Genomic DNA, 72,089 nt, shown 5'->3' with positions numbered 1-72,089 from the left:
CGTTGTGACTAATTTGACAAATTGATGATGTGCACTGATTTAACATTGTTGTGATAGTGTATGTGAATGAATACTAACGTTGAGAAACCAAAATAAGCATTGAGGGATGTTTGGGGTTGTTTGGATAAGTGAACAAAAGTGATTTTTGTGTTTAAAACAGCATAAAAACTTCTTCTGGGAAGTGGAAATAGACGATGACCCCTTTTTAGAAAATCGATTTCCAATTTAAAAACTGCAAAAATTGGTCTCTAGAACTGAGGAAATCGATTTCTAATATTGGGAAACTGATTTCCTGAAGCTGACAACATTTTTTCAAAACTTGTAACATTTATAACTTTTGACTTTGTTGTGTCTGTTCGACGCACCGTTTGAACATGGGAAAAGCTCATACAATTTTCAGGAAATAAATGTAATTGGTGTGTAGTGATATTTTGTGGTGTCAACGTGTGATGTCAGTGTTTACAATTTTTGAAGAAACTTGATTAATTCATAACTTTTGACTCGGGTGTTCGTTTGACGCACTGTTAGAACCGAAGAAAAACTAAAATTATTATCTATCTCATAAAAATAAGTTGGAACACAATAGGTGATTATTTGTTGGAGGCTTATGTCGTTTGTGTGTTTCTCGTGTGATATGCAATAGTGAATGTCGTTTTTAAGTTTGAAGATGTTGTATGAACTTGTATGACTATTTTGCATAATATGTTGCATAAGGATGATGATGATGGTCTATATTAGCGTATGGTGTTGGTGGATAGGAATATTAATGCATAATGCATTATTGCATGTTGGTGTTACATGCATTCATGGATGATATGTGTTGTGTGTATTTTTTATTGTATATTTGACACGCCATGTGATTGTCGTAAATGATGTGAAGGTGTGAGATGAAGATGTATGACTATGTGTAATAAATTGCTATGTGATCTTTATTATGCTCTCTTTTATATTGTTATGATATCTCCTATTTGAATGTTACCTCCACGTGAATAATGTTAGACGCTGGCCTAAGGATCTAGAGGGGGGGTGAATAGATCTCACAGAGTTTTTCGGAGTTAATTGCACTTTAAGCGAAAGCGGTTCTGAATCGACTCGCGTCTATTCCGAACCGCTATTGAAACGATTGTATATGTGTTAAAACCACTAAACAGCTTGAGATAAACGATAAGAGAATATCCTATAGAATCAATATGTCGCTCTAATGAAAATCGATTAACTTCTTATATGATGAACGATGTTTGCAATGCAGTAATAGTGAAAGAAGCAAAAACACAAACACTTGGTGATAATGATCAAATTGATAGTAATTCAATGTGTGATGAATTGTGATGTTTATACAAGTTCTTAATTCACAATTTTAACACTCGAATCGTTAATCAATTTGCAATTATAACCAATTATGAACAGAACTTAAATGAAAAGATAAAAGCGACAAGAACACGATATTTGTTCAGGAAGTTCGTCGATCGTCCTCGCTACGACTACGTCTGCCCCCAATTCCAAATTGAAATTGGGAAATCTTCCATTAATGTTGAAAGCAGTTTATACAAAGAAGATAACAAAGCGATAAACAATAAACCAAATTTGTCGATCCTTTGAATCTTCTTCCCCCTTAATCTTGAGTCAGATTAAGGTCTTCCAAGAGCTTCACTTTGATCCCTTTCTGCAGTGTCTTGAATTGCTCGAACACTTGTTCTTCAATCTTCACACTCAGCTGGATCCTTGATGAAGCTTCTTGATAAAAACCCCCAAAATTCACCTATCTTGGAGGACAAAACCCTCAGATTTTATTCACCAAAAACCCCACAAATCTTCACCCACTAGGAATCTTCAATTCCGTTCCATGGACGTTATCGAAATCGATCACTAACCCTCAACACAAGAATGATTATGTGTAGTTGTGTTGGAGATGACGAAGAACGAAGATGAGAAGCCTTTGTGTATCTTTCAGTTGTTGGTGTTGAGAAGCAATAATGAACCTTTGACAATATATATGAGAGCTTATCTGTTGGAGCAAAGAAAACCAGAAATTTTGGCATTTTTGATCAATTAGGTCGACCTCTTGTAGTGCTTAGGTCGACCTAACAGAGCTGCATATCCTGTGAATGATATTTGTTCCCAGTTAGGTCGACCTGTTAAAGAAGTAGGTCGACCAGAATCCACTTCAGATGCGTTTTGGGGACCTTTCCTCAGTTTAGGTCGACCTAGTTGTTGTGTAGGTCGACCTAGCAGAATGACATGTAAATTTCTTCATTTTAGGTCGACCTGGGTTGGGAGTAGGTCGACCTGACTGCTGTTTTTCTGAGATCCTCTTATTTTTCTTGTGTTGAGTCGACCTATATGCATAGTAGGTCGACCTGACTGCTGTTTTTCTGAGATCCTCTTATTTTTCTTGTGTTGAGTCGACCTATATGCATAGTAGGTCGACCTGCTCTGCCATGAGTGATCAATGCTTGCTTTTCTTTGAGTTCTTTTGCTTGTGCCTTGTTGCTTGTATGCTTGTTGAGTTTGCCATGAATCAAAAACATCTTTGTGAGTGTGGTCTTGTATTCACATACTCCCCCTTTTTGATGATGGCAAACCGGTAGTAGAAGCTTTGGCACTAAGTGGTAAAAGCTCCCCCGTACACTCAGCTGAGCTCCCCCGTACACTCAGCATCTATCTCCCCCTTTGACAACATCAAAAAAGATACAAGAAAACAGAAGAGGAGAGTAACGAGAGAAACATAGATAAAACGCTAGCATTCATAGTACAATATATAAAAGGTAGGTAGTTATAACATAGGAACCAAACATGTTTAAAAGAACACTTTAACATAATAATCCACGAGATTAACAAAAAAAAGCAAAGTACGACAACATATAGAAATTGAACATAATGATAATGAGATGAAATGCAATGATATGATGATTTGATGGAGAATGCATCCTAACGCCTGCCCCTTCTTCCCCTTCCTCTTTGAAATGTATGAGGACGATCTTCTTCAACTTGTTCCAACAGATCAAGCACAGAAAGATTGAGGGTATTGAAGCTTTGGCTTAGATTGGCATGACGGTACAGTGCCGTTTCCTCATATTGATTCTGTCTTAAAGTGGAGTTTGAGGCAAATGTCTCAAAGTCAGCTTTGTGGTCCTGAACCAAGCCATATAATGATTGATATTGGCGTTGTTGTTCGTCATAGCGGTCTTGTTGAAGCTGTTGCATTTGTTGGAATTGGAGCTGCTGTGTGTCGAAGTGCTGTTGTTGTAGGAGCTGCATATTCTCTAACATGGATATGATGTTGGTTTGATCCGGTGGAGGCGGAGCTGTATATCCCCAAGGGATATCCTCTTGTTGTGGAGGAACATATCTCCAATTTTCATCCGTATCTTGTGCAACATCTTCCATATGGTGATCATCATCATTTGCATTGTCTTGATCAAATCCTTCTTCTTCATTTCCTGCAATGTGCCCAAATTCTGTGGGATCGTCATAGTTGTATATGACTTTTCCGGTTCCTTTCTGAATGAGATAGTAAGTTTTCTTATCTGGATCCCAATGATAGCCCATGAGGGTTAAGGTTGTTTGGAAGAAGTCCTGATGCTGCTTCATGTGAATGTAGTTCAATCCATCAAGTTTCATGCCGAAATGATTCACAATCGTTTGAATGATTGAGCAATAGCATAGAGAAGTAGTTTTCTTTTGAATTTCATGGAACTTAGCTGCGAGGAAATTTGGCCAGTGTATACGCGTCCTGTTTTGAAGCAGATACATTAACACAATTTCATTTCGCTCAATTCTTGAGAAACCTCCTGCTCGTGGTCTAATGACTCTTGATATGACCCAATTTAGGAGCCTAGGATCTCTCTTCAAGTGCCCTGCTGTGATTGTTTCATTTGGCCTGTCCAGGATGGATGGATCTTTGAGGATTGATTTCATGTATCCCACATGATCATAGACCCCCGGGATTCCACCGTCTTCTATACGAAGTTCATCTCCCACAATTGTTAGACCAAAGATGCTTATCCAGGTCCTTTTGTCAACAACATGTGATCTCGACCCCATCTTGAATCGAAAATTGCAGCCGTCCTCCTTTTGAAACCCTGCATAGAATGCCCTAACAGTGTTCTCACAGTACGGAGTGTCACATGACACCAATGGATGAATGTTTTGATATTCAATCAGATTAACAACATCAGGTATGTGCATACGTTTGGCAACATGTGGGTTATAGATGTATTGCTTAACTATTTTTCTCTTCATTTGCCACTTTTCAAAATTTTCTCGACAATCAGGATGAACAAGAGCGATAGCATTTACCGGTCGAGAAGATGAACCAAATGCAATCTCCTTTCCCTTTCGTGATTTTGGAGGCATTTTAGGTGATGATTTGTGTGAGAGGGATGGTCTTTGACACTCTTTGAACTTGAGGAATTAGGGTTTGCCGTACACAATGATATGAGAATGAGTGGGAATGAAAAGAGGAATGATTATGTATGTATGGGGATGGGTCGGGTCGACCAACAGACCCAAATTTGGGAATTTTTGAAGCAGTAGGTCGACCTAATTTAGGGCTGGGTCGACCTAACAGAGAAGCCTTAAAAAAATTGCAGATTAGGTCGACCTAAAAGGAGGGTAGGTCGACGTAACTGGGCATTTTGGCTTATATGTTGAAAAATGACTTGTGTAGGTCGACTCAAAGGCAGACTAGGTCGACCTAAATTCCCAAAATTTGTGAAAATGCTCTATATGAGATGTATTTATGTCTAGATACTTGCTTGTATGTTTAGAATATGATATGCTATGATTAAAGATGAAACACATACATGAGCAAGAGAGATATATGTATGAAGTCACTATAAGCATGTTAAGTGATAGCATATTATAGCATCAATGATATTTTTGGAAGTGAACAACAATCACGTTACCGCCTTCTCAATATGTAGGTGTCAACTTTAGTGGAAGCCTTTAGTCAATGTGGAATGATGTCTGGCTTGATAATGAACTACCTTTACACTAAGAGAAATGTTAGCTTGAGAATAACCAATATATAGATATAAAGTAAAGGAATAACTTTAAGAGAAAACAAACGTAATTAGCCCAAATTAGAGATATCGAGTATCCCTAATTCCCTACGAATGTTGAAGTATTGTTCCGTTGCTAGAGGTTTGGTGAAGATGTCAGCTAGTTGCTTCTTGCTTTCTACATGTTCAAATATAACGTCTCCTTTCTCTACATGATCTCTTAGGAAGTGATGCCTTATTTCAATATGCTTGATTCGTGAGTGTAAGACAGGATTTTTACTCAAGTTTATGGCACTTGTGTTGTCGCACATGATAGGTATACGATCAAGCTTAATACCAAAGTCAAGAAGTTGTTGCTTGAGCCATAATATCTGCGCACAGCAGCTTCCGGCAGCTACATATTCTGCCTCAGCTGTAGATAATGCAACCGATACTTGTTTCTTGCTATGCCAACTTATCAATGAATTTGAGAATAAATGACATGTTCCACTGGTGCTTTTTCTATCGGATTTGCAGCCAGCAAAATCTGAGTCGGAGAATCCTACCAAATAGCACTCATTTCCCTTTGGATACCATAGGCCATATGTAGTAGTTCCTCGTAAATATCGCAGAATTCTTTTGACAGCTTTTAAGTGAGATTCTTTTGGACAAGATTGATATCTTGCACACATACACACACTAAACATAATGTCTGGTCTTGAGGCAGTAAGATACAATAGTGAACCTATCATACCTCGGTACAATTTCACATCAACCTCTTTACCTTTCTCATTTTTGTCTAGGTTAGTATTTGTTGCCATAGGTGTGTCAATCTCCTTCGCTTCACTCATTCCAAATCTTTTGAGCTGCTCTGTACAGTATTTAGTTTGACTTACAAACGTTCCATGACTGAGTTGCTTGATTTGTAGGCCAAGGAAGAAATTTAGCTCACCCATGAGACTCATCTCAAATTCACTCTGCATAAGCTTAGAAAAATCTTTGACAAGTTTTGCATTAGTCGACCCAAATATAATATCATCTACATAAACTTGGACTAAGAGTACATCTTTATCTTTTCTTTTAATAAAGAGAGTAGTGTCAACTTTACCCCTAGAGTACCCTTGACTAAGAAGAAATTTGCTCAAACGTTCGTACCAAGCCCGAGGGGCTTGTTTAAGACCATATAGAGCATGTTTCAGCTTATAAACATGAGTTGGATACATGTAATTTTCAAAGCCGGGTGGCTGAGCAACATAGACTTCTTCATTTATATAGCCATTTAGGAAGGCACTTTTAACATCCATTTGGAATAGTTTGAAGTCTTTAGAACACGCATAGGCAAGTAAGAGGCGAATAGCTTCGAGACGTGCTACAGGAGCGTATGTCTCTTCATAATCAATACCTTCCTCTTGATTGTAACCTTGGGCAACTAATCTAGCTTTGTTTCTAGTAATAACGCCGTTTTCATCAAGTTTGTTACGAAAAACCCATCTAGTGCCTATTACTTGATGATCTCCCGGATGAGGGACTAAGTCCCAAACATCATTCCGTTTAAATTGGTTTAATTCTTCTTGCATGGCCATTAGCCAATGCTCGTCAAGTAATGCGTCCTTAGTGTTTTTCGGCTCAACTTGTGAAACAAAAGCAAAATGATGACAGAAGTTACTTATCTTTGAGCGTGTTGTAACGCCCTTTGAGATGTCTCCTATTATGTTGTCAATTGGATGGTCTTTCACATTTGTCCAGGCCTTAGGAAGTTCTTCATTGTTTGAGATGCTTTCCTTTTCACTTTCATCATGAGACTCATCTTTCTCTTTCTCAGCATCTTTCTTTACAATATTTTCATTCTCGTCTTCCTTATCTTGGACAATGTCTTCAGTGGATGGACCTGCACCATTAAGCAAAAGACCCTTCTCGACATTTTTTGTATAAGATTCATCAAAAGACATGTGTACTGACTCTTCTACTATAAGTAATCTTTTATTATATACCCGATATGCTTTGCTAGATTGTGAGTAACCAAGGAAGATGCCCTCATCAGCTTTAGCATATAGATGTTGTTTACTCTTGAGCCTTTAAACATAATATCTCTTTTCTTAGTATGTTCTATTGTGCAGCCAGAATTAGTAAACATTACTTTTAAATCTTTGTCGCACAATTGACTTATACTTAAAAGATTATGCTTAAGGCCTTCTACTAGCAGTACATCAGTTATAGTTGTGGTAGAGGGGTTACCTACACTTCCTTTACCAAGTATGGCTCCCCGATTGTTATCTCCATAGGTGACATACCCCTTTTTCTTTGCGTGAAACTCAACGAAAAGAGATATGTCTCCCGTCATGTGTCTTGAACATCCGCTATCAAGGAACCACAACCTTTCAGCAATGTCAAGACACTTTTCCTGCAAAATTAATTTAGAGAGGGAGGTTCCCAATTTTCATTGGGTCCTTGGTAGTGAGTACATAATTTGTTGCACTTGGGCAACCATTGAAATACTCCTTTAGGAACTAAAATCCTCCTAAATTTGCATTTTTTTCAATGGTATGACCCTTTTTGCAACAATAATGACAGGTAATATGATGAGAATATGCTGTTTTGCTAGTTGATACTTTTGGTACAAAAGTGTATTTACTATATAAAGGAGTATACGATCTTTTGAACTTATTTGGATCAACCGCAAAAGTCACTTTTGGTTGTAGAGCCTTGTCTAATTTGGCTTTTAGATCTCTCACTTCTTTTTGCCAAATGTGACATGTCTCACAACCAAACCATGATGTAGGATCTATTTCAACTCTATCCTTTTGAATGTCTAGCATAGATTGTTTTAAAGCTTCCATATCCTTTTTGGTTTTCTCAACTTTTGATTCAAGATATGAAAAGATTTTCTTATTTGAGGCCAAAAGTTTGAAAGCTTCAATTGCATCTCTATGTAATTCTTCAAAAGCAAGTTTTAGTTGAGAATGAGATACCTTATCTATGAGTTCAGGTTTAAGATGACTTACAGCTTTCTTTTTCTTGTGTTGATGAGCCATAAGGCATAAGTTTGTTGATTCTTCTTCATCGCTTGATGAGCTTTCACTAGATGAATCACTTTCCCATGCTATGTAGGCTCTTTTGGATTTGTTATGACCTTTGCTTTGGTTCTTCTCTTTTTCCTTCTTAAGATATGGACAATTCGGTTTGTAGTGACCGACTTTCCCACAATTAAAGCAAGGGCCTTTGATTTTTCCTTTGTTGTTGTCATCTTGTTTGAACTTGTTTGATTGCCTTCTATAGTTGATCAAGCCTTTGTCAGAATGCTTTGCTCCATTTTTCTTTAGATATTTGTTGTATCTTCACACAAACAGTCCCATTTCCTCATCATCGGAGTCTTCGTCATCACTTGTATCGCTATCCTCTAGCTCTTGTCTTGAGGTCTTGGAACTTGAAGCCTTTAGAGCTATTGACTTCTTCTCTACCTCTTTCTCCATGTTCTTCTCTTTCTTTGCCCTTTTCTCATGCATGTCAAGGCATTTAAGGTGTTGTTCATGTTCCTCTAGTTTGCCAAGGAGAGTGGTAATGTCTAAGGTGTTTAGATCATTTGCTTCCTTTATTGCTGTAACCTTGGGTTGCCATTCCCTGTTCAAACATCTTAAGATTTTGTTAGTAGCAACTACATTGGAAACAGGTTTATCAAGAGAATTTAAACGATTTTTCAAGTGAACGAATCTCTTCTGCATGTTTTCGATGGATTCACCATCTTCCATGTGGAAGAGTTCGAATTCTTGAGTTAACGTATTGATTCTAGCTAGTTTGACATCATCCGTTCCCTCGTGGGCAACTTGCAATGTGTCCCACATAGCTTTAGCGGATCTACAATGGGAAACGCGATAGTATTCATCAACTCCTAGAGCTGAGATTAGAATGTTTCTCGCTTTCCAATCGTATCCATATCTCTTTTCATCTTCAGCATCCCAAGTATTTTCTGGTTTTGGAACAACCGCACCAGCTGCATTTGTCATGGTGATCTGAAAGGGACCATTGACAATAGTTGTACAGATGTTCCTATCAATTGCATTGATGTGGACACACATACAATCCTTCCAATAGCCATAGTTTTCACCGTTGAAAACTGGAGCTCTATTGTGAGCCCCTTTAGGTCCAGAAGCCATCTTTCCAATAAGTGTTTCACGTAGCACGGAATAAACCAGAGCTCTTGATGCCACTTGTTAGACGCTGGCCTAAGGATCTAGAGGGGGGTGAATAGATCTCACAGAGTTTTTCGGAGTTAATTGCACTTTAAGCGAAAGCGGTTCTGAATCGACTCGCGTCTATTCCGAACCGCTATTGAAACGATTGTATATGTGTTAAAACCACTAAACAGCTTGAGATAAACGATAAGAGAATATCCTATAGAATCAATATGTCGCTCTAATGAAAATCGATTAACTTCTTATATGATGAACGATGTTTGCAATGCAGTAATAGTGAAAGAAGCAAAAACACAAACACTTGGTGATAATGATCAAATTGATAGTAATTCAATGTGTGATGAATTGTGATGTTTATACAAGTTCTTAATTCACAATTTTAACACTCGAATCATTAATCAATTTGCAATTATAACCAATTATGAACAGAACTTAAATGAAAAGATAAAAGCGACAAGAACACGATATTTGTTCAGGCAGTTTGTCGATCGTCCTCGCTACGACTACGTCTGCCCCCAATTCCAAATTGAAATTGGGAAATCTTCCATTAATGTTGAAAGCAGTTTATACAAAGAAGATAACAAAGCGATAAACAATAAACCAAATTTGTCGATCCTTTGAATCTTCTTCCCCCTTAATCTTGAGTCAGATTAAGGTCTTCCAAGAGCTTCACTTTGATCCCTTTCTGCAGTGTCTTGAATTGCTCGAACACTTGTTCTTCAATCTTCACACTCAGCTGGATCCTTGATGAAGCTTCTTGATAAAAACCCCCAAAATTCACCTATCTTGGAGGACAAAACCCTCAGATTTTATTCACCAAAAACCCCACAAATCTTCACCCCTGTCCTAAATGGAAGCATGAATCAGAAGCTGTGAATGTTCTGAAGATCAAAGAAATTCAAGTTCTGAAGCTGTCCTAAATGGAAGCATGAATTAGAAGCTGTGAGTGTTCTAGGGATCTAAAGAAATTCAAGTTCTGAAGCTGTCCAATGGAAGCAGAAGTCAGAAGCTATGAATTATCTGAAGATCAAGCACTGTGAACGTCTCTACCGAAATAATCAGGGAAGTCTTTTATTATTAAAGTTCTTCGAGTATTTATTTCAGGGGGAGATTATTCATCTCAGGGGGAGATTGTTAATCTCAGGGGGAGACATATTCACATGCTTATGCTATAGCTGTGTAATTTGTCTTTAGCCGTGTGCTCTTTCTGATCACAAATTCATATCATTTATATATGTTTTTGTCATCATCAAAAAGGGGGAGATTGTTAGAACAAGATTTTTTCTGATCAATATTCTTAGTTTTGATGATAACAAGGATATGAATTTTGTGTGAGATAATGTGGTACTCTAATACATTGCAATTTCCATTTCAGGAAATATATAAAGAGTATGCACAAATCAGCGCTCAGAAGCTTTGTCTCAGAAGGTTCAGCATGCAACATCAGAACATGGTCTGGCAAGACATCAGAAGATGGTCAAGGCAAAATCAGAACATGGGTCTATGGAAGCATCAGAAGAACTTGAGATCAGAAGCAGAAGCACTGAAGTTCTCATGGTATCACGCTCAGAAGCACTTCAAGGTCAGAAGACAAGAAGATGCTATGCACCAAGCTGTTTGACTCTGATGATATTCAAATATTATATTCACAAACATCAGATCAGAAGAAAGTACAGGTGGCAGGCTACGCTGACTGACAAAAGGAACGTTGGAAGCTATTAAAGGCAACGTCAGTAGACACAGCGTGAACAAGGCTCGAGGTAGTTGACAAAAGCGTGAAACATTAAATGCAATGCTGTACGGAATACGCAAAGCATTAAATGCGCCCAAAGGTCATCTTCTCAAACGCCTATAAATATGAAGTTCTGATGAGAAGCAAGGTTACCAATTCTGAACGAAATTATTCTGAAAGACTTGCTGAAACGCTGTTCAAATTCAAAGCTCAGAAACTTCATCTTCATCAAAGCTCACTACATTGCTGTTGTAATATATTAGTGAGATTAAGCTTAAACGTTAAGAGAAATATCACTGTTGTGATTATAGCTTTTCAGAAGCATTTGTAATACTCTTAGAATTGATTACATTAATTTGTAAGTAACTAGAGTGATCAAGTGTTGATCAGGATACTCTAGGAAGTCTTAGCTTGTGTCTAAGCAGTTGTAATTAGAGTGATCACGTGGTGGTCAGGATACTCTAAGAAAGTCTTAGCTTGTGTCTAAGCATTTGTTCCTGGAGTGATCAGGTTGTGATCAGGATACTCTAGAAGACTTAGTCGCGGACTAAGTGGAAAACCATTGTAATCTGTTGCGATTAGTGGATTAAATCCTCAGGTGAGGTAAATCACTCCGCGGGGGTGGACTGGAGTAGTTTAGTTAACAACGAACCAGGATAAAAATAACTGTGCAATTTATTTTTATCGTTCAAGTTTTTAAGACTACACTTATTCAAACCCCCCCTTTCTAAGTGTTTTTCTATCCTTCACTGTTAAAGAAGTAGGTCGGCCAGAATCCACTTCAGATGCGTTTTGGGGACCTTTCCTCAGTTTAGGTCGACCTAGTTGTTGTGTAGGTCGACCTAGCAGAATGACATGTAAATTTCTTCATTTTAGGTCGACCTAGGTTGGGAGTAGGTCGACCTGACTGCTGTTTTTCTGAGATCCTCTTATTTTTCTTATGTTGAGTCGACCTATATGCATAGTAGGTCGACCTGCTCTGTCATGAGTGACCAATGCTTGCTTTTCTTTGAGTTCTTTTGCTTGTGCCTTGTTGCTTGTATGCTTGTTGAGTTTGCCATGAATCAAAAACATCTTTGTGAGTGTGGTCTTGTATTCACAGATAATGTGCAGATGACCTGAAGTAGCTCGATATTGAGGTTAGCTAAGGAGATGATGATGATGGGTTAAGGTAGCCCCAATACATTTCAATTCCCCTCCCTTCAACTCCGTCAAATAGTCTATCTTTATTCCTTGATAAGGATGCTAGTTGTGTGAGCGATCTGTGGCCTCTAGGTTGCTAAGCGATTATAGTGGAATGCAGTCTCCATACGGCTAGATTGGTTTCTTTAACTTGATTTTTCTATGTCAGCATATGAAGCATCTTTGACCAAGGAAGAGAAATTAAATAACAATGTCTCGTAAGCCAAATCACATGTTTGGGAGTACTTGGATATAAAATTGCATGTGTGGGTTATGCTAGCTGATAATCGAAAGGGGAGGAAATAGTGCAAAGAGGATTTCAAGTTAATTTGGAAGGACTGTGAGTCTTTGGAAAATAATGAACAGGGCCGTATTTTCTTTCTTGATGAATAAATATCAAAGTTAAAGCCATAGACATGATACATTTTGAACAGTTGAAATTAGTTCAGGGTTAATTAGTATCCTCTAAGCATAACGTTGCTCGTCATTGTGTTATCAAATACATAGTCATCATCATCTTCATCATCAAAAGTCACCATTTTGAGGAAATTTTCTACTAACAAAATGTCATATGATTGGAAATTCTTAAATATTTTGTGATTTTTTTATTTAATTTTCTTCGAGTTTCTACAGCGATCTTTCCTTGGTATGCATAAATTCTTGAGAAGAACTTCAACCTTATCAGTAGGCTTCCATAGAGCACTACCAAGATTTTATGCACCTCATTTTTTCTTTTCTTTGGAGAATTCCTCAATTTTATGGTTTTTACTCCTTTAAAAACGCTTGTAATGAGATCTATCAAGATTAGGACACTCTTCAGCCTTCTTTGGAATTTCAATATTTCTTTGCAGAATTTCATATTGAAGCTCGCTTTATAGGATGTACTCTCTAGATGTTTTAAAAGGGGTGTAATCTATGTATTTAGAAAGCAGTGGTCCTCCCCCGTCTCTCTCGACTAGGCTAATGGTGCTTCTTATCATCCCTATTATTTATTCTTTTCATGTCTATCTTAGGTTTGTTGTTTTTCTTCTTACTTATTTTCACATTCTCTATACCTCCCCATAGATGGCTTTACTTGCAGCCAATTTTTCTTCATATTGTATGTATTAGTATACTCTCGTGAGCAACTTATTGAAAGTTTCCAATGCCTAATGTTAATGCTCTTTGCAAACTTGGATCTGTTTGGAGTCTAAGGCTCATCAAGTACTACTTCATCTATTTTTATGCACCTTTCACGTCTTATCGATTTCAGAAACTCCAATAATTTTTGCTGCTTCTTTAATGCGGTAATATGAGCGGAAAAACACATGTGTAGTTTATTCTAGGAATTGAAAAGACTCGACCCTCAAACTACATAACTACATTGTGGTTCTTGCCTTCATTTTAAGGAAGAATAGTTTGTACTTCTTAGGGCATGTACACTCCAGAAATACATAAGGGCATCAACGAGTTCCATGTGTTTTTTTGGGTCTATTGTCCCATTGTATATTCTCATCCCAAGGGTTTCTGGAACACTCTTCTGATAGAATATCCAATCCATTTGGTGAAAGAGTTCCTATTATGAACATCTCCATACACATGATCTAGAATTGAAGGTTGGTGTTTTTGTATCAATGAGGAACGGGTACAATCTAATACCATATATAATTTAATAAACTCATACACTTATATAATTCAATATCATATATTAGGTCAAAATGTAAGTCATATATAATTCACAAAATACAAATCAAAATATAAATGATTAAAATACAAAGTAAAAGTCAATTGTTGGGCATATATTCCTCAGTTTCCTCTTGTACTACAAGTCATGTAGTGCCTCGGCTATCATGACATATACAGAGAGCCCTCCCAGGAGTGCCTTCCAGAAACTCTCATCTCTTTGTATCTGCTCTCCCAATAGTCACAATACACTGACAAATCGGCAACACAACAACGACATGGTTTGTACTAGCATGCTCCTCCTCTAATATCTCCTAATGAGCTGCTCTAGGTGGTTCTCCCTATGCATTTGATGTCACATAAGAATGTGTCATTCTGAAAAACTGTTGAATAAAGTCAAATATAACACTTCATACCTGAAATGGACTCATGTCTTTGGGAGGACAATGGCGGAGACACGTGAACTCCGAAAGACAATGCTTCTGCATCAAATTAAGTGCACCAACTATTGGATGAGAGGATATAACTCTTTTTCTCTGAACAAAAGCATGTTGGAGAATTTTATCATGTCAAAATCTTTCTATGTTGTGAGATATCTACTTGTAATTACACTAGAAAAATTATATCATAATCAAAGAAGTCAAACTCAGAGTACAAAATACACAAAAGCAAACAACCTATGCATATTAGTAAAATTTGAAAGTTAACTTATGTATCTTCCTAAAACCATATATATATATATATATATATATATATATATATATATGGAGACGACTCAAGTGAGAACACTTGGTTATTATGAGAAATGAGAACAATGAATCACGACAATTAAATTTTGATTTTGTTGATTTTAATGGACTGGATTGGTTTCTCTTTCTATGATCCTTAATATTTATTTTAAATCAATATAGAAAGAGAAACCAATCCAGTCCATTAAAATCAATAAAATCAAAATTTAATGGTCGTGATTCATTATTCTCATTTCTCATAATAACCAAGTGTTCTCACTTGAGTCGTCCCCTATATATATATATATATATATATATATATATATATATATATGTGTGTGTGTGTGTATGTATGTATGAAGAGCATATACCCAAATGCTCTAACTTCAAAGTTTAAAAAATATACATGCAAAACTCACTAAACCTATTATGCGTCCTTATGTACCTTAAATAACATATTATTAAATAAGATATTATGTGTTTAACTTCAAATTAATGCATCACAAAACATACCAATAAAATTAAAAATTTATCGAATGTGAGAATTCGATAATTTTCAATTGAATGGTATGGAGTAGAGGTTGATTGATGCCCTAGGCTTGAATTTAATGCAATAGAAGTAGCGAGAAAGCTTGAAAAATTATGAAAATGAAGTTTGCTTACGTTTGTTATAAATTTTGAAAAAAACTCTCTGAAAATGAAGAAGAAATAGAGAAAATTTGACTCGTTATATAAATCAAACGCCTACGGAACTTAGCCTCTGTAAATAATATGGACGTTAACCTCTGTGAAAAATAAGTAGCTTAACCTCATAATATTTCCATCTATGTTTTGCCTTGGATATGAGACTTGACTTTGATAGAATATTTCCATCTATGTTTTGCAAGACTTAACTTTGATTGCATTTTTTATGCACTCGGATGTTAAGTTCAAAATTTTAAGAGTAATATTATTTTTAAGTATGATGCATGCAAAGAGTAATCTCCTTTTTGCTAGCTAGCAAGGCTAAGGCCCGAATGGTTCCCAATATACAAATTGTTGATACAATGTATAAATTTCAATTTGATACAATGTATAAATATTACATTCATAATAGTTATTGCATCTTGACATGACTAATTTGTTATAATAGGCTATCTAAAATTTGTCATCTAAACAGTAACTTTAGATATATATTGCCCAGAAGGACACTTATGATAAGATGTTATTTTAAGAAAACAAGCACATTAATAATCCGCCAATCATAGACTAAAATTCTTGGAGACTCAATTTTCTCTTTTTATTACTAGCATAACTTTTGTTCATTATAGTGGATATTTTTGTACAAATTACTATGGATAAGTTTAAAAATTTTAACTATTCTCTAAAAACATTAGGGATGGGAGTTTAAATTGCCTTTTCAACAAACAACTCAGCAAAAAAATGTGCTCAAAACTGCCTCAGTATATTACAAATATTGGTAACAATCTCCTCTATAGTTCTTAGAATAAGGATGGCATGCTGTCTACAACAGACAATGTGTAAATCTACATGAGTACACTCCAGGTAAGATTCACATCACATTGATCATGACAATAATGAAAATACATTAAACTACAAAATCATGTCTATAATTAGACTACATTGTCAGGTTGAAATGTAAATAATGCACACATATGTGTACACCTGCAAAAAGTTATTGGGGGTATAAACTTGCTCTATCCGTTTTCACAAACAAATTATTAATGGAAAGCTGCAACCTCGTCACTGAAGTGTTTGAGAAGGTTCTCAATGGTCATAACGCTATGGTCTGCCTTATCCCTGACTCGTACACTCACCTGGAACAATGAAACAACTCTTAGCTTCCTATAGAAAGAAAAATTTGAAACCATTCTATTAATCAGATAGTGGAAATAGGAAGAACCTGTCCAGTATTCGCCTCCTCTTCCCCAACAACCAAGATGTAGTTGTACTGTGCTAACTGAGCTTCTCGTACCTAAAGAATGACAACTAGTTATTATAGTTCTTTCTTTAAACCATAGAAAATAAAAGCTTACTAAAATAAAATAGAACTACTTGAATGGGGCCATTTACAAATTCAAAACAGAAAAAAGGGAATGCTGAATCGCATGAATAAGATGAACATAACACTAAATATAAGCGACAGAATACCAATGGGGAAAAAACACTACTCAATATGAAATTCACTTTGGTAAACAGCCCAGTTTCAACACTTGCAGAATATTTGAACATTAACTGACAGATTTTCCCGTGGATGAATGGCACTGTCTTAGTACTATTTTCCCGTGAATGGATAGCATGAAGTACTAAATAAAAATTTATTGATTCTAAAGGTATGTGATACCTTCTTCTGAATCTTTCTATCAGTTGTATCAGCATCTACATGATATCCTGCTTGGTGGATTTGATCTCGTACCTAGAAAATTATAGCCCAAAAATGTTTTAATCAGCAACTGGTTTTTCAGGTCAAAATATTAGTATCCAACAAAAATAGAACTAGAACAATAACAGAGTTAGGTAATATAATTATCCAACGAAGATTGCTCAAACTTCGTGAAGAAGCTACCACATAAAAAGTATATCTAAAAAGGCTTGTTGCAGATTCAAAAAACACAAATTGGTTCAAGGATTTGATGCAGTTGTATCGTAACAAATTTCAAAAGCATGAAGCCACAAATTTTACTGGACTACACATCATCACCCCGTCTAAATGTTCTCATATGACTTCGACAAATATACAACAGACTAAAGTCAGGAAACAGAGCTGTGTACCTTCAGAGAATAAGCTTGTGATTTCTCAGAAACAGGGCACAAAATTGCTTGACGAGGACTGAGCCAGAAGGGCCATTTACCCTTGTAGTGCTCTAATAGTATCGCAAACATGCGTTCAACTGATCCTAGAATGGCTCTATGTATCATAACAGGCCTCTCAATTTTGGCTTCATCCTCAGCTGAGAATTCCAACTTAAAACGATCAGGAAGCTGGAAGTCAAGCTGCAAGGAGCCAGTTTATCCAATTATCAGTAAAAATAATTAACAACTGAACCATGTGAATGCAAGCAAGTAAAGCCAAACAGGGTAAACCTGTAGAGTTGCACACTGGAATTTTCTACTCAACGCATCGGATACACTGATATCTATCTTTGGTCCATAGAATGCTCCATCCCCTTCATTCAACTGCAGAGTTTTACTCAGATTATAAGCACATAATTGAAGGTTACAAATGATGCATTACATTGAAAATAATAAAACAGATATACAAAAACAAAATAAAAGGATGTATGAGAAAATAAAAATAGTATCAAGCAAACCTATAATTGAATTCAAAACATGAAAAGCATACATCATATCTTATACAAGATACTAAAGACGTCAAGCATACATCATATCTTATACAAGATACTAAAGACGTCTAAAATACCTGCCATGGCTTGCCAAACTCATCCAAAGCCTCCTTGAGAGCACTTTCAGCCCTATCCCACGTTGCATCATCTCCAAGCTTATTCTCAGGCCTCTACTCAAGTATTTAACATAGGCAAGGCAAAGTAAATAACTGAGTCATTAAATAAACTAATCCAATCACTAACAGCAGAGGCTACCGAGCTTATCATGTATTACTATATCATGTATAGAAGAAAAGAAAATAACAAGAGCAGAAGCTACCATGCTTAGATAACGATCAATATAGCAATCACTATCGGCAAATATGCAGGTTTGTTTTATTGATCTAAAGAGAAGAAAATAACTAGAGCAAAAGCTCCCAAGCATGAATGATCAATGATCACCAGCCCCGAAACCATTTGCTTACTAATTTTCCTATATAACAAGCATATCTTATTTCTCTATTACTATCCTTATCTCATGTTCATTTACCATCCAAGGTTAAATTAGGATTCATGAAAGAGCGATGCAAGCTTTTTTTTTAAAGGCAGGCAATACAAGCACATATTGCCAAAAATAATTTACCCTTAGCAGTAAGCCAAGATAAAGAAGGAAAAAGTAATTTCCTCCTTCATATGAGCATCAATGCTAAGTGATGAACTTTGAGAATAATAAAGAGCAAATGAATACCGTTGAAAGTTTCAGTTCATATGTGAAACCGAATATTTGATAGACATAATCAATAAAGTCCAAGGCTTTTCTGACTTCATCTTTAACCTGTAAAATGAATTGATACAATAATTTCAGCTTCAGCTTAAACGATATTATAAAAAATTATATTACATAAATTTACGTTCAACGCACCTGGGACTCCCTGCAGAAAATATGTGCATCATCCTGTCCAACACACAAAGTAAATGACGTAAACAATACAGAACTTCTAATAGTATAGAAAACAGAAGTTAAAGACAAGGTGACAATCAGTCTTTACATTAGAAACCAACTATAAATGTAATCAAGATAAAACAAAGAAAACTGATCACTTTCACAGTTCCTACAAAGATTTACCTGCTGAAATCTCCTAACACGTGTTAGTCCACTTAGGGCACCACTGGCCTCATTTCGATGCAAAACCCCAAAATCAGCAAAACGAAGAGGAAGTTCTGCAAAACCATAAATAACAGTGTTGTGAGATGATATTTTATACAATATATCAGCTCTACCTAAAAATATCCAAACTACACTTTCATTCACTTACAAAAATAGAAACTAAATTATCTCTACCTCCCATCACACCAAAATTATAATTTTTAGTCTATTTCCAGTTCAATTTTTGGACATGATTGAAAAAATCTTGCTCTTTATGCTAAAATGATTTTATATGGAAAAATACAGCTTATTAATAAATAAACCACTTCTTTGAGCTATATGTGAATATGTAAGCAAGAGGAAAGATGAGACGATATAAAATAACACTGGACAGGTATTACTCAATTTAGGCATATTCAGATAAATGTTAATCCATTAACCAAGTAGCTCAAACAAGTACATTATCCAGATTTCAACAGTAAATTCTGGACTAGCTCAGCCACCACAAGCATAGAAATAAAAGATGTCATTTGAAAACCTGTTTATGCAAGTGAAAATTACCTCTATATGAACGAACTCTGTGTTTAAACATTAAGCAGTGTCCTGGGCAATTCATTGGTTTCAATCCAAACTCTTGTTTATCAACCTAAAACACACAATTTTCATAATTTGGTTAGATAAATTGATAGTGTTCAAATAAACAACATATTATGAAGGTTTTGTAGAAAAATTCTTCAAAAAACTTATCATACTAATACTTCTCCATTTCGCTCTTAAAATATCTACAAATAGATGCCTAAGATTAACAAGGCAAGAACAGTGAAGAGATAAGAAAAAAAGAAAGACGGTAAAACTAAATAACCAGCCATCTGAAATATTTTTAGCACAAATGGCACTTAATAAGCTCAGAGGAATTTACAGTTAGGCACACGAGCTGGTAGATTCAAAAGTGATAACGTAACAGTTACAGAAAAATACATGCAAACAAAAATAATATATACCTCCAAAACAAACATATCATCTTTATACTTTTCTGCATGACCAGATGCCTTCCACAGCTCCATGTTATACATATTCGGTGATATAACCTGATGATTCCATCCAAATAGTAGTAAGCAATAGTAAAAAGATTGCTTTCAGTTATATCAAGAAACTTCTATACTAAACTTTACCTCTTGATAACCCCTGTCTCTGTACTGATTTCGAATGAAGTTCATGAGTTTGTTGTAGATGCGAGTACCGTGTGGAAGAAAAAACCAGCTTCCCGGGCTAACATAAACAGGACAGACCAAGAGTCAGCAGTAAGAAAAAATAACTAAAGTCTGAAATAAGAAAGAATGAACCCACTATACCTCCACTCGTGATGAAGAATAAGCTCTTGTTTCACCCCCACAATCCTGTGATCGTACTTTTTAGCCTCTTCAAGGCGATGCAAATATTCCTGAAATAAGGAGAAAAAGAAACATAATCAAATCATAAAATCATAAACAACCATAGTACATATAGCAGCACAACCCAAACATCATTAAAAAATACCACAGTTACACAGGGCAGAGAATCTAAGGCACTGATTAACGCTATAGCACACTGTTATCAACAATTGGGTATTTTCTTATTCTTAAAAGGTTACTTACTCCACTAAACACTCAGTCTGTCACAACTCGGTCTGTGATATGGCATAGCTAGATGGTTTACTAGAGAAATAACATATGAATTGAAATCACCTTTAAACTCTTCTGATCAGGATAAGATATGCCATAAACTCTTTGTAAACTTTCTCTATCTTTGTCTCCCCTCCAATATGCTGACGAAGCCTGGAATTGTAAAACCAAAAACCGAAGTGTTTGCATTGATATGAGTTTTTGGATAAACTAAACTCAATTATAATAAGGTTCAATAAGACATATTTAATACATACCTTCAAACATGCAATTGCTTTGACAAAGGATGTATTAGGAATATGTGGTCCTCGACATAAATCAATTAGGGGTCCACATCTGTACACTGTTATGGTCTTGTCAGCGGGCAAATCATTGATAATTTCGACCTGATAACAATTGCCACACAGCCAAGGCAGCAAATTGTCATATCATCAATTATAGGTGAACAAAAATAGGGAATATAGTTCATATTAATATGACTACCTGGTAGAAAAGATAAGAAAACTAATGTCAGAAACAAAAGTGAAAGTATACTTGCCTTAAACTTATTATCAGAAAATATCTCAAGCGCCTGGTCACGTGTAACTTCAATGCGCTGAAAGGGTTGTTTTTCCTGCAAATACAACCTTTATCATCCATCACATTTATTTACTAACATAAAAATGTTTTATTCATCCTAAGAATAGACATGAACTCTGAGTTCATAGTTTTGATTTTGAACACCTAAGTTAGGAGATGAAAAAACTGGAAAAGACAACTGTATCAAAATTTCTAGATTAAAGGGAGGTATTTAAAGATCTTGCATTGTGTTTGGAAACTTCAAACAAAGGAAATGATTTGATTTGCTTTTGAAAACAACTTATACATTTGGAGCCCATTATAAAAATGAGATCTGGATTGATTTAGATTTAAGAAATAAAGCTTACATATAGAATTGATCTGATTTTGTTTCAATAAATTAAAATATTTAGAAATGTTGGAATAGTCTATCTATATCTATAAATAACTAAATTTTAAATAAAATCAGTCACAACTAATTCCTACCAAATTTCAGACTGAGCTGTCAAACAAAAGCAATGACATACATGGGTATTTAAGATAATCATACATGATTTAGATCCTCTAAAGTGAGTTTAAAATAATCCTAAGAGATTTAGGTTACTAAGTGAGTTTACCTGTAAAATTAAGTTCATAACTACCTTTTACTTAATTTGCAGTGCATTGAGATCCCTACCCATTAAAATTCAAGGGTGAATACCTAACTACTTACTCATTTAGAGACAATCTCACTTTATAGAATATTTGTCAACCTAAATGTAAAACAATCCCAATAGCAAAGTAGCAGCTAAAGGAGCTAGCAGAACTAAACCAATGTTTTAAAAACTAGACAATTGACATCATAAAATCGGTGAATACCGATAACATTTAGTCGCGGCCCTTTTCGCGGTAACGGACTGTTTTTAAAAACCTAGGTCTCAACAATTCTAAGTCAGGTTCGTTTTTACAACCTTAGACAAAAAATTAAATATAAATGAAATAAAATAAAACATGCAATGCAGGATAAGGATAAGAAACACTACCGCAACAGCCTTCAATGCTCCAGCTTCAATTTGTTTAAAGTGATCATCATTCAAACCCAAATCACCATAAAATGCATCATAATAGAAACCCTAAACAACAAAAACATCATCAATTTCTCATTCAAAAATCCTCTCATACGAAACATAAACAAAAACAGTTCAAATTGCATGAACAAAAATACAACAAACAAAATACACACCTCTCCTCTGGTAGTGCAAGGTCCAATGCAAAGCTTGCATCCATACTCTGTCTCAAGAGACTACACACACAAAAAATACCATCATTATCAACATCAACATCAATATCTATATAATTTATCCAAATTGAATTGAAATTGAAGCAATAAAAAACTATTAAAACACTGACCTGGCCAAGAATGTGAGCACTAGAATGCCAAAAAGTATCACGTCCTTCATCATCATCAAACTTAAATATCTGAAGCAACGAATCCTCTTCAAGAGGACGATTCATATCCCACAAAACACCATTAACCTTAGAAATGAGAGCATTATTGGCCAAATTCTTAGAGATTTCACGAGCCACATCAAACGGAGTCGTTTGCCATTTCTTCCCTTCCTTCACTTTTCCGTCGGGGAGTGTCACCTTAATCGGATCCGGTGACAGGGATAGCCGGCGAGTCTGTTGCTCCGCCTGAATCGCCTCGAATAAACTGATGCGCTTTGGGATGGTGGCGCTTAGGTAGGATTCGTCCTTAGCGTGAACAACCATGGCGGCGGTTGCGGCGGCGGTTGGGGAATAGAAACGGTTACTGAGATGATGAAGGAATGAGGTTGAAGATGAGTTACGGCGCAAACGGATTAGAGAGCATAGCATAGGATAGTGTGTATTAGTTTGGTTTAAGGGTTTGAAGGGTTTTGGTTACTCAAGATTTATTTTTTGTTTCGTTGTGGCATGGGAAAAAAATTCGCATGTTAAATTAAATATTTATAGTTCATAGCTTTAAATTATCAACTCTCACGGCAAACACTCGTGCTACGCACGGGTTGTTACGTTAAAAGTGATTAAAATATGAAATTAATTTTAGGTTTGATTAATTAAAAAAAGAAATATACTACACTTTAATTAATACATCAAAAATTATAGGGTTAAATACGTTTTTAGTCCCTATAAATATGCGACCTTGCATTTTTAGTCCCTTAAAAATTTTCCTTTAATAAATGGTCCTTATAAATTTATTATGCACCTAATTTCAGTCCCTACTGTCAAACTAAAGTGTATTTTTGAATGATTATTTTACAGACATGTGCATAATATTTTAAAAAGTTCATGGAAAAAAAAGAAATTCAAAATTTAATTTCTAAGTTGAGATTTTCATTACTTTTTATCATTATTTTTTGAAATTTAAAAAATTCATATTTAATTCTTCTCGTTTTAAAAAATTTTAAAACTTGGTAAATAAATAGTTTACAGTATTCTAAACATATATAAAAAGAATTATTGAAAATTTTAAAAATTAAAGGATAATTAAACAGTTTTTAAAATTTTAGAAAATAGCAGGGATTGAAATTGCATTCATAAAGATTTTAGAAAGACCATTCATTGAAGAAAAATTTTATAGGGACTAAAAATGCAGGGTCGCATATTTATAGGGACTAAAAACGTATTTAACCCAAAATTATATAATATAAATAAGGCTTAATAGCAACTTTGGTCCCCTTATTTTACCTTTTTTTGAATTTTGATCCTCCCATTTTAAAAATCTGGATTTTGGTCCCTTTTTCATGTTTTGTTTTGAATTTTAGTCCTCCATCAAATTTGGAACAATTTTTTAATGAGGTGGCATTGCCTTTGATGACGTGTCAGTTTGAAGTCACATGTAAATTTTACCATGTCATTAGTCTTGTTATATTTTTAACGTTTAATTTATATTAAATGTTTTTTATTATATATAATAAAAAGAATAAGTTAAAAATAATAACATATAGAAGTATTATATAGGCACGTTCATCTCCAAATATAACCTAAAAGCTGCATAGAAGTGTTCTTCCCCAATTATAACCTAGAGAAGTGTTCTTCCCCAAATGTTCCTCCTCTTCTTCTAATTCCGATACAAAATTTCAATCCAATTCCATTCTTCTACTCATATTCATCTCGTTTCTCCAATTATGTCAGAATCAAAGTTCTCTTATGCTTCAACAAATTCGTCCAGTTCAAGAAGAAAAGTGAATAGGTGTTGGTGTGACCTTGAGTCACCATTGATGACTTCTTGGAGTTATGCTAATCCAGGAAGGAGGTTTTATGGATGTGGTAATTTTAGAGTGATGAGGAAAAAAGGATGTAATCATTTTGAATGGTTTGATGAAGAAATGAGCAATCGTGCTAAGGATGTGATTAGATCTTTAAAAGATAAGAATGATGAACTTGTGAATTTAATGAGTGACACAAGGAAAAATGAAGAGCTTTTGAAGATGAAGACAAGAGATGAAGAGTTGTTGAAGAAAAAGATAAAAGTCATGGGCTATTTTCTGGGTTTGGTTCTTGTGTTTGTATTGTTAGTTGTGTTTGCACTAGTTGTATTAAAGTGATGAGTGTAATTGTGTTTGTATTGTTAGTTATGTTAATGAGAAGTGTAGTTGTGTAATTGTGTTTGTATTGTTAGCTATGCTAGTTAGAAGTGTAGTTGTGTTCTTTAAAAAAATTTCAGATTAATGAAATTTAACCAAGTTATTCTAACCTTTAGTTTGTTTGATATCTAATTGCAATTCTATTTGTTTGAACTAAGGCTTTTATCATAGCTGTACTCATTGAATTTTCGAGTTCTGGTTTTCTGTTCTCATCCTATGATAGTGAGGAGTCTGTTACCGTCATATGATTGCTTGAGGTTCTAATCTACTGGGATTAGATTTATGCTTGTACTAATTAGTGATACCGATAAGTGCATTAATTAACTTATTGTAGTTGAAATAACATCTTATTATTACTCTTGTCGTAATGCAGTGTTAGCATTTTTTTTTCCTATTCATTGTCTAAATGCTAAAGTTTCAACAGTCCCTAAAAAACTTCATACATTGAAACAATAAAACTTAGAAAATGTATAAACCAATTTAAAAAGTACTTGATAGGTAATATATGTAATATTTCAAAACAATTTACACACATTCAAAAATATAGAAGTCCTGTATGATTGAAGTATAGCATTCACCTGGGGATCAAGTTGTTTGGCGAGGGATACAGTCTTTTTCAGGACCTCTTCTTGTAAACGCGCATCATTATCATCATAGGTTCTAATCTATTGAGTCTAATCTGTTGGGCATCTGGAATTATCAGAAGGCAATTTCAAGTTGTTTTAAGAACAAAAATTTCTTAACCATTGATTTGGGGCAGACTATAAAGTTATAAACCACAAGCTTTTAATTAGCAAGATAATGCAGTGTCATAAAACAAGATAATGCAGTGTCATAAAACAAGATAATGCAGTGTCAAATTTGCAGCTATTACAAGCGAAACACAAAATGCAGACCAAAGTTGCTGCTATTACAAACGAGACACAAGATATATCAATGTCACAAAACAAGACCTAAACTAAATGTCATAACTTAAATTCTATTCTTGGGTTGGCTTTGGCGCTTGCGATCCTCCGTCTATAACTGTTTGTTCAGCCCCGTTGTTTTCGGTTTTTTTTGCCTTTTTGTTTCCACCCTTAGGAATTGCTCTCTCTGCAGCTCTCTTGCCTTTACATGTTCGCTTGTTATGCCCAAAACTCCCACATTTCTTGCACTTGACAGTTTGAAGACTTCTAGGTAATGTTTTTCTATTCCTCGGCTCATCATTTGCCTTGTTACGATTCTTCTTTGGGCGACCAATAGATCTTCTCATGACTGGAGGGTTGATTGGTTGAGTAACATTTGTCGGCCATAGTTGTGGACCATTGGTTGGCATAATGATATGGCTATAAGTAGCCATCACGGTAGACTTCCTATACACAAATAAAATGATGAATTCGTAAGTTAACATAATACGTCGGTATCATTATTATAGTTGTATTTTGGTTAAAATGAGAAGGAAATACCTGTAGAATGATGAAACATAATCTTCGGGCTCCTTTTTGTTAAACCATATGCATGCGATAGCATGACAACATGGTATTCCGGTTAACTCCCACTTCCTACAAGCACATGTCTTCTGCAGCAAGTTTACAATATATGTCTCAACACTATTTGAAACACCAAAAATAGCAAAGTCATCATCCGAATGCCAAGTGGCAGTCCACCGTTCTGCTTCCCTCTTTGTTTTTTCCAATATTTGTTGGATATTAGGACTTATAGCACCTTTGTACCTGGATAGTTTCTCCTTTTGAGTAGAAATTATAACCGTTATGTAGTGTTTGATTCCTTCAAGCAATGTAATTATTGGCTTGTCTCTATACTCCAATATTGCTCGGTTAAAAGCCTCACACATATTATTGACTTGTAAATCGCACTGTGAGTCTGTCTTGAAATGAGATCTACTCCAACATGAAGCAGGTACATCCATCATGTCTTTCCAAGCCTTGGCATTAAACTCTTTCATCTGATTCATTGCTCTTTCCCATGCCGGTAATGTTGTGGCCCTAGCCGCCCTCCATAACACTTCTTTCATATGAATTCCAGGGTACTTCTTCCTCCAATTACCATATAAGTGTTTAACACACAATCTATGCTCAACATGTTGGCTTGTTTCAAGAATTGCTGGAACCAAACCCTGAATTTACATAACAGACACATATAATATAGCAGTATCTGGAAGTTGGCTAAGTTAGAATAATATAGCAGTATACTTAAATATAACATGGTATAATATACTTAAATAGAACATGAAACATACTAAGTTAGAATAATATAGCAGTATATGGAAGTTAGAATAATTAAGTGTATGAACATGGTCTGATATCATAACAGAATTGCATACCTTTTGTTGGTCTGATATAAATCTATAAGCATTTTGTTGAATAGACCGTAAGTCTTCGAGTAATAACTTAAGAAACCATTGCCATGAATCCTTTGTTTCAGCTTCCACAACTACATAAGCTATTGGTATCATCTTGTTATTTCCATCCTTACCAACGGCCCCTACCAACTGACCTCCGAAGTCCCCTTTCAGAAAACATGCATCCAAACCAATTAGAGGCCTGCAAGTGGTTGCAAAAGCTGACTTGCATGCTTCTAAGCATACATATATTCTTTCAAACACAAGACCACAAGCTGAATCATCGCACTGAATTTTAACTGTAGAGTTTGGATTTGACTTCAATAATTCCTCAGCATAACTTCTAAGGTGGATGAATTGTTCACGACCAGCTCCTTGAATTAACTCTATCGCTTTTTTCTTGGCTCTATATGCTTGATCTACTGACAACTTCACCCCCCACTTTTCCACTGCTTCTGCAATCAACCCTTTAGTCTTCATTTCAGGAGTGTGTCTTAATGTATTCACAAATTTTTTAGCTAACCAAACGGTCGTCGCTTGTCTATTCCTTGGTGTCTTATGACAATTATGTAGATTAGTGAAGCTAACAAGTTGCCAAAATTGGTTGGTTGTTCTAAGGCTAAACCTTATATAAAAGGGACAACCTACCATACACTTTACAACCACTCTCTTCTTGTCATTTTTCTTGATCACAACATTCTTATTAGACTCCATTGCATAATCTTTTACGGCATCTTTGATTTGCATCTTATCCTTGAACATCATCCCAATTTCAAACTTCGTAGTTTGTTTAAAAGATGGAAACCTTTCCATGCCATCTTCAACATCACTTCCAAGTGGTGTATGTAGCTCATCTGAATCACAACATTCATTATCAGAATTAACAACCAATCTTGAGGGTTGCTCAGTTGAAGTGTTAGGGAGAACCGTGGTCCAATTAACACCGACATCATGACCTAAGTTCAACTCCTCATCCTCACTTTCCTCACTTTCCTCACCATCCTCATCATCCTCACACTCCTCATAATCAGGATCTGTTTCACTGTCCTCCCTATTGACACCTTCAACATTGACATCCTTGACATTTTCATCTTCACCATTTGCTTCTTCAACATTTTCATCTTCAACAATCGCTTCTTCAACATTTACTTCTTCAAACCTAACATCCTCAATATTAACTTCTTCGACTTTGTGTTCAACATAAACGTCGATCAATTTATATCCTCTAATATCTTCCATGAACTTTAACACATCTTTGTCATCATTCAAAGGCCGAAGTCCACGAGAAAAGGCATACTTAGGATTCCAATACCATAAACACCGAATATTACAATACCCTTCATTTTTAATCATCTTTTCAATCTCCATATAGGACATTAAGTCCACATCCCAGTCCCAATTCATTTCACTTGCAACCCCTCCAACATACAACTTCACTGGATGTTGCACCAAACGTCCCCTATGATGTATTCTAAGTCTTACAGTTTGTGTTTCACTTGGCCTACACAAAATAAAAACACACCTCTGTAAACAACAAGAACTAAATATGCAAACCACAATGTCACCAAGAACTGAATACGCAAACCACAAAATAAAAGTTGGCATACCTCAAAACAAAAGTTGGATTTGCCATGGCGATGACGATGAACAAAGATTACGATGGAGACAGTGATGACGACGATGAACAAAGATTACGATGGAGACGGTGATGACGACGATGAACTTACGGTTCGTATTCCTCAGTTTGCATCTTCATGGGTCTCAATCAAAAGGGTTAAAGTGTGTCTCTTTAGGTTTTGTTAATTGTTATAAGATTTTGATAATGAAAATGAATTAATAATAGATATAATGAAATAATAATAATAATAATAATTTTAATGACACATCTAAATTTTAATTAATTTAAAAATGAATTTTCTGAGGTGGAAATAAATATTTATGACTTCAAACTGACACGTCATCAAAGGCAGCGCCACCTCATTAAAAAATTGTTCCAAATTTGATGGAGGACTAAAATTCAAAACAAAACATGAAAAAGGGACCAAAATCCATATTTTTAAAATGGGAGGATCAAAATTCAAAAAAAGGTAAAATAGGGGGACCAAAGTTGCTATTAAGCCTATAAATAATAAAGATGTATTTTTCATTCACGATATTTTTAAAATGATTATGATAATCAAAATTTAATTCTTATTGTTATGATTAGTTTTTTTAAATTTTAAGCGGATTTAAGTTTTCTTATTCAAATATTTTTCTTGTATTATATATATGAATAATATTTTATATATCTACTATCTACCCATTATTATAAGATTGAGCATACTACCGAAAATGCCCTTTCCTCCAAAAAAAATTGCACTAACAATTGTACATTTTCGTAATTAACAAAATAAACTCTTCTTTATACCACTTTTCACAACAAATTCACCAAGTGTTACAATATTATTGGTCCAATTTCACTCTTCCCTCTTTCCCTCATTTCAAAATCATACCCCTCTCTCTTCTTCCTCCTCATTACGTATTCTCTTCTCTCCCCTTCTTCTCTACTCTCTCTTTTTCCTTTTCCTTGAAACCCTAAAAATGTCGCCGGAGTCACCTCTCACCTCCAAGCCACGCAATGCTCACCCCACCTCACAACTTCTGCACAATTTTCTCTTCAACGAGTAGCCGCTCTATTTTTTTGGATTTAAGATCCATTTCGTGATTTCACGCTGATTTAATTTTATTTTTAGAAGATGTGATTCCTTTGAGTCTTTGATTTATTTTCGTTTCAGAATATGCGATTCCTCACACCAAGATGAAGAATATGAAGCAGATCTTCGCTTAACATGAGCATTTCGAAGACCCACGTTTAATAAAGGTAAATGTTTTACTCAACTTTTTTTTTTTTGAATTTGAAACATTAAAGCTTACGATTTTAGTTATACCATCTAAATATTATACACAAAAGCTTCAAAATATGTAGATCTGCAATTTTTTATAAGTTACATGAACTTGAAACTTTTGATTAGTTTTTTGTTGATGTTGTTGTTGTGTTGTTGTCTATATGCAGGTTGTTATAGCCAAGATCATAAGTAGTAAGCAAACTGGTACCTTGGAGGGATGTAGATTTGTTGAGTTCTATTCGCGAGGAACGGCTTAGAAAGTCTTGCAGGACTTTAATGGTGTTGTGATGCTTAATACAGATCAAATGTTACCGCAGTATTGGGCAACCATCAGCACCGACAATGGTGGTGGTACAAGGCATTCTTCTGAATTGGAAAATGACAGGAAAGTTGATGATTTCATGTTTAAAGTTCAATTTCAGAAGTGCATTTTAAGTTAGATCTTTCAAGTTTAGGTTGCACTTCATTAAGTAATATATTTACATTTCAATCTTTATGGTATATGTTTCCCGTATTTAAAATCAATAATACTGTTGATTCTGTATTTTGAAGTTTTCTCCATTTTTTTGACAGTGCTTCACATCAAAACATTTTCCTTGTGATCCATCAAGTTTATCAAAATATCCTACTAGCAAAGAGATTGCCGCTAAAATGCGAGATGAAGCAACTAGAAGGTACCTGACCCGTCAAGTTTACCAAAGCGAATTGTCGTATCCGCATAGAAAACAAAGGTTTGGGATTGCAGGTTTCCCACTCAAACTATAAAAAATATTCCTAACAAAGACAGATAGATAAGCTTTGAATTCTGCAATGCTGACCTGATATTCTTAATGTACATATTTATTGTGCTTATAGGAGGCTAGAGGGCTTGATGATGGGCTACGTTTGGTTCAAAAATTAGTTGGCTTTGGAGATAATAGGACATCTAAAATTGTGGCTAGAATTGCTGAAGAGAAAGTTGCATATGTAGCAGTAGGGCTGGCTTTACAGAAGTGCATCTATTGTTCATACTTTTTCAATCAGTTTGGAAGTAGGTGAGCATCTTCATTTTGATTTCTTCAATTACCTCTAATGAAATGTATGGAACTATAAGACTATATTAACTATGCACTGTGATCATTGTGATTCTGTCTAAAATGTGATATGAGTGTAAAATTGTTAGATTTCAAACACTTACAAAAAATGCTCATGGAACAATTGTCTTTGCTCAAATGCAAGTGGTTAACCAGGATTGCTTAGTCCATACATTTGCTGTCCTGTGACAATTGTCTTTTGTAAGATAAACTGAATTTTCTAAGTATTAAATTATATATTTTTCATATTCTCTTTGGTGATAATTATTACCAGATTATAGCTTAACTAATAGTTACATAATTGGTTGACCAAGATGTCATAAGGGTTGGCATGATGTATATATATATATATATATATATATATATATATATATATATATATATATATATATATATATATATATATATATATATATATATATATATATATATATATATATATATATATATATATATATATATATATATATATATGACATGACAGTTAGGCAATGTATAGCTTATGTAAATAAGCATGCAATTCAAGCCAAGTTGTAATTCTTCAGTTGCAAATGTAGAAGCAAAAATCTAAAGTTCAGATATGATTTTAAGAGTGATATATCTAAGAATTTCAGATCAAGTTAAATTGTTTTATACCAATTTGTAGTCAAGTTTAATCACACTACTACCATGCATTTTTATCTAGATAAAATAAATATTGAATTGTAATATTTTGCTTTTGGCGGTTAATACTTTTTATAAAACTCTAATACGTTTTTATTGATTTTGTTAATATAGATAGAATTGGGATATCAACTGAGTGTGGAGGAACTAGCAATGGAAGTGCAACAACATTTTTTGCTCAGAATCTACGAGACACGCACATAAATTACCATAAAAATTGAGACCTAATAGATTTCTAATAATAATTTTTTATATATAATATTTTCTCCTTTAATTTGATATATCACTCATTGATTTTTGTGGTTGACTTTTATAGTACCTTGCCTCTTGATATGAAAGGATTGATTCAGTCATATGTTTATAGTTGGTAAAATCGTGATATTATTTATTACATAGATCCATATATTGTTAACAAATTTTGATAAGAAAAACTATTTATTTCTCTATTTCAAGTCTACTTATTTTATTGGGAACTAAAATGCGATTTTATGGGTTTTGCATTGTTGATCTTTCTTGGGTTTATGTTAGTTCCTCTCAACTCCATTTTTGAGTTTTAATACAATTAAAAATTTATTTAAATCACGGGTCACTATCAACACAATATCAAATTGAATTATTTTATTTATCTCACGAGTCATTAATTAATCTATTTTTTAACTTTAATAAAATAAAAATTGTATTTTATCTCATTAAATAATACTATATAGTCATTCACACAACTAATTTTTTATGTTACTGGTCACTATTAAATTATTACTTTTATTTAAAGACAAAATTATTATTTTCAAATACACTTAAATCTATATGATTATTATTCAATTAACAATTAAGTAAATACTTTTCTATTTTTCATTTATATTTTAAATTATACATTTACACTTCTTATAATATTATGAAATATATTTTTTTCATGTCTAATTAATTTACATAATAATCAAATAGACAAATACCCGTGCGGCAGCACGGGTCTCTTACTAGTTAGTTAATTATAAACATTTATCCTATAATTTGTTAGGTATCAATTCTAAATATGTGTTTTATGTTTTTTTTATATTACGTTAGCGACAAGTATTTCTCCTATATTTTGTATTAGAAACAAATATTTATCCCATTTTTTATATCGATTATTGACAAATATACCTTCAAAATAATCAATTTTTCACGTGTGATTGTGATTAAAATAAAATAATATATTATAGTTATTTTTATTTTATTTAGAAATATAAAAATATACATAATTTTAATTAATTAAGTAATGGCAAATAAATTATCTTGTACATGAAATGTACAATTCAACCATGGCAAAAAAATATAACATGAATAAAATTGTGAAAATTATAGTTAAGCTATTATAATCGCTCTCCTTTTTATGAAAAAATATTAACAAATATTTGGTTTATTATAATTTTTTTTTTGGAACAAATATTAACTTTATTAATCCCAAAACAGTGTAATACATCCGATCTTAGGATCCAGGAATACAAAGAACACAAATCACTTTATGCAAAGAGTATGAGCATCAAAATGTGGACTAAGTAATCTATTGCTAGAGCACCTAGTATAGACAATAAATTTAATACTCCCGATAATCTGATCATAAATTTTTCCTTTCTAAAAATAATAGAGTTTCTATTATACCAAAGAGCATAGATGCATTCTGCTATTGCAACCTTCAAGATGTTTCTTCTCCAGCCTTTCTTTGACATTTCGCAGGCTAACCACACTTGTTCTTGATGCCACTGTGCAGGAGTCCTATGGTATCCCAGCCATTGCAGAATGCTAGTCCAAACACTACATGTCCATTTGCATCCAAAATACAAGTGGTCAAGAGTTTCTTGTTCTGTACAGAAGGCACATAGTATATCAGTATTAATGCCAAACTTTTGAAGTCGACACTTGGTGCTAATCCTGCCCAACAAAGCCAGCCACATGTGGAATTTTGCTCTTGGTCTTGCTAAGTTCTTATACATGATTTTCCTCCAAGGGACTGTTGCTCTCTCACCCCTAAGGCATCGGTACATCTTAGTGGTATTGTAACCCCCACTCTGCACAGCTTCAGTCCAATGACTAGTGTGTAATATCAGGTCCCTGCAGGTGCACAAGCTCTTCATCAAGCTTGAATCTCCAACTCTAGCTTACCAAACCATAAAGTCTTGGTTCTTCAGATAGTAAATGTTGACCCATTTCACCCATAACTTGTCAGCCTTAGCCTGAATATTCCATGTCAGCTTGCCGAAGGTAGCCACATTCCATTCATTAAGAGTAGTGATATTCAAGCCTCCTGAATTCTTGGGTTCACACATCTTGTCCCAAGTAACAGGAGCTTTTCTAGTGATCTCAGCCCCACCACTCCAAATGAAACTTCCACACACTGCCTCAATGTGTTTGATAACACACTTAGGCATAGGAAACACCTGCAGCCAATAATTAGTGACGGCAAATAGTACACTCCTCACTAATTGTTGCTTACCTGCATAGCTCAAGAGCCTAGCTGTCCAGTGAGTAATTTTCGAAACAATCTGATCAATTAAAGGCCTGCACAAAGATACAGTTAGCTTTTTACTCACTAAAGGAACCCCTAAGTATTTGAAGGGCAAGGTTCCTACTGCAAATCCAGTGGCCTCCAGAATTTGCTGCTGAACATCCTCAGTCACACCCCCAAAATACACTTTACATTTGGTGGGACTAGCTTTAAGACCAGTGGCTGCAGAGAAATCCTTGAAGATTGACATTAACAGGGCAACAAAAATCTTATCACCTCTTGTAAAGAGCATTAATTCATCAGCAAAGCAAATGTTAACAATGCCTAGTTTGCCACATTTTGGATGGAACTTAAAGGCAGGGTTTTGCTGTAACTTTCTTAAGCATCTATGGAGATATTCCATGGCTATCACAAACAACATGGGGGAGATTGGGTCACCTTGTCTAAGGCCCCTCTTTGCTGGAAGGTAACCACTATAGTGTCCATTAATATTGTACCTATAAGATACAGTCTTGACACATATCATAATCCATCTAATGAATTTTTGGGGAAAACTCATTTCTCTCATGATATCCTCAAGGGTCTGCCATTCTAGAGTATCATATGCCTTCTATATATCTAGTTGGATAGTGCACTTAGGGGAGATGTGTTTCCTAGTATACCCTCTGATAAGCTCTTGGGCAATAATAATGTTATCCTGTATCACTTTGCCAGGGATGAAAGCTGACTGACTGTAATCTACCACAGTGTCTATCACTTTACTAAGCCTATTGGTCAGAATTTTTGAAATCACTTTGTACAATGTAGTGCAACAAGCTATAGGCCTAAGGTCTTTCATATGTTTTGCATCAGGGGATTTGGGAATGAGAGTGACTAAAGCACAATTTATAGCCCTATACATTCTATTGTAGTTAAAGAACTCATGAACAACATCCCTAATGTCACTACCAATAACAAGCCAAGAAGTTTTAAAAAACTTGGAGGTGTAGCCATCTATACCTGGAGCTTTGTTCTCCCCAATACTCTTCAAGGCATTGAGGATTTCCAGATCTGAGACAGGAGCAGTTAAGGACTCAGCATGGTGATGTTGCAGTTGGGCTCCCTTTCTCATAGCATCTATGTCAATGTGGAGGAGTGAGTTGCTATTTGGTTTATTATAATTATTTTGTTTTTGTATGATTTTTTATATATATTATAATTAATTTATTATATATGTTCTTAATTTTATTTGAAAATTGTTAATCAATACAAAATTTAGCTAATTAAATAATGTTAAATATTTGTGTCGTGTATGATTTGTACTTTTGAATTTTTTTAGCAATTTATTTTTGAAAAAACAGTGTGGAAATTTGAAGTCTGAAATCCTTTTATTTAATATTTTATAACCTTTCTTACATTTTTATTGATATTCACAAATACTTCGTTTATTAAAATTATAGTCTCATGTGGCATTAAATATAGGTTTTAAATTTTTTATTTATGCATGATTTTTTACTTACATTATAATTAGTTTACTATATAATTTTTAATTTTATTTGAAAACCAATACAAAATTTAACTAATTAGTTAATGTTAAATATTTATGTCCTATATGAATTATATTTTTCAATGTTTTTTTTAGCAACTCATTTTAGAAAAAACAACATGAAAATTCAAAGTTTGAAATTTTTTTAGTTAGTCTTTTGTAGTTGTTTTCACATTAATATTAATGATATTAAAAAATATTAAGTATGTTGCAAATGTTTTTTATATGCAATTTTTAAAATAAATTATAATTTTTTTTAGAAGTTATAAAAAATACAAACTTTAATTGATCTATGATAGTATTTTGTACCATTATAAAAGTTTTATGCTTCAACACTTTTTTCAATGACACATTCTAAGTAGAAAAAATCAGCAATTTTACGGTGTGAAAAATTATAATAAACGTATGATAATTTTTTTCGTATTTTTATATTTATAATAATTAAAAACACTGATTTTAACTAATTTCATGATAACAAACATTTTTATTTTGTATAAATTTAAACAATTTTAATTCTCTTTTCACTTTTTTGCACTAAAATTCGATGGTGTATCTATTTTTTTTTTGTCAAGAAGAAAATTAGAAGAGAGAGTAAAAGTGTTTAAATTCAAAATAGGGCCATTAATTTCATATGTTAGATTAAATGATTTTATCCAAAACCATGGTAATCAAAATCAGATTCGATCAGACGATTCAATTAATCAGATTGAAAACCGAAACTCTAGCCGATTTGTTTGGATCTGAAAACTGAATTGTAGAAGAATTAAGATATAAATTGGAAAACCGATAAAAACATATCAAAAACTTAGAAATTGGAAGTTTAAATAATTTTTAAGGTCACACGAAATTTTGCTTTTATCTTATAAAAACATGATAAAAAGGTTTCGTTTTGAATCAAATATTATTTACTTTAATTTTCTTATTCCTTCTTCAGTCACTCTAATACTTAGTAGTGTAGAGAAACCAAATAAATAAACAAAGTAAAAATTATTTTCAATTCATGAAAAAAATAGATTTTGTATATCAATACATAATACACAGTAGTTACTAATTTATCATTATTAGTATTAATTTATTATTATTATTATTGTTAGTATTATTATATATTAAAATGAAAGTCTTAGACCTATCGAGTCAATTGACCAATTATTTTTTATTTTTAAAATTTTCCTACCTTATGTAAAAAATTAAAATTAATTACTTTCTTATAGAGTAAATTGATTTTTTTTAAAGTTGGTGACATTGTAAATACTTTTGAATTATTTTGTCTAGCGATAATTTTAAAATAATTAAACATAAAATTTTAAAAATATAAAAGGTAACTTAGTGTTAATAATTATAAACTAATCAACATTTTTATATCATTAAATTTTTTTCTCTTTTGTATTATTATTTTATATAAATAAAAATATTTATTTATTTATTTATTTATTTATAATCGGTTTAATCAGGATCCAACATCGGTTCAACTTTAATGAAGAAAGGCAAAATTGAAAGCCTCTCATTAGTATCGATTATTTTCATTTTTATTTATAAGTTATAAGAATTATTAAATTAATTAACTAATAGCAAATATTTGTGATTTGTATGAATTGTATAGTCCAATAAGTTTTTTAGTGACTCATTTTCAATAAAAAAAATTATAGTAAATATATTATAATGATCTCATTTTTTTATTGACAATATTAATTAAAAAATCTAATTTATTTAATTAATTTTTAAAGATCAAATTTGTCTAATAAATTATAACTAATATATGATATTGTTCTGATATTAAGATATAGAAAAGTATTAAAATTTAAATGATTAATTGGATATAAGTGTTTTCTGTTATGTAAATTGTATTGTATGCTCCAACCCATTATTTAGTGACTTATTTGTTGAAAAAGAATTTTAAAAAATGGTTGTTATATATTTAATAATACATGTTGGTTATATTTAAAAAAAATCATTTCGACTAAATAATTATTGAATAATATTTATTTTATGTATACTTTTTAATTTTTTTAGTTTTTTATTTATTTTTGTTAAAAAAATAAAGCATATAATTAAATTTCAATGAAAGAAAAATAAAATGAATAGAAAATAATAGAAAAAATAAAATTAATTAATTATTAATATTAAAAGTCAATTTACCATTAAGACCATTATAATTGATTACGTGTAAATATTTGAAGTGGGAAAAATAATTTTTTTTGTAATATATAATTTTCTCAAGTCTATTATGATTTCAAAAGAAGAAGAAAAAAGAAGGAAAACTTGTGGCTCAAATATATTATTGTTTTTGTTGGTACTTACAATGTTATTTGGTCATACTAATTTATGATGGTCATTTATCTAACAGTTATCATAAAAGCTCCTAATATGATACAAATTATATTTTATTAATAAATGTATCTATTGTCAAAATAAACCCTATAAGTAATCACGTGGCAATATTTAAAAAAGAGAGCTAAAGGATATTTATGTATTTTTAGTAGTCATTTGTTTTCTCAAGTCTTATAAGAGATTTTAAAAGAATTAGTAGAAAATAATTAGTAAAAGAATAATCTAAAACAACATAAGTAACAAGACTTTTTGGGCTCTTTCAATTCAGACAATATGAAATACGCAGACCTTTGTTCATACACTGATTTCTATTTAGCAGTTAAGATTGACATTAATACATGTATCATGGATCTTAATCTCCCTATTTTCTAGGATCTAGCCAGTGCTAATATTTGTGATTTGGTTGGTGAAGATGGTGATGATTGGAATTGGAGAATGTTGGATTGGATTCCGTATTAAACCAGAATGAAGATTGCGGCTATTCTTCTCCCGATAGAGAATAACATAGATGATATGTTAACAGTTGCAACTGAAGATGATATCTTATTTTCTATTAGCAGCATGTATAGGTATTTGTCGCAAGTTGATGACAATGGCATGAGGGAGCAGTGGAGACAGAATTAGTCCTTGGAAGTTTTAGAGAGAGTTTGTAACTTTATTTGGATCCTAAATCATGATAGGCTCCTTACTAATTACAGAAAGAATCTGTTTGGTTTGGGAGATGCTGGTTGTAGTTTGTGTGGCTACGTGAATGAATCTTCCCTTCATGCTCTTCGGGATTGTAAGGTTCCTAATTGTATTGCATAGGGGTTTTCCAAGCTAACCTCCATAAGTGGATTGAGCTTAATGTTTCAAGAAATATCCATCCAGAGACTGACTGGTGCAATTATTAAGCAGTAGGATGTCACAATTTATGGTCTAGGAGGAATAAATATTTTCATGACCAGAACTTTGTTAGACCAATGCATACGACTGAGTACATTGAGGTTAAAGTCAAAGAGTACTTCGAAGCCATGAAGATGGGAAAAAAGTTATGGAAAGGAAGCAGGAGGTGAAGGTTCTTCAATGGAATAGGGCGAAAATAGGATTTGTAAAGTTGAATGTTGATGGTGCGCATGATCCTAGCGGAATGTCTGATTGTGGTGGGATTCTTAGGGATGTTTCGGGAGATTGGTGTGGAGGGTTTTCGAAGTTTGTTGGCCATTGTAGTGCGTTGATGACGGAGCTTTGGGGAATCTTTAAAGGCCTTAAGCTGACAATAGATAAATGTTATAAGAAGGTGGAAATCAATATGGACTCGAAGCTTGCGGTTGATAGCATTCTGCAAAGGACGAAAAAGTGTATTGGATCCTCCATCTTGGTTCATAGTATTCGTCTTCTAATGGCCAAGTTGGATGATGTGGATTTAGTGCATACTTATAGGGAGTTGAATGGTTGTGCTCGCTGAAACAACTGCACTAAATCATCAAAGATCAATGAAGTCGGCATCAATTTTTTATTTATCCCACGAGATGGGAAAGAAAAACATCGAGTAAAACCTATAGGGGAAAACAAACAAAGGTCTTTCGACCAAGAGAAAAGGTAAGGATATCGGTTACGCAAGGAGAAGGGATTAACACTCCTCACGTCCGTCGTATTCGACGGGATCCGCTCTTGTTAGTCTAATCTATGGGTGTTATCTAAAAGTCTAAAGCCTAAAGCTCAAGGGAAACACATGTAAAAGATAGAGAAAAGAAACACGGGGAAAAGAAAGAAAATATATACAAGATTGTGCTCGTTCAGGCGCCGCGACCTAATGCCTACGTATCCCTTTTAAGAAATCAGAGCACCCGTAGTTCGGCTCAAAAGTTTTTGTGTGTGTGTGTGTTTTAAAAATGAACAAAGATAGGTAACAAGTAAATGAAAAAAAGCAAGTTAACCATTTAATCAATTAATTAAAATTTTATTAAATTAATTAACTAAAATTAAGAAAAATTAATTAGTAAGACTAATTAATTTTACTTAACAAAGATCAACTAATTAAATCAATGTTTAATTAATTGATTAAAAGCTTAAAGTGTAAAATAAAATCAATAGAATTAAAAACTAATTATAACATTTTTGGGTTTTTTGATATGAAAATAAAGTCTAACTTAAAAAAAACATTTTTTTTTGTTTTTTTTATAATACTGAACAAATAAAACAAAACAATAGTGAAACATAACAAATTAAATGGGCTAAAAAAATAAAGAGGAGGCGTAATGAGGAAAATGGGACGCTGGACTATCTGTTTGAAGGCAGGCCCAATCAATTAACAAACTCAGTCAGAAATGGGGGTAAGTGAATTCGGAAAAGCGTGAGAAGTAGTAAAACGGGTTTCGGCTATCCTAGAAAGTAACAGACTGGGTTGGTGTTACCCGCTCCAAGCCCAACATAAATCCAACTTAATGTGAAACCCTAAAAAAAAGCTCAATCCGCCCCTTCTCTGAACCACTCTCTCTCTCTCTCACTGCTACAATGATACAACTCAATTCACCTTCTCCCCCGGTATCACCATAACAATGTAAACACAAAAACAACCGAACAAACACTCCTCGAACCCTAAATCTCAAAATTAACAATCCAACTTAATCAAAATCGAAATGGCGGGCAAGGTCATGTTTCTCTCAAGCATAAAAAGTGTTTTGAATAAAATAAAAAACAAAATTAAATATGTGTTTATAATTAATTCAATACACAATTTCTAAGATAAAAAAATTTTATTGGGTAATGTTAACATCACCCAAAAAAATATTTGTAAAAAGGGTTAGTAACACTTTGTCTTTTTTTCTTTCAACAATGTATATTGAAGCCATTTTTTTTTTTGCCTTTTGATGACCAAAGCTTCTCCAATGCACTCAAACCTACAAAATAAAGTGTAAAATATCAAACTAAACAATATTTACATTAAAGTTGAGGTTTTGACTTGTTATTTTTCCAGTGAATTAAGCTAATAAATGCCATTTTCTTATGCATAAATTCACCATAATTTGGCACTTATCAAACTCTCCCCAGCTTAGAACTTTGTTTATCCTCAAACAAGAGTCTTTCAAACCTAAAGAAACAAGAGAAACTTCCAAAACATATCATGATCAAACAAGTTTTGAGAAAATAAGACAAGTGCATGGTTCAAATTTTCAAAAGTACAAGTAAGGTCATGCTTACCACCATACTACAACGATACCATGATCATGAAACAAATTCCAAGTACAAAACTCATGTCAAACATTCCAAAACAATACATGCTCAAATATAAATCTTACCTAGCACACATCTTCATTAATGGTTAAAGAACAAAAATGAGGGACTTGACTCACACCCAACAATCTTGCTAACATCTTGATTAAATTATGCATTCATCCAAAAAACTCATATTGAAAGCATAAAAACACAAATCACAAAGTACTTTCAAGGATTGTAATGTGACTTGGTTAACAAATAAGGGTCATATTTCAAGGTAAATGAACAAAATTGCTTAAACCTATGAGAGGATTCACTTCTCAAATTCTCAAGCATTCATAATTTTATTTACCCTTTTCTCTTTGCTCAATTGCTACACCCTTAATCTCATTCGTTGGCATACAATTAATGGAAAACACACACAGGGTATATTTCATTTAAATTTGATATTTAATTTTAAAATTGATTTTTTAAAAAATATTACTTATTAAATAAAATTACGAATTAAAATAAAGTGATTATCACTTAAAAAACAGTTAATTATTTGATTACCTAATTAAAAGTTTTATATATGTTATGATTTGATAAGTTACATTAATATTTAAGCATATTTTTTATTAAAAAAACCTAATAAAAACATTAGAATAAATAAATAATAATATTTGATGATATAGTTTGATGTGTAATATTTTAACAATTTGATATGTTATAATTTAACAATCACCTCTAATAGTAATCATGATATCACATAAATTACAAAAGTATCTTAATTATTTATAAAGCTCCGTATAAATTACACACACTAGTATTTAGACCCGTGCGAGGCACGGGTTAAATGTTTTATAATATTTAAAAAATACTTAAAACTGAAATTTATTAAACTAAAATAAAATTTATAATAAGCAAATATTTTTAAAATTATAATAATGATTAATTATCATAAGAATATTAATGCTATAAAAAATTAGTATTTACATGAGTTAAAAGACGAAAGAAAAATAGCAAGACATAATTCAAACGTGTTAAATTAAATATTTGATTGTTATAACTAAAAATCAATCTGATATAATTTCAAAAATGTTTGTTTATTATTTTTTTTAAAAAGAAAACAAAAGACCAAATACACATCTATTATGTTTGTTTTTTTAATAATTATAATTTATTAACAAAATTAAATAAAATGAATAAGAAATAAATAAAAATATAGAATCAATTCTATTTGGAATTCCTCCATTTAATAATCTTTTTTATAGAAACTAAATAATCCAACTCTACTTGAAACTAAATGTGCTAATCCAAGAACAATGAAAGATTTCAGGCCTATTTCGCTTTGTAACGTGATTTATAAAATTGTGTCGAAAGTTCTGGCGAATAGACTTAAGAAAGTGTTGGATAAGTGTGTGTCTGAAGAACAAACGGCTTTTGTGGAAGGTAGATCTATTTTACATAATGCGATGATTGCAACAGAAATTATTCATCATCTCAAAAGAAAGACGGTTGGTAGGAAAGCGTCATTGGATCTAAAGATTGATATTAGTAAGGCTTATGATAAGGCGGATTGGGGATTTCTAAAAGGGATGCTGATTAGATTGAGTTTTGCAGATAAATGGATGAATTGGATGATGATGTGTGTAACATCGGTTAACTATTATGTGTTGGTAAACTCGGATAGTGTTGGACCTATTGAACCAGGAAGGGGATTGAGGCAAGGAGACCCACTGTCTCCTTATCTCTTCATTCTTATATCGGAAGGACTTTCTACTCTTATAAAGAATTTCGTGGCCAGGGGCGATATCCATGGTATCCAAGTCTGTGGAGGGGCACCCAATGTGTCTCATCTACTTTTTGCTGACAATTGTTTTCTATTTTGCAGGGCTACACTTTCAGAAGTTCGTCATATAACGGAGCTTCTTGATTTATATGCCAAGGCGGCTGGACAAGATATTAATATGTCAAAGTCGGAAGTTTTCTTTAGTCGCAATTTGAGTATCCCAGCACAAGAGGACCTGGCTAAGGTTATGGGGGTCCGTCATGTTCTTGGCACCGGTATTTACTTGGGGCTTCCATCTTTGATAGGTCGTAGTAAGAAGGCTACCTTTTCCTTTATTAAGGATCGTATTTGGAAGTGTATTAATTCGTGGAGGGTTAGGTCATTATCCAGGGCAAGTAAATAGACTGTGATTTAATCTGTTCTTCAGGCTATCACGGCTTATATTATGAGTGTTTTTCTTCTTCCGGATGGTGTGATTGATGACATTGAGAAAATGATCAATTCTTTCTGGTGGGGAGGTGGATCTAATAGTAAGGGGATTCGATGGATGACATGGGATAAATTGACCTTTTCGAAGGAGGAAGGCGGTTTGGGTTTTAGGGATTTTAGAGCTTTTAATATGGCTATGGTAGCTAAATAGGGCTGGTTTATCATGTCTAATTCTCAGGCTCTTGTGTCCAGAGTCTTCAAAGCAAGGTATTTTCTGAGAACTTCTTTCTTTGATGCAACTCTTGGTTATAACCCCAGTTTTGTTTGGCGTGGTATTTGGAAGGCTTGGGAGGTCCTAATTTTGGGTTGCATGTGGAGTATTGGTGATAGGAGCAACATAAAATTCATGCATGAACCTTGGCTCCGCGGTAATAGTGAGGGTTGTTTGGGTGGTCCGCAAGTGCAAGGTGTGTACAATATTACAGTTAAGGATTTGTTGCTGCCTAATGTTAAACAGTGGAATATGAGGGTTATTCGTGATTTAATTTGTCTGATGTTACAGTTACAAAAGATATCTTACAAGTTCCCTTGGTAGAGGATGTTATGGTTGATAGATTAGTATGGAAGGAAGAATAACATGGATTGTATAGCGTCAGGTCGGGGTATCGCATTTGGAGGAAGGCGGGGAAAAGATATGAAGGGGTGACCGTGAATGGTAATTGGAATAGCTTATGGAAGATATCGGCACCGGCTAGAGTTAAACATCTCCTTTGGAGGATTTGTAAGGAATGTCAACCGACGAGAGTGTGACTCTGCCAACATCATGTTCCATGCGTTCCAAATTGTCCGTCTTGTGATAACGGTTACAAAGATGATTGGCATGTCTTTTTTGGGTGTTTAGAGGCAACTTCCTCTTGGCGGGCAGCAGGTTTGTATGATGTTATAATCCACCGTCTCCACTCTTTCCAAGATGCTAAATCTGTTATTTTTGATATTTGTTGCAAGGAATATAGTAATCTTGCTTGTAGAGTAGCGGTAATGATAGAGGGCCTATGGAAGAATAGAAATGATTGGGTTTGGAATAATGAGAAAGAAGAAGCTACTAAACTTGGTTGGCTAGGCTTGCACAAGTGGCAAGAATGGTTTTCTGCTCAACAAATTCGGCACTCCGAAGGTATTGAGGAGAATTTATTACAGTGGAATCCGCCGCCCGAATGATTCTTTTAAGTGTAATGTGGATGCTGGTTTTAACCGTCAGTTAGGTACAACAAATCGTGGGTGGTGCCTTCGTGATGATCATGGTGACTTTGTTGTTGCTGGAACTGCATGGGATGGTGGCACTTTATTTATTCTAGAAGCGGAGGCCTTAGCCCTCAAGGAAGTTATCCATGGTATTAGCACCCTTCACCTTGGCCATATTTTGTTTGAAAGTGATTCTCAGATGGTTGTTCAAGGTTTAAGATCAAATGCACGTGGCAACTCAAAGTTTAATTGTATTATTTCTTCTATTAAGTTGTTGTTACTAGATTTTCCCCACTTTGAGGTAAAGTTTGTAAAGCGTCAAGCGAATATGGTTGCTCACACTTTAGCTAAGGCGGCCAATTCCTGGACTCGACGCATGTTATTTGATGAGATTCCTCCTTGTATTTCCTCTTTTTTAAATAATGAAAGAAGTTAAGTTTGCTTTTGTCAAAAAAAAAAAAAATCCAACTCTATTTAATGATTTCTTTCTATAAACTAAATGATCCAACTTTATTATTTTTTACTTCTAAATTTAGAAGTCCGTGAAATATTAAAAAGAAAATCATACCATTTATAACTCTAATATTTTTAGTATAGCTCTAATATTTTTAATACATAAATCATTTAATGATGGTATTAAATATATAGTATATTAACAATTAAAGAATTTAAACCAAATTCATTTCAAATAATCTTAGTAACTTATATTTTAAGAAGAAAATAAATAAATAAATTTCATTTAATACATATAAAAGACAATATAATAGACCTATATAATGAATTGATGGACAATATCATTCAGACGTGTTAAATTAAATATTTGATTGTTATAAGTGAAAAACAATATGATATAATTTTAAAAATGTTTGTTTATTATTTTTTTTAAAAGCAAACAAAAGACCAAATACACATCTATTATGTTTGTTTTTTTAATAATTAAAATTTACTAACAAAATAACAAATGAATAAGAAATAAATAAAATAAAAAATTATCCTACAAAAGTGAAAGGAGCGCCTCATTTTTTAGAATATTTTTTAAAATTTGTTTAACCAAATTTTTAAAAACAACAAATAAACTAAAAAGGATTGAATTATAATTTTTTTTCAAAATAATGAAATACAAAATTAACCAACAATATTAGAAAAGGCATGAATTCATTTATTTTATTAATGGCAAAAACAATGGCATTAATATTTGGCATAAGAAGTGACAAATAGAACCAACACCTCTTAGCATTCCAGACTTAAAACGCTCGTTAAAGTAGTAAAAAAAACCTTTAACTTCTTCTCTCAAAGGGATTACAACAACCCACATAAAGATTTTTACACTTGGTCAAGATGACTTCAAGCAAGCGCAATCGGGATGGTTCCGGGTAAACAAACGATCTTGATAAGAAATTTAACCCATTAGGGTTTTTGTAAGTGAAAATATTCGCTGCAGATTAATCGTTCCCAATTTTTTTTGAGAATTTCTTTCTTCACCTCCCTATGGGGCTGACCCCCAGCGAAAACCTCTAAATACCCTTACTTCAGAAATGCATTTCCGAAATAATTTTTTTTAAAATTTTTTTCCAGAATTCGGAAATGAATTTCCGAAATTCCATTTTTTGGGATTTCGGAAGTACACTTCCGAAAAACGCAGAAGTTTTGAATTATAGAATTATTTTGAAATGGTGGTTTAAAACTAAGATCTTCAAAGATTTATAATATTTATTAGTTAATAAAGACAAATATATCGATTTTAATTATAGGGAACAACCATTTCAAATTTTGGACCGATCAAATAAAACATTTTATAAATGGAATAAGTACATTCCTTTTAGAATAAAAAAAGATATGTTAATAATTTTGGAAATTTGTTATATTGAATTAATAATGATACACAAAATTATAATGAATTTATTATATTAGAATGACCCAAAAACTGTCATATTGAGTTCATTTTATTTCTATCAATTAATATTTTTTTTCATTTTGATACTTTGTTTCTTTATTCTTTTGAATCTATCAACTATTATTTTTAGTATATTAAAAAAATTATAAATTTTGATTCCTCTAAATTATTTGTTACTATTTTAATTTTAATTTTTTTTTGCAAAGTTTCACGTGGTGCACTTGTGTATTTCAAATGATTTTTTTATGACATTTCATCAATACAAATTTAAATTATTATTAGTTTAATAATTTTCCTATTTAATTTTTAAATTTTATTAATTTATTTATAAATTTGAGTTAAGTTTTAATTGTTAAAATTAAAATTTTAATTGTATTTTTTTTATAAATTTTATAACTTTTAGATATTTTATAATTAACGTAATAAATTTTAATTAAAGTTAAAATTATATTTTGTAATTAACTATTAAACTATTTATATTTATAATTTAGATATTTTATAATTAACGTAATAACTTTTAGATAATCTCAATAATTTAGTTAAATAGTTACAATTTTATAAATAATTTATTTAATAATTCAACTATTTACTTTTTAAATAGTTAATAATAGTTAAAAAATAAATTAATAAAGATTAAAGTTAAAAAGTTTCTTTTAATTTTTTTAAAATATTCTCATTGTTTTTTTAATTTTATTAAAATTAAATTCTATTCTATTCAATTAAAATAAAATATCAAATAAGTTATTTGTAAATAAAGTAATAGTGCATAAAAAATTGTTGAAAAAATTTAATTATAAATAATAACTACAAAATATTTTAATTTAAAAAAAGATGTTAATAATTATTATTATATTTTAATGATAATGATATATATTTAATAATATCTTTTAACTAATACAATTAATTATACTATTAATTGTATTGATTCTCCTTTATTTTAAATTTTTAATAATTATTGAACTTTTTCGGAAATGCATATCCGAAACATTCCAAGACCAAAAATTGGAATATTTCGGATATGCATCTCCGAAGACACCCCTCTCCAAAAAAAAGGTGATTTGGAAATGCATCTTCGAAAACACTTTTTTTTTTGTTTTTTCGGAGATACATCTCCGAAAACACCTTTTTTTGGTGTTTTCGGAAGTGCACTTCCGAAATCAATTTTTTTCAGAAAAAAAGTGATTACGGAAATGCATTTCCGAAATATAGGGACATTCTAGGAATTTCGCCGGGGGTGACCAAGAAGGTTAGGAGGTCAGTAAAGAAATTTCCTTTTTTTTTGAATCTTTGTACGATATATGGTTATGGTCATTGTCTTAGATGGATGTATTGTTGTAAGACACATGCAATAATTTTTCGACTTGTTGATAAAATCCTCTCCTTCTTCAGGTTTTAAGAAGAATGTATTTTAGAATATGAAAAGCCCCCAAATTGAATCGATTAGTGTTTATTTATGATAAAATTAGGGCTTGTCCAAAAAATAGATGTACTATATGACTTGAGTTTGTCAAATTTGTTAATTGAAATCACATTAGGTATAAGTACAGGGTTTTTGATTATCATTTTAGTAGTTAAATGTTAATCATCTTAGTAGTTTAATTTTGTATCCTTGTACAATATATTTTGCTCTCCTTGCACCTCTAATAACCTTGATGTAACATTCAGGAAGGCAAAGAAAGCTGGAGAGAAATTGCCAAGCAATCACGTTGATTCGGTGAATGACAAAGATTTGAAGGAGAAAAAGGTTGTATCAGGAAGAAAGTGAAGGGTAGAAAAACACTTAGAAAGGGGGGGGGGGGTTGAATAAGTGTAGTCTAAAAACTTGAACGATAAAAACAATTTGCACAGTTATTTTTATCCTGGTTCGTTGTTAACTAAACTACTCCAGTCCACCCCCTTGGAGTGATTTACCTCACCTGAGGATTTAATCCACTAATCTCAACAGATTACAATGTTTTTCCACTTAGCCCACGACTAAGTCTTCTAGAGTATCCTGATCACAACCTGATCACTCCAGGAACAATTTCTTAGACGCAAGCTAAGACTTTCTAGAGTATCCTGACCACCACGTGATCACTCTAGTTACAACTGCTTAGACACAAGCTAAGACTTCCTAGAGTATCCTGATCACACTTGATCACTCTAGTTACTTACAAATTAATGTAATTAAATTCTAAGAGTATTACAATGCTTCTGAAAAGCTATAATCACAACAGTGATATTTCTCTTAAAGTTTAAGCTTAATCTCACTAATATATTACAACAGCAATGTAGTGAGCTTTGATGAAGATGAAGTTTCTGAGCTTTGATTTGAACAGCGTTTCAGCAAGTTAATTATCAGCAATCGTCAACCTTGCTTCTCATCAGAACTTCATACTTATAGACACTTGAGAAGATGACCGTTGGGAGCATTTAATGCGTTGCGTATTCCGTACAACATTGCATTTAATGTTTCACTCTTTTGTCAACTACCTCGAGCCTTGTTTACGCTGTGTCTACTGACGTAGCCTTTAATAGCTTCTAACGTTCCTTTTGTCAGTCAGCGTAGCCTGCCATCTTGTACTTGCTTCTGATCTGATGTTTGTGTATACAACGTTTGAATATCATCAGAGTCAAACAGCTTGGTGCAGAGCATCTTCTTGTCTTCTGACCTTGAAGTGCTTCTGAGCGTGATACCATGAGAACTTCAGTGCTTCTGCTTCTGAACTCTAGTTCTTCTGATGCTTCCATAGACCCATGTTTTGATGTCTTGCCAGACCATGTTCTGATGTTGCATGCTGAACCTTCTGAGTCAAAGCTTCTGAGCGCTGATTTGTGCATACTCTTTATATATTTCCTGAAAGGGAAATTGCAATGTATTAGAGTACCACATTATCTCATCCAAAATTCATATCCTTGTTATCATCAAAACTAAGAATATTGATCAGAACAAATCTTGTTCTAACAATCTCCCCCTTTTTGATGATGACAAAAACATATATAAATGATATGAATTTGCGATCAGAAAGAGCAGACGGCTAAAGACAATTACACAGCTAAAGCATAAGCATGTGAATATGTCTCCCCCTGAGATTTATAATCTCCCCCTGAGATAGATAATCTCCCCCTGAAATAAATGCTAGAAGAATTTTAATAATAAAAGACTTCCCTGAGTATTTCAGTAGAGACGTTCACATATGCTTGATCTTTAGAACATTCATGACTTCTGATTCTTGCTTCCATAGGACAGCTTCAGAACTTGAATTTCTTTGATCTTCAGAACATTCACAGCTTCTGATTCTTGCTTCCATCGGACAGCTTCAGAACTTGAATTTCTTTGATCTTCAGAACATTCACAGCTTCTGATTCTTGCTTCCATCAGGACAGCTTCAGAGCTTGAATTTCCTTTGATCTTCAGAACATTCACAGCTTCTGATTTCTGCTTCCATTAGGACAGCTTCAGAACTTGAATTTCTTCTTACATCACTTCATGCGAGATTGTATCAGAACATTGTTGAATGTACCAGAGCATCATCAGAGCATCTCTACATCCTGAAATGTTACAGAACAACGCTAAACGACAAAAGTCAGCATGAGTGAGTCAGAACACATAATATGTATCAAAGCCACATAATATGTATCAGAACAGATAGACATAATGTTTCAGAGCATATTCTATCATTAGAATATCTGAACATTCTTCCTTCTTGCTTCTGATTCTGAAGCTTCATAGCACTCGGCTTGCTTCAAGAATCCAAGAGCTTGATTCTTTAAAATTGCTTCTCCTCATGATTTTGCTTCTCATGTTGAGTTTTAAAGAGAATCTTTGATTCCTGCAAATCAACACTTAAACAACATAGAACTTACAAGTTCTTGTTAGAAATGTGGGGCCTTTTTACCCGATAACTGATAATATTAATCAGATCATTTATCACATTTTCTCCCCCTTTTTGTCATAACATCAAAAACATAAAAGATTCAGATGAAAAACAAAAGACAATAGGAATGAAACAGAATTAAACTTTTTCATTGATTTGAAAGAGAAAGTACACAAAAAAAAATGCTGAACAAGCAGATGCAACAAGGAAAGAAAACTACAATGACCAAAGACTAAGACCCTAGCCTAGACAAAATCTGCGCCAGTACGTCATGAATCCCGTCAGTGCTTGCAGTTTGCCTTGCCATGAAGGAGCGAAACTCAGCAATGGTTGCTTCTTGCGTGTCCAAACGAGAAGCTAGCATGGCTTGATTCTGATGTAGAGCTTCTGATAACACGAAATTATACCGTATTATCGGTCTCGATTACGACACAATCCGTAACATTTAATTAGTTATTATTTTATTTTATTATGGTTTTATGCTGTTTTGTTATTTATTTCAGGAATTTTAAATAAATCTCAAGTATTGGGAATAATGAGCAATTGGGGGGTTAGAAACAAGAAAATGAAGAAAAAAATGCAAAAAGTCCAAACCCCATGTGCAAAAGCCCAGAATGAAAAGGAAGGCAAATCACGTGTGCCAGTGCCCCTAGGCACTCAGAGTGTGCCCCTCGGCACTAGATGCAATTTGTGAAGTGTGCCCCTAGGCACAAACCCCTTTTCCACTATTTACGCCTGTTTCTCAGCAAAACGTGAGACGGTTCTGCATCCGAAAAATGAGGAAAGTGGAAGACTGGTTATACGAGTTAACCTGATTTTATGAAGCATATAAAAAGAGGAAGATACCACAACTGAAGCTCTCTCCCGTCCGCACCGAATTTTAGTTTCAGAATTTTTGTTTCCACTGTTATTTCTTTCTGCACACAGAACCTTTGTTCCCTTTTTAATTCACCATCCAAAGTAGTAATTCTTTGCATTGAAGGATTACTACACTTAGTTTAGTTTAAGTATTTAATTTCCGGATCTGTACTGTTACGTGAAGAATTGCTTGAACCTGTTTGAAGCTTTGGAACATAGAGCTCAGTTTAATCATTCAGTTTACAGGTTTCTTTTATATGCTTACATTGTTTAATAATTTTACTGCTATGCTTGTGTTGATTTATTCATATTCTGTTTCCTATTTGATTGAAGAATATAATATGTCCGGCTAAATTATTGAACCGGTGTGTAAGGTCTTAGACGGACAGGTTTAGTAACTGTTTGGCTTAAATTTCTACAAAGCATTTTTTGGTTCTGATTTCCTATTTTAATATTGAGTCGTATTTTTACGGAAGTAAATTACATCCTAAGGTCTAAAATCAAAATAACGAAAGTGTGAGGTTTTTTACCGGATAGCGGTCATCGAACATCAACTCTAAATACAGCGAGAGCGCTTTAGAGTTGATTATATTTTATTCGACTTTCAAAAATTATTTTCAGTTTGTAAAGATTTAGCGAGAGCAGACTTTAGGACTGATAGTATAATCTGAGTCAATAAACACGAAAGTGTGAGGTAAAGGTTTTTAAATCGAATAACTTATTCTGAAAAGTGACTACATTTATTTAAAATATGCCATTAAGTTGCTAAACCCGGAAGTCGGACTATTGCACACCGGTGTCTAAACACCTGATTAATTAATTATTGTTTATCTTAGTTTAATTAAGTTTCATTTCTAAAACCAACGAATATCGAAAGCCTTAGCTGCCACTTGCAACGAAAGACCGTATTATTTGACCCTCAGTCCTTGTGGGTTCGATATCTTTTAAAACTTAACGACTAAGCTGTATACTTGCAGCGATATCCCGATTGACTTATATAAAATCCTGATCAAGTTTTTTGGCGCCGTTGCCGGGGACTGATTTTAGTCAATAGTGCGATTTACCCGTTGCGCGATAGACTAAGGCAACCAATTTTATTTTTCCTTTATCGTCGATTGTATGCCAAGTACTCGCTCAAAAAGCGATACCTTAGTACGAACGACGAGCGAACCTGAGCGTCTTATTAACGTAAGACGAGCTATCAGGAAATACTGTTCAGATCACAACATTCCCTTTCCCCTCTCAGATTCCGAAAAGGAATCAGCCGCTAAGTCAGAATCTGACTCCGACCAAGAATCCGAAGAAGAACTCAAGCCGAAAGTAGAAATGGCCGAAGGACCGCGAAACCGTCCACTTAGAGAATATTCCACCCCATCTCAACTAGAGCCCCACAAGAGCATCGTTAACCCTGCTATTAACCGAAACGATTTCGAGCTGAAGCCGTCATTGATATCAGCCATTCAACAACGTCAATTTTCCGGTGTTCCTACCGATGATCCTAACGAACATTTAACAAAGTTCATCCAATTTGCTGATACCGTGATAGCCAATGGAGTAACTGCCGATGCAATAAGACTACGCCTTTTTCCCTTCTCCCTGAGAGATAGAGCTTGGGCTTGGTTGCAATCCTTGCCACAAAATTCTGTCACGACGTGGGAAGAATTGAAGACTGTTTTCTTAGCGCGGTATTTTCCTCCTAGCAAAACAGCTGCGTTACGAGCACAAATCAATGGATTCAGACAAAAGGACACTGAATCTCTTTTCGACGCATGGGAGCGATATAAGGACATGATGCGAATGTGCCCACATCACGGATTAGAAGACTGGCTCGTCATTCACACATTTTACAATGGACTGTTGTACAACACGAGGTTGTCAATAGATGCCGCTGCTGGTGGCACACTTATGGATAAGCCGTATGACGAAGCCTATCAACTAATTGAAAACATGGCTCAAAATCATTACCAATGGGGAAGCGAAAGAACTCCTGTGGAAAATTCTCAAACTAAAGGCGGAATGTACGAAATTAGTAGCCTAGACAAAGTAAACGCTAAAGTAGATGCCCTTACCCAAAAGCTAGAAAGCTTGACCTTACCACCCGCAGCTACCGTGGCTGCTGTAACTCCAAACTGCGAATTATGTGGAGTTCTTGGACATGCTGCCCCCGAATGTGCTATTTTGGCAGGAGTCTCTGTTGATCAAGTTAACTACGCTCAAGGGAATCCGTATTCCAACACCTACAATCCTGGATGGAAGAATCATCCTAATTTTTCGTACAAAAATAACAACGCTCTGTTTGTACCGAATCAAGCACCTGTTGTACCGCCTGGTTACCAAAAACCTGCTGCTAACATTCCTAATATGCCTAATGTTCCTAGAAAGTCTAACCTCGAAATTATGATGGAAAATTTCATTGCTACCCAAGCTCAACAAAATAAGGATTTCCTTAACCAAAATGTTCACACCGGTGAACAATTGAAGCAATTAGCAACTAAGGTAGATGCCCTAGCAACCCATAATAAGATGTTAGAAACTCAGATTGCTCAAGTGGCCCAACAACAAGCAACTACTTCCGCACCTGCTGGATCATTTCCTGGTCAACCACAACCTAATCCTAAAGGGCACGCTAATGCCATAACACTACGAAGTGGAACTGAGCTAGATGGACCAATCGATCCAAGGCTTCAGAACCCAACCATGTATCAGAAACCTGATAAAGCGACTGAAAAACCAAGAGAACAACTTGAAACTGAAAAGGAGGATGAGAATGAAGAGGCATCTAAAAAAGAGAAACCTTACGTGCCTCCCCCACCATATAAACCACCGATTCCGTATCCTCAAAGACTTGCTAAGTCTAAGAATGAGGGACAATTTAAGAAATTTGTAGAGCTTCTGAAACAACTAAATGTTACCATTCCTTTTACAGAAGCTATTACCCAAATGCCCTCATATGCTAAGTTCTTAAAGGAGATCTTGTCCAATAAGAAGAAGATAGTAGAAAACGAAACTGTTACACTAACTGCTGAGTGTAGCGCTATCATTCAAAACAACATGCCTCCTAAACTAAAAGACCCTGGTAGTTTCTCTATACCTTGTGTAATTGGGAAATTCGTGATAGACAAAGCCTTATGTGATTTAGGAGCCAGTGTTAGTTTAATGCCCCTTTCTATTTGTGAAAAACTCAAATTAGGTGAACTAAGACCAACAAGAATGTCATTGCAATTAGCTGACCGATCTGTCAAGTTTCCCGTAGGAATGCTTGAAAATGTACCTGTTCGTATAGGACAATTCTATATTCCTACTGACTTCATAATAATGGACATTAAAGAGGACTCTAATATCCCTATTATACTAGGAAGGCCATTCTTAGCAACTGCTGGTGCCATTATAGATGTGAAGAAAGGAAAGTTAACCTTCGAGGTCGGAGAAGAAAAAGTAGAGTTCATTCTCTCCCAATTCTTCAAGGCCCCAGCCATAGATGATTCCTGTTGTTTCTTGGACGTTATTGATGAATGCGTTAAAGAAATGGAGAAACAACAAAACACCTACTCTGAAGTTCTAAAAATACCAATGCCACCTATTTTCGAGGACGATAACTGGCGTGAGGAATACCAAGATAATAATCTGAGTGAATGCCTAGCATTAACCCCTGATCCTATTCCTTGCCCTAAGAAACCTGCTATAGAACTTAAAACACTGCCCAAAGATTTAAGGTATGAATTCCTAGATGAAGAACTTGAACGACCTGTTATAGTAAACGCTGACCTTGGACAGATCGAAACTGAAAAGTTACTCAATGTCCTTAGGAAATATCCTACCGCTTTAGGCTATAACATATCTGATCTAAAGGGAATAAGCCCCTCTATCTGCATGCATCGCATTATGCTCGAGGAAGACTGTAAGACCTCGCGAGAACATCAAAGACGAATCAATCCAATTCTAAGCGATGTAGTGAAAAAGGAAGTTCAAAAGCTGTTAGAAGCAGGAATCATATACCCTATATCTGACAGTAAATGGGTAAGTCCTGTACATGTCGTACCTAAGAAAGGAGGTGTCACTGTCATTACAACCCCTAAAGGCGAATCTATAGCACAACGCACTCAAACTGGATGGCGAATGTGTATCGATTATAGAAAACTAAACAAAGCCACTCGTAAGGACCATTTTCCTTTACCATTTATAGACCAAATGCTCGAACGGTTGGCAAAACACTCTTATTTCTGCTACTTGGATGGTTACTCAGGATTCTTTCAAATTCCTATCCACCCTGATGACCAAGAAAAGACGACATTCACATGTCCTTATGGCACATTCGCTTATCGACGAATGCCGTTCGGACTGTGTAACGCACCCGCGACATTTCAAAGATGCATGATGTCGATCTTTGCTGATTTTCTCGATGGAATGATGGAAGTATTCATGGATGATTTCTCCGTATGTGGAGAAAGTTTTGAAGGATGTCTTTCGAACCTGGAGATGGTACTTAAACGATGCGTAAGTGTCAACTTAGTACTAAATTGGGAAAAATGCCATTTCATGGTAAGACAAGGAATCATACTTGGACACATCGTGTCTGATAAAGGGATTGAAGTTGATAAAGCTAAGATCGAAATCATTGAAAACCTTCAACCCCCGAAAAGTGTTAGAGAAATACGGAGTTTTCTAGGACACGCTGGTTTCTACCGCCGTTTCATAAAAGATTTCTCTAAAATAACCAAACCACTGGCTGAGTTACTAATGAAGGACGCGGAATTCATATTTGATGAGAAATGTCTAAACGCCTTTCAAACTCTTAAACAAGCACTGATATCCGCACCAATCATGCAACCACCTAACTGGAACGAACCATTTGAAATTATGTGCGATGCTAGTGACTACGCTGTAGGAGCTGTCCTAGGACAGAGAAAAGATAAGAAACTTCATGTTATATACTACGCTAGTAGAACCTTAGACCCTGCGCAGATGAACTACGCCACTACAGAGAAGGAACTCTTAGCTGTCGTATTCGCGTTAGACAAATTTCGATCTTACTTAGTGGGAGCGAAAATTATTATCTATACCGACCATGCCGCTATTAGATACTTATTAACCAAAAAGGATGCCAAACCAAGACTCCTTCGATGGATCCTACTCTTGCAAGAGTTCGACCTTGAAATTAAGGACAAAAGAGGCACCGAAAATGTGGTTGCTGATCACCTATCAAGAATGGAAGGAAATAAACCTAACGACGTGCCCATTAATGATGATTTCCCATATGAGCGACTCATAGCCCAGTTAGACATCGCTTCGGTAACAGAAACTTTAAACAATACTCACACCGAAGTAGAAAGAACTGTCAAAGCATATATAGCAAACTCAACCGTACCTTGGTACGCTGATATCGTTAACTACCTAGCCGCTAAAATATTACCGCCAGATCTAACTTACCAACAAAAGAAGAAGTTCTTCCACGACCTGAAACAATACTATTGGGACGAACCACTTCTTTTCAAAAGAGGAGCCGATGGTATATTCCGTCGTTGCGTCCCTGAAGAAGAAGTAGGAAGCATAATTTCTCACTGTCATGCTGCTCCCTATGGAGGACATGCAAGCACTTCCAAGACTTGTGCAAAGATCCTACAAGCTGGTCTTTTTTGGCCAACCTTATGGAAAGACGTCCACATCGCTGTTAAGAACTGCGACCGGTGCCAACGCACTGGAAATATATCAAGACGCGATGAAATGCCTCAGAAAGGAATTTTGGAAGTCGAAGTCTTTGATGTGTGGGGAATCGACTTCATGGGACCATTTCCTTCTTCGTTTGGTAATAAATACATACTCGTCGCTGTTGACTATGTATCGAAATGGATCGAGGCTGTTGCCGCTCCTACGAATGACACGCGAGTAGTAATCCGACTCTTTAAAAACATCATCTTCCCTAGATTCGGTATCCCTAGAGTAGTTATTAGCGACGGTGGCTCACATTTCATATCCAAAATTCTTGAGAAACTACTGTTAAAATATGGAGTTCACCACCGAGTAGCAACACCTTACCATCCACAAACTAGTGGACAAGTCGAAGTCTCAAATAGAGAAATTAAACAAATTTTAGAGAAGACTGTTGCTACATCTAGGAAAGATTGGTCCACTAAGCTACCTGAGGCACTCTGGGCTTATAGAACTGCCTTTAAAACACCCATTGGAACCACACCATTCAAATTGGTCTATGGAAAATCCTGTCACCTGCCGGTCGAATTGGAACACAAGGCTTATTGGGCAATTAAGACCCTTAATTTAAATTATTCTGCCGCCGGTGAAAAACGAATCTTAGATATTCATGAATTAGAAGAGCTTAGATTAGACGCTTATGAAAACGCCCGAATCTATAAAGAAAGAACGAAAAAATGGCACGATAAAAGAATATCGAGAAAAGAATTTAATGTAGGAGATATTGTGCTATTATTTAATTCTCGACTAAAACTCTTCCCAGGAAAACTTAGATCTAGGTGGTCTGGTCCCTTTGAAATAACCAAAGTTCTACCTAGTGGAGCTGTAGAAATTAAGAGTAGATCTAGCGAACCATTCATAGTTAATGGACAACGGTTAAAACACTACTATTTCGTAGATAACAAAGAATATTCTAACTGTATGAAATTAGTAGAACTTCCCACTCAGCTTACCACTTAAACATCATTGACTGGTGTCGAGCTACCGACATTAAACAAAGCGCTTTGTGGGAGGCAACCCATATTTCTTATCTTATTTTTATCTTTATTTTATTTTATTTTATTTATTTTTTTTCTTTATCCTTTTTTTTCTTCTCTCCTGTTTTTGAAATTTATATTTTATTACTTTTATTTTTATTTATTAATTCATTTATTTTATTTTTTTACTTTTATCTTTTTCTTTTTACCCTACATCATTCTATTTTTCTTCAGTTTCCGACTAACATAACTGACTTAATATGAAAATCTACTCAAAAAAAAATTTTCAGGATAATTTCTTTTAATTGCCTACTAACATCATGCAAAGAGTAGACTACATGAGTATCACTTTCAGGGGAAGAGGTCAGGTGAGGAGGTTTGAGGCTTTAGCGGATAGAGAGATGACTCCTACCATTTATGCTGATGACCGTGCTATGAATGCCTTAGGCATTAGAGAGAGTGTCTTATACTGGCTGCACCAGATAGGTTGGGATACTTCACCCATTAGGAGGAGGTTTAGCTCTTACCGTAGGCTTACACTTGAGTTCCTTAGTTCTTTGAACTATCTGCCTAACCATGGTTTAGGATTTAACCGTGGCTTGATCCGATTTAGGTTGTTTGGTATTGATTACCGCTTTACCCATAGGGACTTTGCTAACCTTTTAGGTTTTCCTAGCGGCCCTGATGTTTTCACTGTCACCCAAGAGGAGCTCCTCGAGCACCATGAGCTTGACTATTTCTGGGGTAGTATAACTGGTAACTACCACCCTGAACCTGAAAATATGTACTCAGAGAGCATCCATAACCCTGCTATTAGGTATTTCCATAAGATCCTGGCCCATACCCTATTTGGAAAAGAGCAACACATTTCCTTGGTATCCCGTGATGAGCTTTTCATTATGTTTTGCGCTTCACAAGGTCGTCCTGTCAATGCTGGTACCTTTATGGTCGCCAATTTTGTCCGTATCATTGAGACTGATCATACCCCTTTACTTATGGGAGGCCTAGTTACCATGATAGCAAATGCCGTAGGAATGCGACAACCACTTCTAGGATTAAATCCCTATGGCGGAATTCGTCCTATGAATATCCGTTTCTGCTTTAACACACACCTGATAGGAAGTTTAGGACCACATGAGTTTGACCTGCTAATTAACCATGACGTGGTGTACCAATTCGTTTTACCTAACCCTATCACAAGTCTTCATAACCGAGCTAACTGGTTGTTTGACCTGAATCATCCACCTACCCCTCCTTCACCTGAGACTCCCCAGATTTATGAGCATCATATCTCTGACGCTGAATCCGATCCTACTCCACCTCCTCACTATTATGACTTTCCTTCTCCTGAGCACCGCCTCCTGACTCCTGATCCTCATACTCCTTCTCGTGAGTCTGCTGCTCCAGTGGTTGCTGGACCCCCGCCTCTCGATACTGCCATTGCTATTCAGAATTTAGAAAATCAGATTACTGGCTTACGTGGAGAGCTTAATACTCTACGTGTGGATTTTCATGGTTTCATGGACTTGGTGACAGAGCAGCTCGATTATCTTAATCAATATTTTCACTCTCTTAATCGTGGCTGAAGATTGTTTTTATGATGTTTGGTTTTCTTACTTCCGCGCTTTGACATTGAGGACATTGTCCGTTTCAGCGTGGGAGGAAGAATTAGTTAGGATTTCCTGTTTTTGATTTATTTTGAAGTCTATTTATTTTTTATAAGTTTAGTTAGGATTTCTTATTTTGGATTTATTTTGAAGCTTACATTTAGTACTTATTTTGGAAGTTTAGAATTAATTTTCAGAATTATTTCATTTATTAATTTTCAGAGTTATTTCAATTTTTAGTTAATTTTGAATTTTCTACTCTATTTTCATGTGTCTGCTAATTTTGTGCTTGTGGTTTTGGCTTAATAGCTCTGTTATATTTCTGCTACTACAATGCATATTATTATAATAACTATCTACTCTAGCAGAAAGAAAAAAAGAAAAAAAAAAGAGAGAATTTCTTTACCTTTCAACTGAGTAAAATTATACTGTGTTAATTAATTTGCATCTCTTTTATAAAGAAACTATATAATTTTATCTTAATATATGGTATGCTATTTCACTCTAAACTGTTGGTCCAATTACATTTCATGCACATATAGTGGTCAAACACTATTAATTGGCAGCAAACATTGAAACTGAAACTTGTCATAGCATGGCATGCAAGACATTGTTCTTCCCTATACCTGTTAATTTAGAATCTTGGCATGCATAGATATTAATGAATGATTTGAAAAATGCATGAGGACCTGTTAACTAGCATGTGATGATGCTGTGCGTTTAATTTATTGTTCTGTTCTGCATGTGATGATGCTGTGTGTTGTTGTTTTGGTCTGGATATAAGAAAGAAGAAAGAAAAAAAAAAACAAAAGGATAGCAGAGTGCCCATAGGCACTCACTCCCAATTCAAGTGCCCAGCGGCACTTTTCCTTTTATTTATGACATACTGCCACTCGGCAGTGGGGTGCCCAGCGGCACTCCCTTGTTTTTTATTTTTTTTCTTTTCTTTTCTTCGTTTTCTTTTCTGTCTTCATTGTTCTCAGTCTGTTTTGCAGACAAGCATCACATACTTGCCCATTCATTTTCCTCTTTTCTGCCAAGATTCTCTATAATTCATGACACTCAAACCACCACTTTTATTAGCATTGAAACCACAAATTCAAAATTCAAAATTAATTTCCAAAATTTAACCTACCCCATTTAATTTTCTACAACCTTTTATATCTCCTACTCTCTTCACAAACTTCATCACTTCTCAAACTTTCTCATTTCTCAAATACTCTCCCTACTCTTTCTCTTTGGCCTTCTACAAATCAACCTTGAAGAATTACATCCATGGCTAGAAGAGGAAACCAACGTGTCCAACTAAATCGGGGAGAGCCGGACCTCACCAGAATTGTTTTCCGCCAAGGTGAACGCGGTGAGCTCCAGAGAGATAAATACCTAGCCTTTTACCAACGTTCCGTTATTGCTACGAGATATCCTGATGAAACGTGCATGCGCAGGCTGGGAATATATGAAGATATAAGAGATATGCTGCAGTGGTCTAACTTGGATTACTTTTGCAGTTTGAAGCACCCTACCACTGAATCTCTGACTTTGGAGTTCTTAAGTTCCTTTTCATACATCACCCCTCCCGGTGACGGTATGTACCTATCCGGTGTCGCCCATTTTCGATTGCTCAACAATGAATATTCTTTATCTCAAGCGCAGTTGAGCGACATGTTCCATTTCCCGCGAACTCCAGGCATACACTACCGTATTCCCTCCAACGTGAATTGGATGACAATGGGATTCGGAATATGGGAAAGCCTAACCGGTGAACGCCCTGCTGGATGGGATAAGCTATTTGCTTCTAAAATTCATAACCCGACAATACGGTATTTTCACCGCATTCTATCCAACACCATCATGGCTCGTTCCAACAACAACAAAGTTAATGCAAGAGAGCTGTTTATCATGCACTGTTATTTTTCACAAGAATCGAGGATAAACGCTAGCTCCTTCATTTTCCAACATATCCACAGCCTCATTTCAAGAGACGGAACTACTCCGTTTTGCATTGGCGGTCTTGTTACATCCATAGCCATCAAGCTGAACCTGTGGAATACTATAGAAGAAATGCCCGCACTGACAACTACCTTCCTTGACATCAACTATTGTCGTTCCGGTCATTTAATTAAGAACAGAGTGGCTGGAGGATATACGCTAATGGTAGGCCACAGAGAAGTCCCAAGCATCGTACTACCAAATAGAGCACGCACCAACCCAAGGTCTATGAATAATTGGCTCTATGATTTAAATGCACCCGCTCCTGGAGCCATCATTCAAGAAGACAACGCGGCTGTGGACGAAATGGAGGAAGAATTAGAACAACAAGGTGGTAACAACCAAGACAACATGCAAATGCCACCCGAAGATCAAGTTGGCCCCTCAAATACACAAGGAGGAAGAATGAGGCCTATCCCCATGACGCTCGACTTTATGTACGACGAAATGGTACGCCACAACGCCGACATGACACAACAAATACAACAAGAGCAACATGATTATGCCAATTGGACCAACGACGGTATGTGGGATTTAAGCGACCAGATGCATGCACTTTCTATGCGGGTGGATGGCCTGTACGATCACTTTAACATCCAACCACCTCCCGACCAGGGCGACCAGTAGCATAAGCATTGAGGACAATGCTTGGAATAAGCATAGGGGAGTTAGAATCTATTTTATGCCTTATGTCCTTTATTTTTCTTAGTAGATTTATTTTTCAGCATAATTTCCCTTTCCCGCAATTTCCCTTGAATAAAATTGTGTACTTTCGAGTTCATAATACAAATTTCGTGTGTTTGTCCGAACTTCCCCATTTATTTGAACCATAACAAAATTTTAAAAATTTAAATGCATAGATCTAAACACCCGAAGGGTACTTAGTTACCAATCGCTTGAAGATAGGTACGGTCCAAATACTTTAGGACCCCACGTTTGTTGAATCGTTTTGAGTATTCACTTTACCGAAACCTTAGACTTTGAACCTTCTTAATTACCCCGAGTAGTTTATTTAGCAGTCGGCACCATCTTGACATGAACTACGTAGGAAGCCGATGAATATAAGTGAATGATCCCTAAGCTATTAATTAAACTTTATTAACTAACGGCAGCACCTAACTAAGTTAGATGATCCTCACCCGGTCGTTTAGCCCAACAGTGTTGATTCCGTTAAAAAATAATAATAATGATAATATTTCAACCGCTGCAGATTGGTTCAGTTTTCTCTGGTGCTGAACTTGGTAGGGCGAGCTACGGTTCGATCCCCCGCAATTTGTTAACGGATAAATAAAAGGAGTCGAAAACCTTACGCACCAGAACTCCTCAGTTGCGAAAACGATAAAACAGGGATCATAGTCGCTAACCGGTTATCCTACTATGTGAATGTTAAGGTAAAGGGCTTAATGTGATTGCGCTAGAATGAAAATGGGTAAGAATTAGGCGAAAAGGTTTAGGGAGAGCTATAGTGTCGTGACTCGGAATGGTTTGCAAACGTGGGGATTCTTCAGTATTTTTACCGTATCTGTTACTTTGAAGTTATTGCGACTTATACAATTCGGGTAATGCCATGAATTGCATTTAAAATATGTTTTTTATCAAAAATTGATTTCTTATAATTATTTGCTTGAGGACAAGCAAAGATTTAAGCATAGGGGAGTTTGATAACACGAAATTATACCGTATTATCGGTCTCGATTACGACACAATCCGTAACATTTAATTAGTTATTATTTTATTTTATTATGGTTTTATGCTGTTTTGTTATTTATTTCAGGAATTTTAAATAAATCTCAAGTATTGGGAATAATGAGCAATTGGGGGGTTAGAAACAAGAAAATGAAGAAAAAAATGCAAAAAGTCCAAACCCCATGTGCAAAAGCCCAGAATGAAAAGGAAGGCAAATCACGTGTGCCAGTGCCCCTAGGCACTCAGAGTGTGCCCCTCGGCACTAGATGCAATTTATGAAGTGTGCCCCTAGGCACTCACGTGTGCCCCTAGGCACAAACCCCTTTTCCACTATTTACGCCTGTTTCTCAGCAAAACGTGAGACGGTTCTGCATCCGAAAAATGAGGAAAGTGGAAGACTGGTTATACGAGTTAACCTGATTTTATGAAGCATATAAAAAGAGGAAGATACCACAACTGAAGCTCTCTCCCGTCCGCACCGAATTTTAGTTTCAGAATTTTTGTTTCCACTGTTATTTCTTTCTGCACACAGAACCTTTGTTCCCTTTTTAATTCACCATCCAAAGTAGTAATTCTTTGCATTGAAGGATTACTACACTTAGTTTAGTTTAAGTATTTAATTTCCGGATCTGTACTGTTACGTGAAGAATTGCTTGAACCTGTTTGAAGCTTTGGAACATAGAGCTCAGTTTAATCATTCAGTTTACAGGTTTCTTTTATATGCTTACATTGTTTAATAATTTTACTGCTATGCTTGTGTTGATTTATTCATATTCTGTTTCCTATTTGATTGAAGAATATAATATGTCCGGCTAAATTATTGAACCGGTGTGTAAGGTCTTAGACGGACAGGTTTAGTAACTGTTTGGCTTAAATTTCTACAAAGCATTTTTTTGGTTCTGATTTCCTATTTTAATATTGAGTCGTATTTTTACGGAAGTAAATTACATCCTAAGGTCTAAAATCAAAATAACGAAAGTGTGAGGTTTTTTACCGGATAGCGGTCATCGAACATCAACTCTAAATACAGCGAGAGCGCTTTAGAGTTGATTATATTTTATTCGACTTTCAAAAATTATTTTCAGTTTGTAAAGATTTAGCGAGAGCAGACTTTAGGACTGATAGTATAATCTGAGTCAATAAACACGAAAGTGTGAGGTAAAGGTTTTTAAATCGAATAACTTATTCTGAAAAGTGACTACATTTATTTAAAATATGCCATTAAGTTGCTAAACCCGGAAGTCGGACTATTGCACACCGGTGTCTAAACACCTGATTAATTAATTATTGTTTATCTTAGTTTAATTAAGTTTCATTTCTAAAACCAACGAATATCGAAAGCCTTAGCTGCCACTTGCAACGAAAGACCGTATTATTTGACCCTCAGTCCTTGTGGGTTCGATATCTTTTAAAACTTAACGACTAAGCTGTATACTTGCAGCGATATCCCGATTGACTTATATAAAATCCTGATCAGCTTCCAAAGTGTTCATTAGAGCTGAGGGTTCACCAGAAGAAGAAGCGCCAGAACTTCTGCCAACAGGGACAACAATCTCAGCAGGGCGATCTTCTGGAAGGTCTTCAGCTTCTGCACCTTCCATCTCAACATCTGAGTCTGACTCAGAAGCAGCCTCAGCATATTCTGGTTCAGGCAACTCAGAAGCTCCAACTTCCAACGCCTGAAGAATAGCTGCTAGGTTTGTTGGAGGAGTTGGACCAGCAACTTCAGCAGGATAGACCACTTCTGGAAAGACCATGTGAGGAGCGCTTTCAGAAGGGTTCATTCTGAACCAATTAAACAACCATTGAAAGTCTCCAGTCAGCACTGGATACCATGGTCTCCATACCACGATGTCTCTGCAGGGATTTCCTTCTTCCATCTCATCTGCAGGTATCCTCTCTTCAAGAACTCTTTTGTTCCTGATGAGATGGTGATAGCTGCTTTCACCAACTTCCAAAAGAAGACCATGAGCACCAGGTGCTTCAGTCATGATCCTTCTCTGGACATCCCTAGCCCTAACCAGAAAATCCTGGCGAAAGGCTTCCCAGAGGTTGCAGGTAGCAGACTCATCCAGATGGTTAAGGTGTGCAGCACCCAGAATCTCCAACCAGCTATTTACATCTGAGTGTAAAAGCTCTAGATAGGTATGAGTGGTGGGTGTTGGGGGGTTGACTGTGAATCTGGAATCGGGATACACACAGCTGTAGGGGTTAGGTGTTCTGATGGGAAAAGGGTGTGAAAGAGGTGAGGAGATATCTGTGAGATGGGTTGAAGGGGAAGGGATATCAGACGGTGATGATGGTGGTTGCAGAGAGGTGAATGAAGAGGAAGAGGTGGTGGAGGTCTGAGAAGAGGAAGGTGATTGAGGGATACCTTCAAGGGGTTTAAACACACGTCTAGAGTAGTTTCCAGACATCATAGCTTCAAAAGGATTCACCTTGACAGGATCGTAGGTGATCCTTATCCTTTTTGGTTTGTTTTCAGATTCTTCGGTTGCCTTTCTCTTGTGTTTACGGTCAGTTTCTTGATTTGATGAGCTTGACGAAGGATTCATGGTGACTTTGCGGATAGAGAAGAACCACTAGGGTTTATGATATGAATGCAGAGAGAGAGAGAGAAAAAGAAACTGAATGCAAGAGAGAGAAATATAAGAGGGAAAAGAAACGTTTGAAGAATATAAAAAGAAAAAGAAATAAACTGAAATGATGAATGGCATTTAATGTTACGTGACATGAGGAGAGAGACTTATGACAAATGAAGTGATTAGCACAGTTACCTAAGTAGGCGTCCCCTCAACTGCACGCATGCTTTTCCAGAGATAGTGAATACGTGTTCATTTTCTGGAGAGACTGGTGACAGCTGTTTTGCTTTAAAAGATCTTCTGAATCAACTTAGACAATGAAACGTTAGTAATAACAGGATCATTACTTCTAATTGATTAAAATCAGAACTTCTTATGGCTGCCTAGTCTTACCACATTTCAGAAGATACTCATACAAAGATCTTCTCATCTTCTCATTCTGGGCACAAGTCCATACTGATATTCTTCAGAATGAACTTAAACCTATCTTCAGCAAGGGGTTTTGTAAAGATATCAGCCCATTGATGGTCTGTATCCACAAAGTTTAAAGATATAACGCCCTTCTGAACATAGTCCCTTATGAAATGATGTTTAATCTCAATATGTTTAGCTTTTGAATGTAGGATAGGATTCTTTGATAAACATATAGCAGAAGTATTATCACAGAAGATAGGAATGTTACTCTCATATATCTGATAATCTTCTAGCTGACTTCTCATCCATAGCATTTGTGTGCTACAACCAGCAGCAGCAACAACATATTCTGCTTCTGTTGTTGAGAGGGCAATAGTAGCTTGCTTCTTGCTGTACCATGAGATCAGATGACTTCCAAGAAATTGACAACTTCCAGAAGTGCTCTTTCTTTCAATTCTATCTCCAGCATAGTCAGCATCACAGAATCCTACTAAGTTGTATTCTTTGGATCTTCTGTAGACTAAACCAACATTAGTAGTACCTTTCAGATACCTCAGAATTCTCTTAACAGCAGTTAAATGAGATTCTCTCGGATCTGATTGGAATCTAGCACACAAGCAAACTCTGAAGAGAATATCGGGTCTAGAAGCAGTTAGGTATAGAAGAGAACCAATCATACCTCTGTACAACTTCTGATCTACCTTCTTACTTACCTCATCCTTACCTAGGACACATGTTGGATGCATAGGAGTTTTGGCTTCTTTGCTTTCAGAAAGATTAAACTTCTTCAGAAGTTCTTTCACATACTTCGTTTGATGAACATAAGTTCCATCAGACGTTTGGTTGATTTGAATCCCAAGGAAATACTTGAGTTCTCCCATCATGCTCATTTCAAATTCAGCCTGCATAGACTCAGCAAACTCCTTTCCAAGTGTAGCATTAGATGTTCCAAAGATGATATCATCAACATATATTTGACAAATTAAAATATCCTTTTTAAAGGTTTTACAAAAGAGAGTAGTGTCCACTTTTCCTCTAGTGAAACCATTTTCAGAAGGAAAGAACTTAAACGTTCATACCAAGCTCTAGGAGCTTGTTTCAATCCGTATAGTGATTTCTTTAATTTAAAAACATGATTTGGAGACTTGGAGTCTTCAAAACCAGGAGGTTGATGGACATAAACTTCTTCATCTATATAACCATTTAAGAAGGCACTCTTGACATCCATCTGATAAAGAGTGATGTTGTGTTGAGTGGCAAAAGAAATTAATAGACGAATAGATTCTAACCTGGCCACTGGTGCAAAGGTTTCTGTGTAGTCAATCCCTTCTTGCTGACTATAACCCTGAACAACCAGTCTGGCTTTGTTTCTTACCACTTCTCCCTTCTCGCTTAGCTTGTTTCTGAATACCCACTTAGTGCCGATGATGTTAAATCCTTTTGGTCTAGGAACCAAGTCCCATACATCATTCCTTGTATACTGATTGAGTTCTTCTTGCATAGCAATTATCCAGTATGGATCTTCTAGAGCTTGATCAACAGAAGTTGGCTCGATCAAAGACACAAGACCTAATTGACATTCTGCATTGTTCTTAAGGAATGCTCTTGTTCTGATAGGATCATCCTTCTTTCCAAGAATGTCATCTTCTGAATGAGCTGATGCAAGTCTGGGTGATCTTCTGACTGTTGGCTCTTCAGAAATCCTCAGATCCTCTAAAGAAGCAGCAACTTGATCTTCTGATCCATTGCTTCTGAGACTTTCAGCTTCTGGAGCTTTGCTTCTTGGTTCTACAGCTTCTGATATAACAATATCTATATCTGCAAAATTCTCAAACTGCTTTGGTTTTTCAAGACCAAGCTTATCATCAAACCTGATATTGATTGATTCTTCTACAATCAATGTTTCAGTATTGTATACTCTGTAGCCTTTAGAGCGTTCAGAATATCCAAGAAGGAAACACTTTTGTGCTTTAGAATCAAACTTACCAAGATGATCTTTAGTATTCAGAATAAAACACACACATCCAAAAGGATGAAAATATGAAATGTTGGGATTTCTGTTCTTCCACAATTCATAAGGAGTCTTATTTAGAATAGGTCTTATGGAGATTCTATTCTGAATATAACATGCAGTGTTTATTGCTTCTGCCCAGAAATGCTTAGCCATATTGGTTTCATTGATCATGGTTCTGGCCATTTCTTGTAGAGTCCTATTCTTTCGCTCTACAACTCCATTTTGCTGTGGAGTTCTAGGACAAGAGAAATCATGGGCAATACCATTTTCTTTGAAGAACTCCTCAAAGAACTTGTTCTCAAATTCACCACCATGATCACTTCTAACCTTTATGATTTTGCACTCTTTCTCAGATTGGATCTGAGTGCAGAAATCAAAGAACACTGAATGAGACTCATCCTTGTGTTTTAAGAACTTTACCCATGCCCAGCGGCTATAATCATCTACGATGACTAATCCATATTTCTTCCCTCTGACAGATGCTGTTTTGACTGGGCCATACAGATCAATGTGCAAGAGTTCTAACGGCCTTGAGGTAGACACAACATTCTTAGACTTGAATGCAGGTTTGGAGAACTTGCCCTTCTGACATGCTTCACAAAGAGCATCTGATTTGTATTTCAGATTTGGGAGTCCTCTAACCAGATTTAGTTTGTTAATCTGAGAAATCTTTCTCAAACTAGCATGTCCTAATCTTCTGTGCCAGACCCATTGCTCCTCAGAAACAGACATAAGACAAGTCACCTTCTGCTTCTCAAGATCAGAAAGATCAATCTTATAAATGTTGTTCTTTCTCTTGCCTGTAAATAGGATTGAGCCATCCTTTTGACTTACAGCCTTGCAAGACTTTTGATTGAAGATTATATCATAACCATTGTCACTTAATTGACTTATGGACAATAAGTTATGCGTTAATCCTTCTACAAGAAGTACATTAGTTATGGAAGGAGAGTTACCAACACTTATGGTTCCAGAGCCAATGATTTTGCCCTTCTGATCTCCTCCAAACTTGACTTCTCCACCTGGTTTAAGCACCAGGTCTTGGAATGTAGACCTTCTTCCCGTCATGTGTCGCGAGCATCCAGAGTCCAGGTACCATGACATTTTGCTTTTTGTCCTCTTTGCAGCCAAGGATATCTGTAACAGAAATTTTCTTCTCCTTAGGTACCCACAATTTCTTGGGTCCTTTCTTGTTAGTTCTCCTCAAGTTCTGATTGAACTTGGGTTTAGCAAAATATTTAACAGGAGGAACAGCATGATATTCTTTAGGTTGGTCAGCATGATATTTCTTAGGATGTGTCACATGCTTCTTGGTGTGAACAGTGTTAAAGCTTTGTGCATGTGAAGTGAGCCTAATATCATGTGCATGGCCATATTTGAACTGATCATACAATGGCTTGTATGTGATCTTCAGATCATCAATAGGTTCAAATTTATGTGAGGTATCACCCTCATAGCCAAAGCCAAACCTTCTGTTTCCAGAAACACCATATATCATAGAAGCAAGATGACTTCTGCCAATACTTCTAGATAAGAACTTTCTGAAGCTCGAGTCATATTCTTTCAGAATATGATTGAGACTTGGAATGGATTTTTCTGTTTCAGAAGGAGATCCACTATCTTTGGATAGATTTAAAACTTTTTCCTTCAGTTCAGAATTTTCCACTTCCAGCTTCTTAGTTTCAAATTCAAACTGCTTCTTCAGCTTTTTGTATTTGATACTAAGATGAGCCTTGAGTTCCAGAAGTTCTGTTAAACTGGAAACTAACTCTTCTCTAGATAGTTCAGAAAATACCTCTTCAGAATCTGATTCTGATGTAGATTCTGATCCATCATCTTCTGTAGCCATCAACGCGAAGTTGGCTTGCTCTCCTTCAGAGTCTGATTCTGATTCAGATTCAGAATCATCCCATGTTGCCATAAGACCTTTCTTCTTATGAAACTTCTTCTTGGGATTCTCCTTCTGAAGTTTTGGACATTCATTCTTGAAGTGTCTAGGCTCATTGCACTCATAGCAGACAACCTTCTTCTTGTCAGATCTTCTGTCACCAGAAGATTCTCCTCGTTCAAATCTCTTTGAACTTCTGAAGCCTCTGAACTTCCTTTGCTTGCTCTTCCAGAGTTGGTTTACCCTTCTGGAGATCATGGACAGTTCATCTTCTTCTTCAGATTTTGATTCTTCAGGATCTTCTTCTTTAGCCTGAAAAGCGTTAGTGCATTTTTTAACATTAGATTTTAATGCAATAGACTTACCTTTCTTTTGAGGCTCGTTTGCATCCAGCTCTATTTCATGGCTTCTCAAAGCACTAATTAGCTCTTCCAAAGAAACCTCATTCAGATTCTTTGCAATCTTGAATGCAGTCACCATTGGACCCCATCTTCTGGGTAAGCTTATGATAATCTTCTTTACATGATCAGCCTTGGTGTAGCCTTTATCCAGAACTCTTAATCCAGCAGTTAGCGTTTGAAATCTTGAGAACATCTTCTCAATGTTTTCATCATCCTCCATCTTGAAGGCTTCATATCTCTGGATTAGAGCAAGAGCTTTAGTCTCCTTGACTTGAGCATTTCCCTCATGGGTCATTTTCAATGACTCATATATATCATAGGCCGTTTCCCTGTTAGATATCTTCTCATACTCAGCATGAGAGATAGCATTCAGCAAAACAGTTCTACATTTATGATGATTCTTGAAAAGCTTCTTCTGATCATCATCCATTTCTTGCCTTGTAAGCCTTACGCCACTAGCTTTCACTGGATGTTTGTAACCATCCATCAGAAGATCCCATAGTTCACCATCTAGACCAAGAAAGTAACTTTCCAGTTTATCTTTCCAGTATTCAAAGTTTTCACCATCAAATACTGGTGGTCTAGTATAACCATTGTTACCATTATATTGCTCAGCAGAGCCAGATGTAGATGCAGGTGGATTTGTTGGAATTTCACCAGCCATCTTTTACTGAAGCGTTTTTCTCTTCCTGAATCTTTTCTAAACACGGTTAAGTGCTTGCACCTTAGAACCGGAGCTCTGATGCCAATTGAAGGATAGAAAAACACTTAGAAAGGGGGGGTTTGAATAAGTGTAGTCTAAAAACTTGAACGATAAAAACAATTTGCACAGTTATTTTTATCCTGGTTCGTTGTTGACTAAACTACTCCAGTCCACCCCCTTGGAGTGATTTACCTCACCTGAGGATTTAATCCACTAATCTCAACAGATTACAATGGTTTTCCATTTAGCCCACGACTAAGTCTTCTAGAGTATCCTGATCACAACCTGATCACACCCAGGAACAATTGCTTAGACACAAGCTAAGACTTTCTAGAGTATCCTGACCACCACGTGATCACTCTAGTTACAACTGCTTAGACACAAGCTAAGACTTCCTAGAGTATCCTGATCACACTTGATCACTCTAGTTACTTACAAATTAATGTAATCAAATTCTAAGAGTATTACAATGCTTCTGAAAAGCTATAATCACAACAATGATATTTCTCTTAAAGTTTAAGCTTAATCTCACTAATATATTACAACAGCAATGTAGTGAGCTTTGATGAAGATGAAGTTTCTGAGCTTTGATTTGAACAGCGTTTCAGCAAGTTAATTATCAGCAATCGTCAACCTTGCTTCTCATCAGAACTTCATACTTATAGGCACTTGAGAAGATGACCGTTGGGAGCATTTAATGCGTTGCATTTTCCGTACAACATTGCATTTAATGTTTCACTCTTTTGTCAACTACCTCGAGCCTTGTTTACGCTGTGTCTACTGACGTAGCCTTTAATAGCTTC

General features: G+C 35.0%; 2 protein-coding genes across 2 annotated transcripts; both read right to left on the bottom strand.

The window, feature by feature from the left end:
* Positions 1-15,901: 15,901 nt before the first annotated feature.
* Positions 15,902-23,117, bottom strand: LOC131650862 (threonine--tRNA ligase, mitochondrial 1-like). The gene is made up of 19 exons (XM_058920569.1): positions 22,555-23,117; positions 22,388-22,447; positions 22,188-22,277; positions 21,146-21,220; positions 20,865-20,993; positions 20,671-20,760; positions 20,299-20,387; positions 20,119-20,215; positions 19,948-20,034; positions 19,508-19,592; positions 18,926-19,020; positions 18,722-18,754; positions 18,548-18,634; positions 17,898-17,990; positions 17,561-17,653; positions 17,249-17,470; positions 16,821-16,892; positions 16,380-16,451; positions 15,902-16,293 (listed from the first exon to the last, which is right to left on the bottom strand). The coding sequence occupies exons 1-19, from the start codon at positions 23,020-23,022 to the stop codon at positions 16,198-16,200; spliced, it is 2,133 nt and encodes a 710-aa protein (XP_058776552.1). The 5' UTR covers positions 23,023-23,117; the 3' UTR covers positions 15,902-16,197.
* A 2,635-nt stretch (positions 23,118-25,752) lies between these two features.
* LOC131649147 (uncharacterized) lies at positions 25,753-28,747 on the bottom strand. Its single transcript, XM_058918896.1, has 4 exons — positions 28,722-28,747; positions 27,097-28,615; positions 26,219-26,889; positions 25,753-26,125 (listed from the first exon to the last, which is right to left on the bottom strand). Exons 1-4 carry the CDS (start codon positions 28,745-28,747, stop codon positions 25,753-25,755), a joined length of 2,589 nt encoding a protein of 862 aa, XP_058774879.1.
* Between the last annotated feature and the right edge of the window lie 43,342 nt (positions 28,748-72,089).

The sequence above is a fragment of the Vicia villosa genome, linkage group LG2, assembly GCF_029867415.1.
Source record: "Vicia villosa cultivar HV-30 ecotype Madison, WI linkage group LG2, Vvil1.0, whole genome shotgun sequence".
NCBI lineage: Eukaryota > Viridiplantae > Streptophyta > Magnoliopsida > Fabales > Fabaceae > Vicia > Vicia villosa.
This window is presented reverse-complemented; position numbering and strand designations above follow the sequence as displayed.

What these genes read in the sequence shown, in the direction of transcription:
- LOC131650862 (XM_058920569.1), bottom strand. Translation starts at nt 23,022, where the DNA reads ATGCTATGCTCTCTAATCCGTTTGCGCCGTAACTCATCTTCAACCTCA. An exon ending in TTTCTGATAATAAGTTTAAG is followed by an intron (nt 20,994 to 21,145) that starts GCAAGTATACTT and finishes AATTGTTATCAG; the next exon opens with GTCGAAATTATCAATGATTT. An exon ending in CTGATCAGAAGAGTTTAAAG is followed by an intron (nt 20,388 to 20,670) that starts GTGATTTCAATT and finishes TCCTTATTTCAG; the next exon opens with GAATATTTGCATCGCCTTGA.
- LOC131649147 (XM_058918896.1), bottom strand. Translation starts at nt 28,747, where the DNA reads ATGGCAAATCCAACTTTTGTTTTGAG. An exon ending in AATCCAACTTTTGTTTTGAG is followed by an intron (nt 28,616 to 28,721) that starts GTATGCCAACTT and finishes TATTTTGTGTAG; the next exon opens with GCCAAGTGAAACACAAACTG. An exon ending in TTATATCAGACCAACAAAAG is followed by an intron (nt 26,890 to 27,096) that starts GTATGCAATTCT and finishes ATGTAAATTCAG; the next exon opens with GGTTTGGTTCCAGCAATTCT.